This window comes from Sturnira hondurensis, unplaced genomic scaffold, assembly GCF_014824575.4.
Source record: "Sturnira hondurensis isolate 20B ecotype Veracruz unplaced genomic scaffold, ASM1482457v3 Scaffold0022215, whole genome shotgun sequence".
NCBI lineage: Eukaryota > Metazoa > Chordata > Mammalia > Chiroptera > Phyllostomidae > Sturnira > Sturnira hondurensis.
The window spans coordinates 14,099,265-14,171,159 of record NW_028094846.1 but is presented as its reverse complement, the minus strand read 5'-3'; the positions used below and the strand labels follow the sequence as shown (position 1 = coordinate 14,171,159).

At 39.9% G+C, this 71,895-nt stretch overlaps 1 protein-coding gene, 1 long non-coding RNA gene and 1 pseudogene across 2 annotated transcripts; all 3 read left to right on the top strand.

Annotated features, from left to right (window-relative positions):
• The first annotated feature begins 13,371 nt into the window (after positions 1-13,371).
• Positions 13,372-13,750, top strand: LOC118979194 (60S ribosomal protein L31-like; annotated as a pseudogene).
• Positions 13,751-33,749: 19,999 nt separating this feature from the next.
• LOC118979269 (uncharacterized) lies at positions 33,750-37,926 on the top strand. Its single transcript, XR_005064873.1, has 3 exons — positions 33,750-33,763; positions 33,927-33,931; positions 37,813-37,926. It is a non-coding gene; the product is annotated as an uncharacterized LOC118979269 (long non-coding RNA).
• A 25,801-nt stretch (positions 37,927-63,727) lies between these two features.
• Positions 63,728-70,775, top strand: PTGS2 (prostaglandin-endoperoxide synthase 2). Its single transcript, XM_037035140.1, has 10 exons — positions 63,728-63,902; positions 64,698-64,814; positions 64,935-65,078; positions 65,643-65,786; positions 66,215-66,396; positions 67,056-67,139; positions 67,266-67,512; positions 67,807-68,093; positions 68,485-68,632; positions 68,783-70,775. Exons 1-10 carry the CDS (start codon positions 63,851-63,853, stop codon positions 69,190-69,192), a joined length of 1,815 nt encoding a protein of 604 aa, XP_036891035.1. The 5' UTR covers positions 63,728-63,850; the 3' UTR covers positions 69,193-70,775.
• The last annotated feature ends 1,120 nt before the right edge of the window (positions 70,776-71,895 follow it).

The following is a 71,895-nucleotide window of genomic DNA, read 5'->3' as shown; positions in this document are numbered from 1 at the left end:
AAAGGCAAGGTCTTCCACAGCTCTATCAAGAATAGTTTCAATAAAGTGTGTGAGGCTGAGGCTAGATTATAATGGATTTCAGAGTGGCAGAATCAAATTATTTTTAATTGGCTCTGAGGGACACAAAACAAGAGCATGAGAGATGTGTGGATGAAGAAGCAGAGACTCATTTTATCTCTGTTTATATTAAGAAAAATGTGAACATATTTATAGACAAAGGGGAAGAAGGAAGATGAAAACAGACTCGTTTTTGGAGCAAGGGAGAGAAAGGGTTCAGGAACTCAGGCAGTGGGCTGGTCTCCTAAGAAGCAGCAACTGGGCAGAAAAAGGTGAGGGGTGTATCGTGGAAGTCCCTCCCAGACCCAGAAATACTAAGCCCAGTATAACTATGTCTGCAGATGAGAGGAGAGACTCGTTTCAACTTGTTTACCTTTTCCTTTTTTCCTGAGGACAGGAACAGGATGAGCCAAACTCAAGAGGTTATTAAAGAAATTTTAAAAAGCTCTTATCTGACTAATCTCGCACCACTCCAAACTCTGGGTTGCTCATACTGTAATTTCAAGTAAAAGATAAAGCAGCGATGCTCTCTTTCAGCCCAGCCTAAAATGGAAACAGGCACTACTTATTAAATGATTAATATAAGTACTTCTCCTAAGATTAATACTCAAGGGTAGTCACTTAAAGCCATTCATGCATAATATTTAGCTGATCTAGTTTCATTTTGTTTCAAGGAGCTGGGACAAAAGACTTGGAAGCCCAAGGGGAAAAAAACAAAGGGAGGGAAAGAACCGAAAGATATTGAGTATTGAGACCTGGGTATGACAGCGTCACTTTCAGCCCTGGCTGGTGTGGCTCAGAGGGTGGAATACCCGCCTGTGAATCAAACCATCACCCTGTCAATTCCCAGTCAGAGCACATTCCTGAGTTTGGGGCCAGATCCTCGGTAGGGGGAGCGCAAGAGGCAACCACACGTTCATGTTTCCTTCTCTCTCTCGCTCCCCCTCTCTCTAAAAATAAGTAAATAAAACATTTTAAAAAAATATATAGTACCTTTCCGACATCTGTATTTTATACATGATGACACTGAACCTAAAGTGGTAACGTTATTCAGCAAACAAAGCTCCCCCAGCTAGTATGTAGCAGTGCTGCGATTTTACTTTAGAATTCGTACAGTTTCCATTCTGCCAGCCTGGCTGCAAATCTGAATGTCCGGAGGATAAAACCATGATCGCTGATCCCAGGGCTCTGTCTCCCAGAATTGTGAAGCCAGCCGAGGGCGAATCCTTGCCGCAGATGGCTGACGAAAACTGGCAGTGTAGAAGCAGTAGCTTCTGGTGGAGAAAGCAGGCCCCGTAGTCTCAGACGGACGCATTCGCCGCGTGCTTTCCACATAGCGTTGCGCAACTCACTACTTTCTCTGGATCTCAGTATCCTTATCTGAAAAATGGGACATTTTTACTGCGCGACCTCAAAGATTCCTCTCTAGCTCCCAAACACAGGATCTCATGCGCCTGGTGTCTGCATTGAAGCCTCAGCCTGTTCCCTAGCAGTTTCTGCAGTTTCCCAAATTCCTCAGGGTACAGAGGGGTGAGCCAGGGGGCAAGTAAATCAGGACAAAGATGTAGCCTGTCACGTAAGCACTGGGGCTGCAATCAGCCTGCAACAATCGACCAGAAATATCTAACAACCAACTTCTGCCCGCCTCTCCAAGTCGGGAGCTGCGTTTGTCAGCACGGATGCCTCCTCGTGCAAAGGGGTTGTCATTGCGTAGCCACAGGCCTCCTTTTCGTTATGCATTTCGTGGAAATTCTCATGAACTTGTAATGTGAAGAACAGATTTTTAAACTCATAAGGCAATTATACAGTACACAGTAAAGTAACTGTTACATTCTAAAACACAGACGTGTTCAAGAAAGTACGTGACATGGACTGAAGATTAGCATATCCACAAACACATCGAATCAGAAATCATTACAGCTAGAGATGGGGGGTCACGGAGTCCAACAATCTCCTATGTCAAACGAGGGCTTCTGGGCCCTTGCAGAAGGATAACTGGCACTATCTTTTTTAGGAGACTTCTCCCAGGAACTCCACCTGGGACTGCGTGCAGGCGTCTCCCACGGCAGCACAGACAAAGCAGGGAGAACTTACACAGAAGACCAAGGGGTCTTCTCTGAGGCCCAGTCAGCAGGGAGTCTATAGAGAATTTTTAAAGCACCCAAGACATTTGAGAGCAGAATCAACCCCCAGTACATTTTCATTGCTTTGGTTTTCCAAAGAGAAAATGTTTCCTTACTTTTTTCAAAGGTGCTGCCTAAATTTCCTCATTTCTCCTAGAGATTTTAATTTCAAATGTCCAGGTATTTTGATACTTATTTTCAACTGATATTGAATAACATAATGAGAAGTTTTCAAGTAAAGGACATCTTGCAGATGGTAGCTGTTTCCACTCCCTGTGTCACTATACATATATATATTTATATATATAAAGTATATTTCATGCTTTATATATATATATAAAGCATGAAATTCTGTNAATCAACCCCCAGTACATTTTCATTGCTTTGGTTTTCCAAAGAGAAAATGTTTCCTTACTTTTTTCAAAGGTGCTGCCTAAATTTCCTCATTTCTCCTAGAGATTTTAATTTCAAATGTCCAGGTATTTTGATACTTATTTTCAACTGATATTGAATAATATAATGAGAAGTTTTCAAGTAAAGGACATCTTGCAGATGGTAGCTGTTTCCACTCCCTGTGTCACTATACATACATATATTTATATATATAAAGTATATTTCATGCTTTATATATATATAAAGCATGAAATTCTGTATATATGTATATATATGTATGTGTGTATATATATGTATATGTATATATGTGTATATTCTGTATACACATATATACATGTATGTGTATATAAGCATGAAATTCTGTGTATATGTATATACATATAATATATATGTATATACATATATATTATATATATATAATAAACATACAGGGCCCAGCCCAAATGCCCCCCCTTTTTATTACAAAATCATAAGCATGAAATTCTGTAACATGACAACACCACACTCAAGCACACCATATGACATTTTAGGTCAAATGTTCAAATTAAAACTGTAAGTTATTAGCCCCGTATTATTCCCCTACCCACCACATTCAAGTAGGTGTTACTTCCGCCTATGTGTGTGCAATTCCTCAAGGCAACAGCTGCCTGGCACACGGCAGAAGGCTGGACGCAAACCAAGACACCGGAGAGCTGAAGCAGTTGGGAGGAAGCAGACGTAGCAACCTTCATCTCTCTGGTTGCCTCAGCAACCACAACATCAATGTCAAGAAGCAACCACAACATCAATGTCAAGAATAGGAAATGTCAGTCTCTAGGAGCAAAGACCCTCTTCCTAGTGAGTGGGTGCGTAGCTGTATCTGTAGTGCTAGTTTAGGCAGTAGGTGGTCTCCCTCTGCCGCTTCTCTCTGCTTAGAGTAAGCATCATAACTTGAACTGGAATGTAATAAAAGGCAACAATAAAAGTGATAAATTTACTTGGAAACTTTGGAGTTCATTCAAACACACAGGCAGCAACTTGCCAACTGCAAAAAAGTAGAACAAAATTATTCAGGCTTACCTACACGGAGTATTGAGCACTGGAAAACATCTTGAGGGTCTCCCCACACAGGAAACAATTTTCAATTAATGAGTTTACAGAGCATTCTACAGGCATGAGCTTATGCATTCTGCACAGCAGTTCTACAATGTGGGTGCTATCGAGATTCCACTTTTGATAGATGAGGAGACTAAAGCACGGAGGACCTGTGTCACTTGCTCAGAGTCACACAGGTAGGAAAAGTTGGAGCTGGGCGTTGGACCTTCATGTCATGGGTCCAGAGGTAGGCTCTGCACCAGCGCCCGTACAGCCTTTCCAATGGGCATTGTGTGCTTCCTGAATCTCTTACCCACTGCACCAAATACCTTTTGTCCACTGCCTAATGCAGTCCTGCCAACAAACTTTGAAACTCTGAGGTGGGTTCCGTTATGACGTCTGTGTTTATGGGTACCTTAGCCTACCGAAAGTACCCCAGCTAATGAGTTAGGAAGCTCGGATGTGGTCCCCTGCACGCGGTTTTAAAGCTCACACTTGTCATCACCCCTCTCCTTGGCCTCCTAACCAGTTTCTCTTTTTTGTTGAGGACATTTGCTTTTGGCAAGAGAATTATTCCACTCGTGCTGTTTAGGACAGCGGTGTGATGTGGGATTTGGTAACAAAATCACGGATCAGGTTTGAGCTCTGAGAAAACATCAGTGGAAAATGTAGTGGGGAAAATACTAGCTCTCTCCTACCTACTTAACTGATTGTTATAAGACCAAAACATAAAACATGTATTAACACATGTAAAGTAGTTTCTAAAACACCATACCTGATTACTTATTAAGCTACATTTTATTAATATCTAAATTTTTACAGGAAAAATTTGAGTCTGCACGGTGAATGCATATGAAAACACTTAGCAAGCTGAGTTAACAGAGACCTGCAGAATGACAAATACACAAAACTCTCTTCGGGGATTAAACAGAGGACGCGGTGAAGGCAAGGTATGATGCCACAACCAGTTGAGGCATGTCATGGAGCATAACATCAAGAAAATAAAGGGTCAATGTTCTCTCTATTTAGAGACATAGACATCATGAGATACTTTCTTATAGGAGAAAGGATGCTCTAGTCTAAATCAGCACAAGAACCCTGGGATCAGAGATGCTTAACAACATGCTCAGTGTGGCTTGAATTGGCCTCCCGTTGGCCCTTCGCTGATTTCTTTAACATCGTTGAGTACTTAGTCTGTCTGCATCGTATCAAATTTCAAGTTAGGATCTGTTGGAGATAAAAAGAAGCAGATGATTTAGTGGGATCCTTGCCCTTATAGATAGAAGAGAAATCTAGAAATTATTTGCATACCAAGGCTACCAATGAATTGGAGGAAAAGCAACTGAATACTACCGTGACATCAGGATAAAACACACCACTGTGGGTGAGAAGAGAAAGTTCTCTTGCAGAGGCCAAGGAAGAGAAAGGCCAACTGTGGATACCTGACAGTCGGCTGCAGTCGTGACACTCTCTCAGTCTCTTTTCTGGGACCTCCCCGTGTATTAAGGTCCCACATTTTTCTAAGTTAGTTAGAGCAAGTGTTCTTCTCAACCAAAGGAGTGTAATGGTGGGAGGGGGAAACAGTGTTTCTCAGGAGGCTGTTACAGTGTTTCGATGGAAAGAACTAAGCTACTGTAAAGAACTTGGGAAGGAGAAGAAGACGGATTAGTTATTGACATCTAAGGAAGAATCTAATAACTTTAATTAATCTTTTGATAAGACACAGTGGCAAAGATAATTGCTATATGCTCACAAAACTGTTACCTTCTGAGAAAGCTGATAGACCATGCTACGTAGCTCCATATATTTAAGCAGGGTCGTGGACAAATTCTCACCAATGGGAGGTGAGCAAATGTGTCAGTTCCAGTCCAAGGCAACAAAATGCAGCTATACTTTCTCCAATCCAGCTCCTGTCCACACAGTTGGGGGGGGGGGGGGGGGGGCGGGGAGAAAAGATTCCAAGTTGGCATTTGGTGAGATCCATGACACCTGAGCCCCTGAGTCACCAATTTGTGATTTGTTCCTTTTACTGTGAAATCACCTTCAGAAGGGATTGTTTTTCAAGGAAGCCAAGGCACCCAAGTTTATGAACTTGTGCATTATTGTCCTTATTTTATTGCCCTAAAGCCAGTTTTTACTTACTTTTCAGCTAAGGTATTACTGAACCATTTGGGCTCCAGAACTTTGGAGGCACACACCCCAAGTGTTGATTTCTTGGGTGTGTCTCCTTTTTCCTTCCGGTGCTCCATCCCCCATCAGGTGAGGGGCTGGCCCTCCCAGTTCCCTGCTGTACCTGGGCATCTTGGTTTCGTCTGCTTGCTTCCTGGAGGCGTGAGGCCACAGCTGCTTTGTATTCTTCTTGTATTTGGGGGTGTTCCCCACTAACTCCGTCTGCTATGTCACCAGAAACAGAAGTACAGGAAGTCACTTCTGGCCACATTCACTTGGGGGCTGTCTTGGACATACAGGTGGATGCTGCAACATTTAGTGGGCTCTATGGGCCTGCAGTTGGGAAAACAGGCCTGGGTATCATAACAGAGGTTCTCAGTTAGAAAGATCGGTAAAAGGCAGGCGCTAATGTGGAAGTGTGCATAAAAGTTGAAGACATATAAAAGCCTGGGAAATGTTGCCATGTAAACAATTTTAACTGAGGAGAGCAGGGACATCAGCTGGGACAGAGGAGAAGTAGGATCAAGGAATGTCTGTTTGTCGTTATTGTTGCTTGGTGCTTGGGTCATTTGCATATGTTAGCAACTAAGGAGAGAGACCCCCAAAAGAGGGAAGTGCAATGGAAGAGGGGGTGGGTAGATAGAAAAGGAAGGTAAAGGGAGATGAACAGCAAGAAAACACCGTTGGCAGAACCACAAAGCATCATCTGGTCAGTCCCCTCTCGTTCAAAGAATAAGAACCCAAATTCTTAATATAATAGAAGGTTTCAAAGTGACTTTGTTCACCAGTGAGCTGGCTGTAGGGTCTTTACCTAAGAAATTTTCCTAAATTTTCCTTTGACATTATTTGTATAATGAGTCGTTCAATTTATAAGGAGATTTTTTTTATTAGTAGAAAACCCCCAAATTTCCTATTCGGAAGAATTTCTTTTACAAGTCTAAATTTCTGTAACCACTTTTCTCTTCCCTGATATGTTCCTCTCAAGGAAAAGTCTTGTCTAAAAATAGGTGGTAATTCAAAATCAGATACATTAGCTCAAAGAAAGAACAGGGATTCGTATATATTATAAGCCCCAAAGATACAACAGGATGTTAGAGGTAAATAAAGTGAGTTTATCTTTAAAAAGCACCATGGAGTTCATGTAAACATGGTTATTTCAAGAACAGAGATGTTTAAATGCCAAGCTAATCATCAATTATTCACGCAGCTTGTAATAGACTTGAAGGAAGAATCCAAAAGGGTAAGTTAATCACGCATTTAAGATCTATTTGTTTCTAGGAGAGCTAGTACATTTATAGCCGTATCTGTAGATTCTGATGATGCCTGGGAGCATTTAAATGTTTTCCAAAATAAACCCACAATTTAAACAGCTGCCATTTAGTTAGATTTAATCTGGTACTGTTGCCAGAAGCCAAGCATATCCAGAGTGACACCTCCCTTATTTCAGAAAATCAATTATCTTGCTAGTTTAGTTTGGTACCTAAGGTAGGCAGTTGCATTAGCTAAAAAGGGACTTGGTTTATGACGCTAAACGTGTTTTATTATGTCAATGAAGACTCTACCTAATTAAATACAGGAAATCACAACATGGTCAGAATTTTTAGGCACTCTCAAAAACTCATTTTATACTAGTATTAGATTCTTAAAAACTCTCTGAAGATTTTTTTCTATGCCTGCATTAGTTCCTAGGTATTAATCTACTGTTATATTACCAACATATATGGAAAGCTGGCTTAGGAGGGTGTTTTTATATAAGCTACAAAAGGGGAGTTATACGCTGTTGTTATGAGCACGTAGGAGAAAGTTCTGACCCAGACTTGAAGGGTGAGTGAAAGCTTCTGGAGGAAGCGACCTCTGAACTACGATGTGAAGGATTCATTGCCCTTTAGAGGAGTTTTGATAGCGGTTCCAGCTGCTGTAGAATAGGACGGTGGGGGTCATGGCATCCGTGTGGCCATCTGTGATTGAGAGCATCTGGTATATTAGAGCTTTCAAGCTAATGGGCCCTGGTTACGTGGCTAAAGAGTTACAGATATGCTTAAATCTTGATTCCCTCCCTCTGTGGGGAAGGGAGCGAATTAAGATCTTAGGTCCATTGCCCCCAGACACAAGCAAACTTGTTGGCTTACTCCGGTGTACCATGAATGGATTATCATTTTCCATGTGCTGTGAGGTGAAGAAATTCTTGGCAAGCAGTGCCTTACAGTAAAGAAAGTAGTTGGTGTGGATAGCACATCGAGTGGAAACCGGTGAGTGGAGAGAAATGAAGACATAAAGCGTGGCAAAACCATGAAGACACTGCAAACCACTGTTAAGACTTGGAGGAAGCATTCAGTGGATCTAGGCAGACAACTGAAATAAAGAGATTTGCATTTTTTTGAAAATTACTCTGGATATGGTGTGAGAATGGAGGAAAAGCAGGTCAACCAACGGGCTAGGGGGATTGATTAATATGTTATCGCAGCAATCCAGAAAAGAGCAGTGGCCAAATGAGCCCTGGAAAAAGGTAAAGATGGGAAGTGGGAATTGGTCACAGAATATTAAAGAGATAATGAAGTAAATACCAACACAGAAGGCGACGTGAGGGTCAAGGGTGGCTGGCCGGCATGTGGTTTAACCCTGGTAAAACCCAGTGGTACTTGATGTCCACTGATCACTGTTTTACTAATTATATCCATGCACCTGGCATGGTTAGGATTATATCAACCCATTCAATGCTAACAACACTCATTTGAGATAGATGCCGCATAATAGACCCATTTCCAATTAAAAAAAAAAACTGAGGCCTGAAAGCGAGTTGATAGTAAAAGACAGAAAGCTGGATTTGAGCCCATGAACACCTGTTGCTTTCTTTACTGCTACGTTTTACTGTCTCTGGTGCCATTCACTAAAATTAGGTAAACAGAGTTTCAGGAAGAAGCCAGTGAATTCAGTCTTAGCCATTGCTTTGGACTGAATTACGTCCCTCCCTCTTTACCCGCCTTTATCTGTATGTTGACGTTCTAACCTCCAATGGGACTGCATCTGGATATAGGGCCTTTGTGCAGATGTTCAAAGTTAAATGAGATCGTAAGGGTAGGGCCCTGACGCGACAGGATCGTGGCCTTATATACAAAGATCTCCCACAGCCCGTCATCACATGAGGACACAGTGATCATGTCACCTTCCACAAGTGCAAATCAGCAAGAGGACCTCACCAGAACCCTGCCATGCTGGACCCTGATCTCAGAATTCTAGCCTCCATAACCAAGAAATAAATTTCTGTTATTTACACCATCCAGCCTGTGGACTTGTTGTGGCAGCCTGAACTGCAGAGGGACCGCATGCATGAATCTAATACTCAGAGGAGCCACTGGAATGGAAATACCGATTTGAGAGTCCTCGGGACATGAGTGCAAAATCAAACTATGGAACTAAACGAGGTTGACAGGAAAGTATCTATAATCAAGAGAAGAGGGCAGAGAATAAAACCCATAGAGACATCGGCATCAGTGAAAAATGGACAAAGGAAGACACTGGACCCCCAAAAAAGACCGAGTAAGAGTAGTTAGCAAGAGAAAAGAGAAAGAAACCAAACAAAACATAAGAGTATAGAGTGTTACAAAAGCCAAGGAAAGAAAAATTTGGAGAGAGAGGGAATGAGGAACCATGTTGAATGCTAAAGAAAGTTACAAGGAACAATATTTACCCATTGGATTTAACCCTAAGAAATCATTGTAATCCTTATTAAAAATAAGCCTATTGTAACAGACTTGAAAAGACAGAAACTACATAGAAATGTATAAAAACTAAAGCATTTGGGAGAACAGCGAGTAGATAACTCATTCAAAGATGTGACCTTAATGGGAAAGAAAGATGAGAGTAGGTGTATGCTGAAACTTCCAATGTCGGGAGAGACTGAAAAAAGCTTAATGCTGATGGGAAGGAGCAAAAAAGAATGTGAGTTTGAGGATATAGGAGGCAGGTGGGATCATTAACAGGTGAGTCCTTGAGAGGGTAGGTGGAATGGAAATGCAGAGCTCAGGTAGGAAGACTAACTTCAGGAGGAGGAACACCACTACTTTTAAAAGAAAAGTAAGCCTGAATGCAGGTGAATCTCTAGATTTGGAGACAGATACTGGGAGGCCTTTTATGCAATACCCTGTGTTTCAACTAAGAAATAAGTATCAAAGTGTTCTACAAACAAGGAGAAAGTTGGGGAGGTGCTGGGTAGAGGTTTGCTTTGTGTAACTCTGGGACCATTGGATTCATTCATGTTGGGAGTTGTACAAGGAAGTGGTGACAATTGTTGGGGACCGCTCTGCCTGGTTTCAGGAACTGTACCCTCATCCTCTACCCCCTGTGGCTAAGGATGAGTGAGTGACCTCTGGAATGCGAGCCACAGGAGACAAAGCTTGTCTCTGGTAGCAAATGCTGCCTCAGTTTCCTCCCTGCCCCCAAAGCATGGTCAGAAGTCAGAGATGGGTAAGACCGCTCACAGTGGGGGGCAACCTAAGGCGGACTCAGTCACTTGGGAGGCCATCATGGAAGGACTCGGGGGCTGCAACAAAGAGTGAGTGATGGACTCTTGCCCCTGGCTACGTGACATAGCCCGAGTCCCCTTGTTCTCTGGGAGAAGTGCTTCCTGGCTCTAATCCCCTTAAGCCTGAATACCTGATGGGGAGGGGTGCAGCTCCTTGCCTTGCTAGAGCAGATCCTGGCGGGGCAGGGAATCTGTCATCACAAAGAATTCCTGGAAAACCTGTGAAATCTGCTCTGCTGAGAGTGCTTTCATTCATATGTTAAGGGTCCGAGCAGGAAACCCTAAAATTTTCTGCAAAACTCCCTTCCTGGCAGACTATGACTCAGACAAACCCTCAGATTTCTTTGAAGTGTTATTTACTGTTTGATCCTTGCCACCCTGTATTCCTATGTATTACAACCCAATAAAAGCCCTTGGAGGATGGGGCTCAAGGCCTTTTTCCCCTGAGAAACTGGCCACCTCTCCTCCCCAAGCAGATCATGTCTTGGTAGTGTTTACTTTCACCCATGGCGGAAAGGGGGACTTGCAGGAAAAGTTGCCCCCACAGATAATAGACTGGCATCTAAAATATTGGTGAGAGGAGAGGTTAGAGTGTGAACCCCCATGAAATCATAGCTGGAAGGAAAGGGTGAATTTTGGAAGGAAAAAAACCCAAAACACCTGGTAGGTAAATATATAGTAAAAGGGTCCTAGAATTACAAGTTCCCACGAGATCAGAGAACAAGATGGTGAGCCAGTAACTGGTTAAGGGGTTGTGGTCAGAGAGTGGAAGGACTGAATTGGAGATTTCTGGTAAGTCAGCAGACCTGGATGACGACAAGTTCCAGAGTACGGTCATCGGGTATAGAAATGAAGTGTTTTTTTGTGAAGGAAACAAGAAAGCGAAAGAGTCTATGAATAGGTCAAGTGCTCTCTAGCACATAGTCAAAATGTAACCTGAAGCTCTCAGATCAACCTTCCTCCTATTCTAGCTCACGCATGAGAACACACAGAAAGAAATCAGACATTGTTCTCCAGCGCAGTAGGAGGTAGTCTCAAAGGAAATTTCCAAATCCGCATACCTGGCCCCACACCCTTGAATAACCTCTGGGGACATATATAGTTTCCACGCCCTCAGCACTTTTAACTCGGGCCAACCACAGCCTTCCCTCCGAGGTGAGATAACCTGGCGTCCGTGGTCAGAAGTGCCGTGGGGGAGAAAACCCCGTGAGGCGTCTGTAGCCCCTTTTCCACTATGTCAATGAAGACTCGACCGGCCAACACCATTGGTGGCCGTATGCCCATCTAGGAGACCATAGCTTGTATTATCCTGAGATTTACCCTTATGTATGGACTTCTACCGATTTAGGAGAAATTTGAAAAATTAGAATAGCCATGCATACCATGCTACAATGTTTCAAAGTACAGTGAGGGTCAGAGGTTAATTAAAAGGAATATGTTGAGAAGTCCAGAAGTCAGGGGTGCAGCCCATGGCCCAGAAGAGGCGCTGGTCAGGTACAAAGGCAGAGGTGGGGTTCTTCCCCATGCAGAGGGCCTTCCACAAGTCATGTCCTGCCCCTTTCCTCAGAACCCCATGCAGGGGGCTCCCTGGGAAGCCAGGCAGTGCTGGTGGCAGGGCCTTGCTGCACGCTGGGTCCCCTACAGGCTCGTGCCTGTGGTCGCTCCACTCTTTGCTGAGTGGCACCAAGGAGCACGACTTGTACCCAAATGTCCTGGGTTCTTGACTCAAAAGCTCCAGATCCCAAAACCGTTCTTAGAGTGAGTGGCGTGGCATTCAAGCTCGCACTTAGTGTGGGTGGCGTCCTGCTGTGTAGGCGATGATTCCTTGGGAGGTTTCTAGCTCTGCAGAAGGTAGGTAGTCACTGTGGGTCAGGGCACACCTGTGGAGACCCGCAGACCCATTTTACAGATAGGAATCCCGGGAACAGTCAGATCAAGGTAAGATACTTGCAGAAAGTCACCCAGTTTCGGACCCACCCCATGTAGAAATACCGGACATTGCTGACCCAAGGTGGTCAGGTCCAGGGTGCACTTTTAGCATAAACTAGTCTCATGGGGGAGTCAGTCCAGGTGCCGATGACTTCTGACACACCACCTCCTCAACTAAACTGAAGCTGCAGAGCATACATACTGCGCAGTTCAGTAGCCTTTGAGCCTTTGAGCCTTTGGGGAACCAATGGAGTGACAGCAAGATGCTGTGGACACCCCCACTGGGATGTCAACACCAGCACAGGGGAGAGGACTAGGGACGGGGAGGATGAACCCAACTGTCAAGACCTTGAGCAAGTCCTTTCCCTCTTTGGGGCTTCATACCCCCAGTGGTAAATGGAGGGACTGAGCCAGGACAGACCACAAAGATGGATCCGGTCGTGTTCCTGCCTTCAGAGAAGTGGGAGAGGAGACTGAGGTCAAAACAGAGTTACCTTTCTAGATGGCTGGGGTGGTGACAAAAGTCTGCGCTAGGGGCTGAGGGAGTCGAGAGGGGCAGGACACAGGGTGAGGACCATGTGATGATGTGTAATACACCTGGTCAGCATCCTGTCACAACCTCAGCCTGAGCCTGTGTCCCTGAGGCAGGTCAAGAAATATTTTGAATCAGAGCTGGGATGAAGACTCAGAGTTTGCCTTCAGGGGCTTCCGTGTGTTGCTCAAAGGAAGTTTTCTTCCTCTGAATTCACATTGATTATTGGGTGGCTGGGTGGTGGCGGCTCCGAGAGACTAAGACTCAGCCCACCCAGACGGCCCTGAGCTTCTAGACACAACCAGATCATCTCTCATTTCGTGTCTGCTTCAAACTTTCCAGTCCTTATCGCTTTGCCTTCGGGATAAAGTATAAACTACTTAGCAGGTCAAGGCCTTGTCTGGTCTGATTCTTCCTCAGAGTAGATTAGCATTTCTCAGCCTTGGCACCATTGATATTTTGGGTTCGATAATTCTTGTCGCCGGGGGCTGTCCCGTGAGTGGTACAATAGGTTGTGTGACAACATCCCTGGCCTCTGCATCCTACCACTTTTACAGCTTGGGCCCAGCATGATGGCTCCTGCAGAAAGGGGTGGAGAGAAGAAGGGATGTCCAGCCATCGGTGAGGTGGTGACCAGAGAACACACTGTCCACATTCACGAACGCATCCATGCAGAGGATTTGCAGGAGCGTGCTCCCCGGGTACTCAGAGAGATGTGGAAATTGGCCAAGAAGGAGATGGGAACCCCCAATGTCCACATAGACGGCAGGTTCAACAAAACCACCTGGGCCTAGGGAGTAGGAAGGCCCCATGTGGTACCCAGGGGCGATTGTCCAGAAAATGTAATGAGGATGGAGATTCACCAGAGAAGCTCTATACATTGGTGATTCATGCGTTGTACCGGTCACCACTTTTTGACATCCACAGACAGTTAATGTGAATGAAGACTAAGTGCTGGTTGTGAAATCAAGGTATAAAACTACACACAAAAAAAATCTGCAGACATTGCCAAGTGAACCCCGGGGGGCAAAATCACCCCACTGGAGAACCCCTGGGTTAGGGGAGGATCTGCCACGTTGAACCTCTTTTGGGTCTAGGACCATGCCTTCCTTTCCCTCTGCTCACACACATTTCCCTTTCCTCCCTTTCACGTTTCTCCGTCTTCCATGGGTCCTACTAGTCCTGCTGATCTCAAAAGTTCCCTCCCCTGGGAAGCCCACTCTGACCCTCTCAGACTGACCCAGGTGTGTGACCACAGACCTCCAGTTTGTGAGTCTTCCCCACTGGAACAGAAGCCCCAAAAGGTCAGCCCCTGTGTTCCCAGCCACCCAGCTCAGGGCTGGGCACTGCGCCAGAGCTGGGCATTCGTGTGAAACGAGGCTGGGCTGGGGCGGGATTCCCTGTCTCCAGGGCTGGGCCTGGTGGTCAGAGGGAGATACTAGACATCCTGGCTTCCTGCCGGGCCCTCAGGGTCTCAAGTGTGTCTCCTCTGCTTCTCAGCCCTCAGGCCCTTTAACAGATTTTCCTGGAGACTGCACGTGAGATGAGACAGGTGTGTCCAAAAGCAAGAACTCTGTCTTAGTCACCCTTGCGCCCATAGCCACCACCGCCCTCTCCTACCTGCGGGGCCTTGCACAGAGGAGGTGGACCAAGGCCCTGGCTCATGGCCCCGGCTCGTGCCCCAGGCTTGTGCCCCAGGCTCGTGCCCCAGCCAGCCTGCTCCTTCAGTGGCCAGGGGCTCAGACACACGCCCGCAGTGCTGTCGCTCATTTCTTCAGCAAATGTATATGGAGGCCCTGTCCCAGGGCTAAAGCCAGGGATACGGCTGTGAAAAAAACCGGGACCCAGACCTTTTGGAGCTTTAGTCTAGTTGAAGGCAGGGGTAGGTGGTGGGGAGAGGGTGGACAGGGATGAACAGTGAACACAGTAAATAAGGATAATGTATAGCAGGTCAGATGACAATAAGTGCCACGAAGCAAAATAAAATGGTGGTGAGGGGAGGCTGGAGGGGTTGAGAAAAAAGAGAAAGCAAAATGCATGCGCAAAGGATAACAGTGAGGTAATGGACAGGGAAAGGGGTGAATGGGGAGGTAGAGGAGGGTAAATGAGACTTGACTTGGAGTGGTGGACATACGACGTGGAGTACAGATGATGTGTTGTAGAGTGGTATACCTGAAACCTGTATAATTTTGATAACCAGTGTCACCCCCCACCACCAATAAATGCAATAAAAAAAGAAATAAAATTGTGGAGGGGAATAGGGAGTGAGGGAGAATGAATTGGAGGGTTGTCATTTAAATAGGGTGGTCTGGGAAGGCTTCTCTTAGGAGATAGCATCGGAACAAACACCTGAAGGATGTGAGAGTCACACCTGTACCTGGGAGAAGAGCGTTGCCGGTAAAGGTAAGAGCCAGTGCAAAGGTCCTGAGGTGGCAGGTAGGTGGTATGATGAAAAGACGAGTGAGGAGGCCCACAAACCCAGAGCAGGTAAGCGAGGGAAGACAGGCAGGGAAGAGGTCAGATCATCCAGGGCTTCGGGGCTATGACAAAGACTTTGCCTTTACTTTGAGGGAAGCGGGAGTCACAGGAGAATTACCCCTCCACTGAGCTATAATTTAGATACTATTGTTAGCATAGAGTTCGATGGCTTTTGGTACCAACAGGCAGCTGTGCAGTGCAAATATCACCACACTCCTGCTGGAACACTTCCAGGCCCCAAGAAAGGTCCCTGTTCCTTTTTTTGCACTAATTCCTGCTCTTGCCCCCAGCTCCAGGGCAACCCGGAAGGGGGGTTCCCTCTCTGTGGTTTTGCCTTTTGTAAAGGTTTCTTGTAAATGTAATCAGACAATAATAACAAAGTCACATCATATTTCATACGACTTTTTTTTAGTACTTAGGCTCCAGTAGCAAATCTCAAAAATTAACTAAGACATAACTCAAAAATACTGCAGTAGTTTCTTACAAGTTTGCTTTGTAAACCCCGAGGTATGAAGAGGCCAAATGAGCCACTATGTCAGAAAATACCAATTACAATAAGAAAAGAGAAAAGAAGATGAGATGTGGAGACTTCAAAGCCCTGTTCTGCATTGTTCCTTACTGTTTGAACTTTTCACCCTTGCTAAAGCTGGCTCCAGTGAATACAGCCTTGGGTAGGAAATCCCAATGTCTACAGACTCACATGGCAGAAGAACACCTGGTGGGTGTGTTTACATTTGACATCACTGTTGGAGTTACCGTGATATCAGCTTAGGTTTCTGGAATCTTTATAGGATTTCCCATGCTGGTGGCAACGTTATTTGCCGGCTTCTCAGTTCGATGTATTTTTTATGTTGAGTTGCTACAGCATAATAAAAATCAGTGAATTTCCTTGATAGCCAAGCCAGTCTAAATTGGTTTTAAATATGAGTAAATGCAAATGAATAATATTGTGCAGCCTTTTTTTTTAACCTGTAAGCTGTTTTACAAAAGAGGAATGTAGACATACAATTGCACAGTAACAAATGGCAGCCCTCTTTTTCTCCTTCCCCTCCCCTCTCTAAAACTAATAAATAAGTAAATAAATAAATAATCTTTAAGTAAATCCTTTATCAAAGTCTCATTAAGTCACTCAACTTGATTGTGCAGTATTTCTTATTGGGCCCCAGCTGATATCGATTATAGTTTTGTGCCCTGAATGACAATTCCTACACACAGTTTAGTCACAGGTATAAGGGAGTGTGTGTGTGTGTGTGTGTGTGTGTGGCCCTGGCAATATTCAGGTTCTTCATTTCCCAAAGGGCAGGAGATTCTAAGCCCAGGGGTTAGGAGCGGCCAGGCCAGAGTTCTCAGCTGGACTCTCCCTCTACAGAAGGGTTTTTGAGCCCAGGTTGTTCCCGCAAGGGGCCCGTCGGCTGCCAGTTGCCAGGGGCCCAAGTGAAGAAAGCTGAGCTGTCGAGGCCATGTCACACCCAGGGGTTTCAGTGCACCGGTTGCTTTGGTCGATTNTGTGTGTGTGTGTGTGTGTGTGTGTGTGTGTGTGGCCCTGGCAATATTCAGGTTCTTCATTTCCCAAAGGGCAGGAGATTCTAAGCCCAGGGGTTAGGAGCGGGCAGGCCAGAGTTCTCAGCTGGACTCTGCCTCTACAGAAGGGTTTTGGAGCCCAGGTTGTTCCCAGAAGGGGCCCGTCGGCTGCCAGTTGCCAGGGGCCCAAGTGAAGAAAGCTGAGTTGTCGAGGCCATGTCACACCCAGGGGTTTCAGTGCACCGGTTGCTTTGGTCGATTTTTCCACTGATACAAGTATAATGGCTTCAAAATAGTCTTTAGAATAAAGTTAAGGGTTTATCAAACAAGGATTCAACTATTTTTCTAATACATGATTTAATAAAACGGTACAAGGAACCAGAAAACCACCAAAACCGCCCCCCGAACGTAAAAAGCAAAAATGGGACAAAGACTGGAAGCTCTGTTACTTAACTGGTGTGCCAACCCCAATAAGGTCAGCATACTGGGGTTGACACACTTATTGGTGCAGTGGAGATGGGGAGATCAGTCAGTGCACACCTGCTCATGCAACACCCCAGTTTCTGCAACGAAAATGAACATCGCTAGCATTTGGTGAGCAGTTCGTAGAGGTCAGCCAATCGCCCTAAGCATTTTGTTTGTGTTCACTCATTTAATTCCGACCCGGAAGGAGACCCCATATGTCACCCCTGCACCACCATCCGAGAACAGCAGTCTGCCCGCAGTCTGCGCTCCTAACCACTGCATCATGCTTCTCTGTCCACTTGAACAATGGGATGCGTGGTGTCCTGAGCTCCAGGGTAACTATTAGCTCGAATTCTCTGTCTCTATCTCTGTTTCATTCCCTTTCTATGAACACAGAAAGTTAATAATGTCCCTTTAACACAAAGAATACCCTGATTTCTCACCTCACTGATACACAATACTGTGCCAACGAGCCCATTGCATCCACCACTCCCCCCCTGCCTCTCCTGGCACCATTCATTATCATACCGTGTCTTTTGGGGTCACGGACTGTTTTTAATCTTCTCTGGAGCTCACTTCAAACAATGTCCTTACGCACTTATTTCAAGTCAGCCTACAAATGTCCTGGCGTTCTCAGAGCCGATGTGATACCGAATTTCCCCTGGAACCTAAAGGTCCACTAACTCCATGATGACAATGACACACCGCCTGTCACACGGAGCTCGTGTCCAAGTGGACTTGCTTAGGAGCTTCCAAATCTTTCCTGTGTTTTTCTTTAGATTTAATCCTTATCATATTTTTCCCATGACCACTTCATCCCCTTACACCCTCTTCCCTCCAGCAATCACCACACTGTCGTCCATGACCATGAGTCCTTTTTCCTTTTTGCTCAATCCCTCCCACCCCGAACCTCCCCCGACCCCAACTAGCTGTCATCTGCTCTCCACCCACAAGTCTGTCCTCATTTTTCTTGCTAGTTTAGTTTGCTCATTAGATTCCACACGGGAGTGAAGTCATATGGTATTTGTCTTTCTCTGACTGGCTTATTTCGCTTTGCATGATTTTCCCCTTACGTTTTTCATTTTTTCCTTTCGTACCTTTTTGCCTGATCCATTCTTCCATTATTTCCTCCTCCAGACCTTTCTACAGCAAGCATAAAACTCTCAACTCAGATGAACAAATGCCACTGCCTTCCTTCTCCATCTCAGTTTAGTAACCACTTTTCCGAGGTGACCACTTTTGACCCAAAGCTATGTCCACTGTCACAAAGCTACTGCATAACTTCTGCACGGGTGACACTAGCAAATTGATGACAACAGTCAAGTGAACTGGACCATTTTACAAGGAATGTCAGCTCTCCTTAGGGGCTAGATTAAAAATAACCAGCCCCTGGGTTAAAAATAACTCAAATATTCCCCTTTCTTTAATAGAACCAGCCTGTACACAAGTTCCTCAGCTGAAATCGCCTTTTGGAATGTGGTGCTTCCTGGAAAATACAAATGACCCACCAAATATTTAGTCTGATCAGACCAGAGGTAAAGGACAAATATTTTAAATATAAACAGATGACTCAGTGAGCAAAAAAATCTACGAACAGCAGTTAATGTAGACTTTTGAGAATGATTCGTTTACATTCTTCACCTTTCTTTAGGTGTGTGGCCATTGCTGGTGTACACTTCTTCGAACAATAGACGCAACATAGGCTGAACTACATGAAGTGGTATTCAAGATAAGAGTTCAGGAAGTGGTGGTTCCTTGCTGGGGCCTTTGTGTCTTCTTTAACAGTCATATTTTTCAAGCCAACTGATAAAAAAGTCTGGAAGCTTTGCTAGAAATAAATAAGAAGGATGTATTCAGGGTCTCGGAGCAGCCCTGGCTGGCGCGGCTCAGTGGGTAACTGGGGACATGGCTAGGGGAAAACATGGAAGTGTTCCAAAGAGTGGGGGGAACGGTAAAAGTTCATATAGAAAAAAATGCATTCTGGAGGATAATCAGTTCTGTACCCTTAGCCCTGAGATGGGTCCAGATGGTCATCAGTCAGACATCAGGCAGTCAGGCTGAGGGACATCAGGCGTTCCAAGTTAAAACTTTTAACTTTTCTGACTTCTTGGGCACACTTCTGGGGTTGTGCTTAGCTGTGTTCAAAGTCTGTGAACTTTAAGAACCTTCCGTAAACCTGTTTCACTCATTTCTAGCCAAAGCCTCAGGCTCCTTTTGAGTTCGTTCCACCCAGTCCATTCATCAGTGGCAGACCAAGTCCTTGTATTCCTTTTGTTTGTGTTTTGCCTTTCCAATGTAGATGAGGTGTGTGCATTTTTTCTCGTTGATAAAAGTAGAGAAGGGACATTTCAAAATGTCAGAGTCCTACAAAATATGTAGCTGAGATATGTGTGTAAAGTACTGCACTAAACTTGTTCACGATCCAGTCAGGAGATCCAGTCAGTCCCCGTGGTTTGGATAACGAATGTCAGGTGGATGTACTGGTGAGTCCTTCAGGGTTGGGCAGTTGCCTCAGGGGGTAATTAGGAGGTTTAGGTGGAGGCCCAGAGGTATCCAGGTATTAATATAGGATGGAACATTTTTTAACAGTTGACGTTCCCAGGCTAGTTAGAATAAGAATACAGTTTGTTGTACAAACTATATGTTGTACACATACTTCAAACTTCATGAAGTTAGTAATTTTAGCAGCTTGGTTAAAATAACTCCATTCCATGTATACGGTCTCTAGCTTTTGTCTTTACTCATATTAAAACTTTTCCTTTGACCTAAGTTGAAAAGAAATTGAAATCTGTTCTTGGGACCCTAAGCACTGTGGCTACTGTGCCTAATGATAAATTGCCCTCAGGAATATTCTCCCACATTCTATTCTGGTTTGGGGGTGGGGGTTTTTTGGGGCCAGAGAACAGTTCTAAAAATTTCCCTTTCATTGGATCACAGAGAACCTTCAAGGACAGCCAGTCGTTCAGTGTAGAGATTCCCGAATCCTCAGCCTAGAATTCAAGGCTTCACCAAGTCTTGTTACGCCCAGCAATTCAACTTGACTCCCAAATGCACCTTTGACTTCTGTTAGGCCAGTCCTTTGATTTCAATACTGTGTATTGAACTAACCTAGGGAGGTTTGGGGGTTTGGGTTTTGTTTTGAATTCTGATTCCAAAGCCAATCAAATCAGAATATCTGGGTATGGAACCCAGAAAGCAATAAAGAAATATTTTATAAAGTTCTCCAGATGATCCCAATCTGCATGCAAGTTTAAGAAGCAGAGCTCTAAGTGACAACAGCAATAACAAAATCCTTGTCCTATAATGTGCTATGAAGCACAGGATATGACTATACGTACATATGTAGAGAAAGATCATATATGTACATACATATCTCTCAGAAAATATTGTAATAACTTGTTTATACATGAACCTCTTTACTTGATGAAAAATTCCAAGCATTTTAGTTTGACCCATCACCTAGTAAAATGACTAGCATTGAGTAGACATTCAATAAATATTTATATTAAGTGAGTAAAGGTGAATCAGTTGACACATGGTCTTAAACTTTTACTTTCCCTTTTGCTTTTTTTTTCCTTCATCAAGGTTCTCAACCCTGCAAGCACATTAAAATCACCTGAGAGTTTTATTAAACTGTCCTGGGCCCCACCACAGGCCAATAAAATCAGAATTTCTGAGGGTGGGGCACAACTAGTTTTTGAAGAATCCTTAGACAACTCAAATGTATAGACAGGGTTGAGAACCACTGACTTTTACTCACTCTTTAAGACCCTCTTTAAGGCTCTACTTTTTCAGGAAACTCTTTTTGATAGTCTCCCATATGTATTTTTCAATTGCTTAAAACCTGCTTGTTCTTAAGGGATAAGTATGTAATTTTAGCCTTAATTACTTTTTTTAAATTTTATTTATTTATTTTCAGAGAGAGGGGAAGGGAAGGAGAGAGGGAGAGAAATATCAATGTGTGGCTGCCTCTCATGTGTCCCCCAGTGGGAACTGGCCTGCAACCCAGGCATGTGCCCTGACTGGGAATCGAACCGCGATCCTTTGCTTTGCAGGTCCATGCTCAATCCACTGAGCTACTCCAGCCAGGGCCTTAATTACTTTCTTGTAGCACTCATGTGTTTTCTGTTTGAAGCTGGTATTTAAGGATAGGATTCATGCTTTACATAACTCTTCTTTCCTGGGAGCAATGAGAACAGTGCTGAGCCTACCTTCTAATACTTAAAACTAAAGGGTATGGATTTTAAGTTGAAATATCATATTTCTTAAGCCAGGCAATTTCTTATTGCCACACACAATTCAGTAGATCTTAGGAAATCAATACATTGCTTGAAATTTTCAGTGTGCTATAGCAACCAAGTAATTTTCTCAGGGAGTTCCTAGTTTTTAAATCTTTGATTTCAACTAGAACTTGATTTTGACACCACACTCATAGTCAGTTCCCTGAATGGCATCATTCAACTTGTCAAACGAGAATCCACAGCTTGGTTTCAATTTCTGAAGAGACAAAGCAAGGAGATTCAAAATTTCAATCATGTTGCTATCCTCTATATTTCTAACCCTTAACTCATATTTGCCCCAGGGAAGTAAAGGTGGTTCAAGAATTTGGGAGGTACCAACAAGCACTCACCTTGGGCATGTGGACACCTGACGACTATTTTATGACCACATCAGAAAATACCATAATGCTTATTAAAAGTGCTGATTTCTTATTAGTCAGCAAGCTGAGTGGCATGAATTTGGTAACTTAGCAGTTAATAAATACACATTTACTAATGACTGTGAACAATTTTAGTGCAGTACTTTACACACATATCTCAGCTATATATTGTAGGACTCTGATGTTTTGAAATGTCCCTTCTCTATTTTTATCAACAAGAAAAAATGCACACAACTCATCTACATTGGAAAGGCAAAACACAAACAAAAGGAATACAAGGACTTGGTCTGCGACTGATGAATGGACTGGGTGGAACGAACTCAAAAGGAGCCGGAGGCTTTGGCTAGAAATGAATGAAACACGTTTACGGAAGGTTCTTAAAGTTCACAGACTTTGAACACAGCTAAGCACAACCCCAGAAGTGTGCCCAAGAAGACAGAAAAGTTAAAAGTTCTTACAGTCAAAAGCTCCTTCTTGAGAATAATCAGCCCTGCATGCTGACTGGTAACCGAGATTGTTATCAGTCACTCATTGAGCAGTCTGGGTGATGGGTGTCTGGCTGTCTGGACACGTGAGTCTCTCTACTGGCTGTTTAGAGGGCTGTCTGGAGGCCTAGCATGTGTCCAGGTGTATATCCATGTGCTGACACAGACTGAAAAGTTCAGAAAGTTTCGGTTCTCAGGCCAGAGTAAGAAGAGTCTTTCCTCTTGTCTCAGCCTTCATGGCCTGAATCATTTCAGCCTCACTGTGAAAGCAACTCCACTTTATCTCTTCCCTATCTTCACTCTTTCCTCAACAGTATTCAGCACTTAAGAGGAAAAAGTCACTCATGTATAATGAATGGGGTGATGCAGACAAAATCTGAGTTAATTCACATTCAAACATTTTACTTACCTGGAACTTTTGCTAAATAAAGCCACCAGAAGTGGTGACTAGCATAACCCTCAATAAAGTCTGTAAGTTCTCATCAGGTCTAAAGAATTATATTTTTCAAAGGGAATTTATACATTTCTTTTTACAGTAACGATACCTGTTTTCCATCATAAGTGATGTTCTTTAAGCAAGTTTAATCATGATAAGTACAAACTCTTGGACATGGTTGATGAACATCTACTTGGGGAAAAATCTGCTAAGTATCAAATACTTTTAAAACACTGAAACCCACATAGACATACACAGACATGCATACATACATCGAAAACAGGAGTTTGGGTTTATATTCTGAGATCCAAATGGCAAAAATGAATGTGTAATAAAAGTCCAGTTTGGCACCCATTTTGCAGACATGTTTAATGGAATACCAATCCAAATGCCTTGTATTAAGTTAAATATTTATAACCCAGGGACTTTGCAAACCCTCAGTTTTTATATACCAAAGGAAATAGTGAAAACATAGGGGTTTCTACTGAGTCATTTGTTTCGATTTTCTTAGAAGAGACTAACAATGAGTGGTTTTATTCATGATTAAGACAAATTAGCAATCTTTTCATTGGTATTATACACATGGATTAGGTGGCAAAAGCAGGGAAAAGAGAAGATGAAAGAGCAATCTCCCCTCCTTCTCCTATACCTGCCAGACAATATTTCAAGAAAAAGATCCAACATGTGCTTTACGTTTTAAAAAACATTTTAATATACATTGTTTTTTATTCCCTTTTCAGGGATCTGTGAGATGTGCTGTATTTTCCCCATTTACTAGAGATAAGGTAAATGAAACTTAAAAAGCATTAATGATGTCCCCCAATTACTGCAATGCTGAAACTCAAATATAGTCCATTTCATAGTTATATTATGTACACAACTTTCTTATAACTGATGTCTAGAGAAAGGTAATATATTTTCACTTCTGCCAGACAGAACACAGTACCATTTGCTTTCAGATTGAAGCCTGGCTGCTGTATGATATGGTCAATACCTCTCACTTCTGAAACACCCGGTGATGAGCAAACCCTTTCACCTAGACTCTCAAACACCCTGGAAATGTTTAGCCACTCCTGGCTGCCTGCCTTAGCTCTCTGGTGAACTAGTTCATGACCATAGTCACTCCTAAGCAGAAGCCTAAAGGTGACTTCACTGACGACAAAGCGCATTCATGCTCAGCGCAAACGAGTTCCTTCAGTCTCCAGTTGGCATGAAGTTGGCAGTGTTTCTACACAAAGTGGTTTTTAATAAGTGCTGATTCCTAACATCATGGTGGTTGTAAAGGCTAATAAACTTCCTACCAGGGAAGCCGAAGTGGAAAGTTCTCTTTGTCAAACATTTTATCCCTGCTGTTGGTCAGCACGGACAGTTACCCCAGTTCCCTGGGGCACCTATTCCCTGAGTGTTTAGCAGTTAATGCATATAAATAATACCAAGCCAGCAACTTTCAAAACCATAAATAATTATTCCTTGGAGCGCTCCTGCTAATGGAAAAAAAATATAACTGAAAAAGAACTAACATAGCAAAAAGAAAAAGAAAAAGAAAATTACTGATTAACTAAGACCAAAGTAGAGGTCCAAAACCTTACAAACTTGTGTGACGCTAGGATACCACAAATGCAGTCAATTAATTCACAGATGGAGCTTTAACTATAAATGCGAGTTTTAAGCAATTGTTTCTTTTCCATCTACAATATTTTTCCTTTTCTTTTTATAATATTAATTGATTGTGTAATTCCCTTTAAAAACAGGCTACAGTTAATATGCATGAACAGAATAACATCTATTGATGATCAATTTGTCTGGACTGACATTTCTATAATCATTCTATATTACTTTTTATCAATTAAAATATTCCATAAAGAATACAAGTTCATGTAGCAAATTGAACAATGAGAAGTCAATAAAGAAAAGCTAACAATTCCCTCCTTCTTCTTTCCCCATCAATAGACGTAGTCATTGATTTAATACTCTGCACGAGGGATTAGCATGTGAAAGTATCAAAAATATTAAAATGGAGCCCTGGCTGGCGTAGCTCAGTGGATTGAGCGCGGGCCTGCAAACCAACGAACGGATCACGGTTCGATTCCCAGTCAGGGCACATGCCTGGAGTGCAGGCCAGTTCCCGGAAGGGGACTCACGAGAGGCAACCATACATTGATATTTCTCTCCCTCTCTCCTTCCCTTCCCCTATAAAGATAAATAAATAAAATGTTTTTAAAAATATTAAAATGGTATATTAACTTGGGATTTTATTGATGACCTAAGAGCTCCTAGAGAAAGGGCAACATTTAGCTAAACATACAGGACATTGGATCATAGAAATGACAGTCCTTGTAGAATTTTTTAATTTGCTGATTATTAGAGGACATTTACTGTGGTACGTGTACCAGATTCTTATACTCGTTATTATCTCCCCAGAAAACAGACTTTTAAATTATATTTACCACAGAAACAGGGTTCTAAAAAGTTGTAGTATTTTGCCATATATCTCTGCAAACTTGTAGGAGACATCAAGCTAGAATTCAGTAGCTTTTATTTAACACAATCTTTTAAAAACTATACAAGAGTTTTAATTTACATAAAAGTTGCAAAGATAGTTCAGAGAGTTTCCACATATACCACATCCAATTTCCCCAATTGTTAACACCCTAGACTGTGATGGTATATTTGTCACGAGAACCAGCGCTGATATACTGCTACCACTAAACTCCAGACTTCATTCCGATTTCACTAGCTTTTTTTCCTAATGTTTTTTTTCTGTGTGTTTGTTTGTTTATTTGTTTTAGGATCCCATCCAGGGTCCCACATTATAGTGAGCCGTTACACCTCTTTAGTTGTCTCTAGTAGGTTACAGCTTGTCTTGCCTTATTTCTGATGACCTGGGCAGTTTTGAGAGGAAATTAGGATATTTTACAGAATGTCCCTCACTCTGGAGGGACTGCGTTTTTTTTCACTGTGAGATTGGGCCTGTGGGTTTAGGAGAAGACTACCACAGAGGCGAAATGACATCCTCATCACATAACAAGAGTGCACACTCTCAACCTCAACATCAGTGAGGATGTTAGCCTTGACATTAACCTTAGCATAGCGTTCACCAATTTCTTCCACTCTAATGTTGCTTTCCCCTCTTCCCAAATTTCATTCTTTGGAAGCCAGTCAGTAAGTGCAGCCCACACTCAAGGGGTGGGATTTAGTACCTTTCTGAAAAGTTTATTTAGATATGTGTTTAGCTGCTTGCTACCTGCTGTGGAAGAAAGATGATTCAGGAGCATGTAGGGATGGAAGAAAGGCAGAGAGGAAAGAGAAATAGGGGAAGAGAAATTGAGATACTGTCTAATTTTACAGCTTGGTAATGTAAACCTTAGTATAAAGATGTGGTTATTAGAGAGTGTGTTCAAAAAGGAAGTGGGGAGGTATTTGGGAATGGAGGTAGGGAAAAGTGAGGATAACCTGACGTAAAAGTGAAAATCCTTGAGGTTGCTGTGTAAATGACTACAAAATCTTACTGGTTTTTAGAATGGTCACAGAAGCCTATTGCATTTTGAAAGAAATGATCGTGTAAATAGCACTTTATTGATTTATTTAGTGATTTATTTCCTCATTTATCCAACTTGTATTCACTGAACATTCAGGGCACACAAGACAAAGGAGTGAACAAGTCACATCTTCCTAAGAAGCAACAGTCCTGGGGGAAAAGGACAGTAGCAGGATCACAGGGACAATGAGATCATTTTGATGGAGCAAGCCTGACAGAAAACTACAGAAAATAAAAGAAGGAAGGGTAGAGAGAGGCCACTTTAGGTTGGGTAGAATAAACTCTGATAATAAAGTCATAGTTTGTGTTGTCATGACTGGTATTTTGCTTTGTCTGTCTGTGTTTTGGTTTGTGAATGTTGCCATTCTGTCTCTATGGCAGGAGTCCCGGACCCAAGGCGTGGGAAGCAAGGAAAAGCAATATAAGCAGTGTGTACCCTAAAGTGGATTCTACTGATAATGTTTCCCAATCGCATCCAAGTAGAATGATCAAAGATTCTATTCTGAAGCCAGAACCTACTATAGAGATTTTAAGGAAGTCTACGTAACTACAAAAACATAAAAGGATTTCTAACGCTCAAACCAATGCATTTAAGTGAATATTTCCTAGTACATTCGCCCTAGTATATTAAAAAAAACCTAAAATGATATTGCACTACTCAAAGTTCCCAAAGAGGTCAGATAATGTTGAACAAACTATGAATGAACTCTAGAACTATATAGCTACCAAAGTCATTTCTCTGAAGCGCCCAATATTCAGGCAGATGATAATTTCTGGCAATCTGGTGTTGAAAACCGAATCTTTTGACTTTGTCATAACTCCTGATGTTCTTCTACAAACCACTGTTAAATAGTTTTAGAGAACTTTTGCTTTTGTAGTTTATTATTTTTGTCACACTGTGGGATTATGATCAACCTAGCAAGTTTTGTATATTTAATGTATGTGTATACCTCCAACTGGTCCTCCAGTCTCTCCTCTTTGGTCTTGCTAGAGTGACTGGCCCCTGGAATTCTTTGACGACACCTAACACTTGTGTCTGTGTGCGTATATGTATATACGGATACAAATTACATACAAGTTACTCAAATATAATAACATAATAACATAATCATTACTAATATGTATTAGGCTTTATTAGGCCTTATATATCATATAGTATATATGAGATATATGTTAGATGTTATATATAGCTCATGTCTATATATGAGTGATATCAGCAAGAGAAATTGGTATAATTAAACAGATTTGTAATGTAAACCTGAACATAATGAAGAACAGGAAATACCGTATGATTTTACTTATATGTGGAATCTAAAGAACAAAATAAATAAACAAAATGGAAACAGATTCATAGGTACAAAGATCAGACAGACCGCTGTTAGAGAGGATGGGGGCTGAGGGACTGGGCGAAAGAGAGGACAAGATTAGAAGTACAAATTGGCAGTTACGAAATAGTCACAGGGATGTAAAGCACAGCATAGGAAGTATAGTCAGTGACATTGTGATAAGTATGTGCGGTGCCAGGTGTGTACTGGAAATATCAAGGGGACACTTTGTAAAGCATATGGTCATCCAGCCACTATGCAGTCCACTGAAAACTAATCGGAAGTCATTTGAATATAAATCATAACTGCAAAATAAAATTTGAAAAATTAACTATAATAGAAAAATTAAATAAAAAGTAAAGCATGTAGAGAAATGATACGGTCAATAACAAGAGCCCACAATAAAGCCAAATAAATAAATACATAAAAGTTAACTTATATAAAAGTTAAAAATTAAAGGTCTGCTCTCGTCCATGGAAATAAATGTAACTAATCTTCAATTCATCCCGCAAAAAACATAGTCAGAATAGTTTTCATTATTAGTATACAGCATTTCCTTTTCTTAAAATTAACATGACCTACAATATATCCCTATAAAAGGTAAAATAAAATAAAATGACCCACCACATTTTTGTTGTTTTTTTCTGAGTTTCTTTCCTTTCCTTAGTTCTTTCACCTTTTCCACCCAGCTCACTCCCTAAGCCCCGCCTCTCTGAAAGCTGTCAGTCTGTTCTCTGTATGTACGAGTCTGTTAGTGCATTTTGTTCATTACATTCCACATATGAGTGAAATCGTATGGGATTTGTCTTGCCCTGACTGGCTTATTTCACTTAGCACAGTGATCTCTAAGTCCATCCATACTGTCACAAAATGTGGGATTTCCTTTTTTATGACTGAGTAGGATTCCGTTGTGTAAATGTACCACAGCCTTTTTACCCCCTCACCTACTGATGGACCCTTGGGCTGCTTCCAGATCCTGCCTATTGTAAATAACACCACAGTGAACATAAGGGTGCATATATTCTTTCAGTGAGGTTTGGGGGGGTTGGGGGGGGCTGTATACCTAGAAGTGGAATTGCTGGGTCATAAGGCAGCTCCATTTTTAATTTTTTAAGGAGACTTCATATTATTTGCAGAGTGGCTGCACCAATCTGCCTTTCCACCAACAGTGCCTGAGGGTTCCCTTTTCTCCACATCTTTGTCCACACTTGTTGTTTATTGATTCATTGATAATAGCCATTCTGAACGGTATGAAGTGATATCTCATGGTTTCATTTGCATTTTTGGTGATTACTGACATTGAGCACCTTTCTGGTATATCTATTGGCCATCTGTATATCCTTTTTGAGAAGTGTCTATTCAAGTCCCAAGTCCATTTTTTTTTAATTCAAGTGTTTAATTTTTGGTGTTGGGTTCTATAAGTTTTTATACATTTTGGACATTAACACCTCATCAGAGGTATCATCAGCAAACATGTTCTCCCATTCAGTGGGTTGCCTTTTCATTTTGTCGATGGTTCCCTTTGCTGTGCAAAATATTTTTAATTTGATGTAGCCCCCCATTTGTTTATTTTTTCTTTTGTTTCCCTTGCATGAGAAAATGTATCAAAAAATATGGATACAAGATATACCTGAGATTTTATTGCCCATGTTTTCTTCTAGGATATTTATGGTTATGAGTCTTACATTTATGTCTTTAACCCATTTTGGGTTTATTCTTCTGTATGGGGTAAGGAGGTGTTCTGGTTTCATTTGTTTGCACGTGTCTGTTCAATTCTCCCAACACTATTATTGAATAGACTATCTTTACTCCATTGTATGTTCTTGCCTCTTTTGTCAAGTATTAATTGACCATGTAGACATGGGTTTATATCTGAGTTTTCTATTCTATTTCATTGATCTATGTGTCTGCTTTTATGCCAGTTATCATGCTGTTTTGACTACTGTGGCCTTGTAGTATAGTTTGATGTCAGGTATCATGATTGCTCCAACTTAATTATTGTTTCTCAAGATTACTGTGAATACTTGGGGTCTTTTGTCATTCTATATACATTTTTGGAGTATATTTTCTAGTTCTGTGAAATATGCCATTGGTATCTTGATAGGAATTGCCTTGAATCCATAGATTGCTTTGGGTGTGGACATTTTAATGATGTTAATTCTTCCTACCTATAAATGCAGTATATGCTTCTACCTACTTGTGTCTTCTTCAATTTCTTTCTTCAGTGTCTTATAATTTTCCAAATGCAGTTCTTTTACACCCTTGCTTAAATATATTCCTAGGTATTTTTATGCAATTGTAAATGAGATTATTTTCTTAGTTTCCTTTTTTGATAGTTCATTATTGGTGTATAAAAATGCAACCGATTCCTGGATATTCATTTTGTATCCTGCTATTTTATTGAATTCATTAATCAGCTCTAGTAGCTTTTTGGTGGAATCTTTAGGATTCTCTAAATACAGTATCATGTCATCTGCAAATAATGACAGTTTTACATCTTCTTCTCCAATTCAAAAGCCTTTTATTTTTTCTTCTTGTCTGATTGCTATGGCTAAGACATCCAGTACTGTATTGCATAGAGTGGTAAAAGTAAACATCCCTGTCTTGTTCCTGATCATAAAGGAAATGTTGTTAGTTTTCACCTATTGAGTATGATGTTTGCTGTGGGTTTGTTATATATAGCTTTTTTTATGGTGAGGTATAGTCCCTCTATTTCCACTTTTCTGAAAGTTTTTAGCATAAATGAGTGCTGGATTTTATTAAAAAGCTTTTTTGGGCATCTATTGATATGATCATATGACTTTTTATCCTTCATTTTATTTATGTGGTATACCACATTAATTGGTTTGTGGATATTGTACTAACCTTGCATCCTTGGCATAAATATGACTTGATTATGTTGTATGAGCTTGGGAGTCTTCCCTCCTCTTGAATTTTTTGGAAGAGTTTAAGAAGGATTGGTGTTAGTTCTTTGAATGTTTGGTAAAATTCACCTGGAAAGCCATCCAGTCCAGCACTTTTGTTTGTTGGCACTTTTTTGATTATTATTTCAATTTCATTAGTTGTCATCTCTCAGTTCCAATTATCTGATTTTTCCTGATTCACTTTTGAAAGATTGTACATTTCTTGGAATTTATCCTTTTTTTCAGATTGTTCAACTTGTCGGTATATAATTATTCATAATACTTTCTCAAAATCTTTTGTATTTCTTTGGTGGCATCTGTTCCTTCTGTTTCCTTTCTGATTGGGCCCTCTCTCTCTTTTTCTTGATGAGTCTGGTTAAATGTTTGGCAATCTGGTTTATCTTTTCAAAGAACCAGCTCTTGGTTTGATTGATCTTTTGTTTTCTTTTTCTTAGATTATTTCATTTATTTCTGCTCCGATCTTTATTGTTTCCTTTCTTCTACTCACTTTGAGTTTTGTTGTTCTTTTCCTAGTTCCTTTCGTGTAAAGTTAGATAACATACATCAGATATTTTTCTAGTTTCTTGAGATAAGCCTGTAATGCAACAAATCTCCCTCTTAAAGCTATTTTCATTGTGTCCCATAGACTTTGGATTGTTGTTTTCCCATTTTTATTTGTTTTAAGGCAACTTTTGGTTTCATCCTTGATCTCATGTTGTGTTTTTCAGTTTTTTATTGTGATTGAGTTCTAGTTACATGCCATTGTTGCCAGAGAAGATGCTTGCTGTGATTTCAATCTTCTTAAATTTATTGAGACTTGTTTTGTGTCCTAACATGTGGTCTATCCTAGAAAATGTTTCACATGCACTTGAAAAGTATGCACATTCTGCTGTTTTGGGGTCAAATGCTCATAAGATGTCAGTTAAATTCATCTGATCTAGTGTGTCATATAAGACCACTATAATTACTACTTAATCTTAAAATTATCAGTAACACTATCACATAATTGCTAATTTAAGTACTATTGTAATAGTTCTAGGGCTATTTTTATAAATATTTCCACTCCAAAGGAAATATTTTAAAAATTATATAAGTATTTAGAAATAGTAAGAAAACCAAATTATAAGCCCAGATTTTAACTGAAATATGTGGTTTCAAAGAAGCCTTGGACAACTTTTCAGCTAGTAGGTGTATGAAACTGAAGTATGTACATCTCATTTCCTTTGTTAACAGCTCTTCCCTGAAAACTTTAGGAAAATTACAAGCTCTCCATTGATAAGGTATTGTTAAAGTAGGCATGGCTAACTAATGTCAGCAGCTCAATAATTTACTTTACTGGCTTTGGGTTATTATCCTACCCCCAGGTAGTGGGCGCACCTAAATATTCCACTAGAAACTCATTTTAGATTGTACTAACAAACTTCTCTGAAACTAGCTGTTCTGAATAAAAATTAAACCAAATGTGGTAAAAATATTAGTCTTTGTCATCCAAGGATGTGTCACTACACATTCTAGGCTTGACTACTCCCTGTTATCCACTCTCTTTAAGAAAAACAAAAACAAAAAACCCTTGGCAGGGAGGCCTTTTGGCACAAATAATAGATAATTCAATTAGGTTTCACTTGGCAAATACTGCCTCTTCTCTCTGCCAGTTTCTTTGCAAGGGAATAATGATGACCTCACTCAAATCTTTGCCTTTGGGGCATGTATAATTTAGAGAATAAGACGGATAAGTACAAGGGCAATCTCAAAATCTTAGGATGAGTGTAAAATGACAGGTGTGACATGTTGTATATTAAAAGGCTATTAATCTACCTTTGTAGGGTCCTGGAAGACTTCCCAAAAGAGGTAACCTAAAACAAGAACTTAAAGTAAGTAGAATTTAACTAGCACAGATCACCTTCATACTCCATGGTGCTTAACCTTATCGTCAATATTCAATCTTCATCTTACTTAACCTATCAGCATTCTTGACATGGTTGTTTGCTTTCACATCTTTGTAAGAAAAAGGATACTGGGATCTAAAATCTGAGTGGAGGAAGTAAATATCAGGAGCTTACCTCTTCCACTGATATGAGAAGAAATAAAGGAAAATATATAGAGATTTAAGAAAGTGAATAAAAAATGGTGGTACATTTGCATAATGGAATACTACAGGGCAGAAAGAAGGAAGGCGCTCCCACCCTTCATGACAGCATGGATGGAACTGGAGAATATTGTGCTAAGTGAAATAAGCCTGACTGTGAAAGACACCATATGATCTCACCTATAAATGGAACTTAATTTTAAAAAATATGAGCAAAATAGAACCAGAAACTTGGAAATAAAAAACCAAACTGACAGTTGCTAGAGGAGTAGGGAGAGGGGGTAAGGGGGTAAAGAAGGGGAGGGGCAAGCAAAGGAACATGAATAGAGAACTCATGGGTATGGACAATGCGGGAGGATTGACTGTGGCCGTGGCAGTGGGGGTGGGGGTGGGGCTGAGCAATGGGAAAAAGGCTGGACTACTGTAACTAAACAACAATAAGTTGTTTTTAAAACGGAAACAGAGAGTTTGTAAATAAAACACTAAGAATTTGAGGTGGCTTCTATCCAATGACCCTTCTTGCATCCAGATGGCAATACTCAAGGTGGCAGGACTCTTCCTAGCCTTGGTCAGGAAATAAGTGCTGTGACAACCTATTAAGACTGCTCAGGGTGGAGGGAGGTAGAGGAGATCAAGAGGGGGATAAATTGTGGTAGAAAGAGACTTGACTTGGGATGGTGAACATGACACAATGTATAGATGATGTATTATAGAATTATACACCTAAAACCTATATGATTTTATTAACCGATATTACCACAATAAATTCAATTTTAAAAAAATGTTATGCCCTGGCTGGTGTAGCTCAGTGGATTGAGTGGGGCCCTGAGAACCAGAGGATCACAGTTCGATTCCCAGTCAGGGCACATGCCTGGGTTGCAGGCCACTTCCCGGCAGGGGACTCACAAGAGGTAACCATACATTGGTATTTCTCTCTCTATCTCCTTTCCTTCCCCTCTAAAGATAAATAAATAAAATAAATTTAAAAAAATTTTAACAGCTACTCATAAAAATGCCCACAACACTAATAAGAGTGATCCCACTCGGATGTAGCACCTCACATCCCAGTGGCTGCCTTATTACAGGAAATAGTTGAGGCACCTTCATTTAGAACTTAATACAAAGGAAAACATATGCTGTTGTCACTTTTTTGTGTCATGTCATCTATTCTTGATGAGATTCTAATCCCCTCAGTAGTAGGACTTCTATTTTGTCAGTTCTTTATATAAGACTATGTAAATGGTGGATAACTAGTAAGTGTCAACTAATGAGTGACAGTGATAATGAGAGTTCTAACGTAAAAATATGACAGACTTCATACACTGTGTTTAGCTCACGTGACGGAATGGAGAAGAAAGGCCCCTTACTGATCCTCATCATGTTTAACAGCAATGCTGGGGTTGTCGCATTTTATAAATTAATTTTATAAATTAATTTTACGTGTGCAATAAAGAAGTTTATCTTGAGGAGAGTCACATTCTAGACAAAGCTGGGCCCTGTCAGAACTGGAAAAGGTATTCTAAAAATGATAGGTTACGTAGGCCCAGCACACGCCTCTGAATCATCTGAGGTGCCCAACTGAATCATCGTTGCCCAAAAGTCAAGGTAAGCCCAAGTAGGAACAAGCCTTTAAACACCTAGGATAGCTGGGAGTGAAAGATAGGTACAGCAGAGGAGTAAAATTTCTCCCTATTAGAACTAATTGTCCAGCATAAAATGTCATTGGATCATTAATTGGATCAGCTCCTATCATATTCTAAATTTAACTTGAGTCTAACAATTGAAGGTGAAGCTTATTGTTTTACTCTACTGACAGGTATGTTACTTCCGATTCTAGAGCTGGCAAGGAAACATACCATTCATTCATTTACTTAATCAATCATGCATTGTTGAGTCAGCAAACATTCACTCAACAGCGATATTACATCAGAAACCAGGAGTTCAGACAAATATGAACATGACCTTTGCCTTCAAGCACTTCACAGTCCAGTCTAGCACCTCCCATTCCAGGCGTGAATGATTTTTTAATCAAATAGTAGTCATTTAATTAATATCTATATAAAAGATTCCGTGTTCTGAGTTTGCATACTTAATATAATTCTCCAACTTTTGGGTTCTGTTAATATATATATTTTTTAATTTGGGGAGTACATTTATTAAATCTGAAGACAGTGAAACAAGGAAGAGCTTAGGATAGAAGAAGCAACAGGAGAGAGAGCCTGGGGGGGGGGTGCTGCTTTGGCCCTCTGGAAGTGATACAGCAAAGAAATGAACAAAGCCAGGCTACAATTCACTCCTTGGGAAGTTAGAGAAAATGGGCTTGGGAGACAGGTTCAGGGATTTTGCTGCCCGCTGTTCTCCCAGTTGCAAGTGCCATGAGGACTCCTAGAGTTGTTGTTTTTTTTAAGTACATACCTGAGAGAAGGGCACAGATGTCCTCCAAGAAGGGCTCACCTGTTCTTTTAATATTTATTAGAAAAGGCATCTTAAATAAGCCAGTTAGAGAAAGATAAATACCATACAATTTCACTCATATATGGAATCTAAGGAACAAACTGAACTAACAAGCAAAATAGAGACAGACTCATAGATAGAAAGATGATAGCTCTAGTGGGGGAGGAAGTTAGGGGGTGGAGGCACCGAGCAAAAAGTCAAAGGACTCATGGACATGGACAACAGTGGGGTGGTTGCAGAGGGAGGGGGTGTAAAGGGACTACATGGTAATGGGAAAATACAATAAAAAATAAAATAGTTCAAGTAATAAGATACATAAGACCTTAAAATGATAGGCAAATATAAAATGTGCATTTTATAAAAAACGGTGGTGCTCACTCTTTGGTCAGTGTGGCTCAGTTGGTTGGAGTGTCAGGCCCTGGCTGAAGGGTTGCCGGTTTGATTCCCAGGGAGGGCACATACTTAGGCTGAGGATTCAATCGCTGGTCCAGGTGCCACATGCCACCTTTTTCGGGCACAAACCAGAGGCAATCAATGCTTCTCTCTCACATTGATGTCTCTCTCTCTCTCCCTCCCTCTCTCTCTTCTGTCTCTAAAAGCAATGAAAAAAAATGTCTTCAGGTGAGGATACAGAAAGGGTGCTGCCCTTTCAATGATTGTATCATTACTCAAAAGACATTCACTTCTTTTTCCAAAAAGAAATGAGTCACCTACTGGGAATTGTGTGTATGAATTATTTTAGGTATGAGGCTAATCTCTTAGGTATAAGGTGCTTAATGAACAGTTAAAATATGGAAACAAAGAANTAAATCTGAAGACAGTGAAACAAGGAAGAGCTTAGGATAGAAGAAGCAACAGGAGAGAGAGCCTGGGGGGGGTGCTGCTTTGGCCCTCTGGAAGTGATACAGCAAAGAAATGAACAAAGCCAGGCTACAATTCACTCCTTGGGAAGTTAGAGAAAACGGGCTTGGGAGACAGGTTCAGGGATTTTGCTGCCCGCTGTTCTCCCAGTTGCAAGTGCCATGAGGACTCCTAGAGTTGTTGTTTTTTTTTTAAGTACATACCTGAGAGAAGGGCACAGATGCCCTCCAAGAAGGGCTCACCTGTTCTTTTAATATTTATTAGAAAAGGCATCTTAAATAAGTCAGTTAGAGAAAGATAAATACCATACAATTTCACTCATATATGGAATCTAAGGAACAAACTGAACTAACAAGCAAAATAGAGACAGACTCATAGACAGAAAGATGATAGCTCTAGTGGGGGAGGAAGTTAGGGGGTGGAGGCACCGAGCAAAAAGTAAAAGGACTCATGGACATGGACAACAGTGGGGTGGTTGCAGGGGGGGGGTGTAAAGGGACTACATGGTAATAGGAAAATACAATAAAAAATAAAATAGTTCAAGTAATAAGATACATAAGACCTTAAAATGATAGGCAAATATAAAATGTGCATTTTATCAAAAATGGTGGTGCTCACTCTTTGGTCAGTGTGGCTCAGTTGGTTGGAGTGTCGGGCCCTGGCTGAAGGGTTGCCGGTTTGATTCCCAGGGAGGGCACATACTTAGGCTGAGGATTCAATCGCTGGTCCGGGTGCCACATGCCACCTTTTTCAGGCACAAACCAGAGGCAATCAATGCTTCTCTCTCACATTGATGTCTCTCTCTCTCCCTCCCTCTCTCTCTTCTGTCTCTAAAAGCAATGAAAAAAATGTCTTCAGGTGAGGATACAGAAAGGGTGCTGCCCTTTCAATGATTGTATCATTACTCAAAAGACATTCACTTCTTTTTCCAAAAAGAAATGTGTCACCTACTGGGAATTGTGTGTATGAATTATTTTAGGTATGAGGCTAATCTCTTAGGTATAAGGTGCTTAATGAACAGTTAAAATATGGAAACAAAGAAAGAATTACATGAACAGTCTTGGCAGGTCCAGAAATAAAACGGCCTTAGTATTCTATTCTATTCCTGGGAAATTTTTCTGAAATTTTTAACATAAAAAAGGATATTTCAATGAATTCATTTATCTAACCCAAACACATTTATTTTGATGTCTTGTTTTCTAAGTGAATTAATTAATTTGAGTATTTTTTGGATATCAAAAATCCAAATAACTTTTCGTACTTTCCATATGGTTACTAGTAACCACAGCTAATTAGTCATAAATCCCCAATCAGTTCAGCAGGGTGATGATATTCCCCTTATTTGTGTTCATATGTATTAACCTAAAAGTGCAACTACCTTACACCCTTTTTAGTTTATAATCCTAAATCATTTATTTAAACATTACTGAGCATAAAATATATGAAAGGCAGTATGCTAATCCCATGTAAAGAGTAAGAGATGCCTTGCTTTTAACAAGTTATAACTTATCCAAGAGAATAAGACATGCAATCATATTGTCATTATGCTTAAAGAGAGCATTTGAAGCCCTGGCTGGTGTAGCTCAGTGGATTGAGTGCGGGCCCATGAACCACACAATGGCAGTTCGATTCCCTGTTGGGGCACATGCCTGGGTTGCAGGCCAGTTCCCAGCAGGGGACACATGAGAGGCAACCATACATTGATATTTCTCTCCTTCTCTCCTTCCCTTTTCCTCTAAGGGTAAATAAATAAAAATCTTAAAAAAATGTAAATTCTTCCCTCCCCCATCCGACCAACTAGATAAGTCCTCAGGACAAAGGGCCTGGTGCTCTTGCCACCCAAGCTCTTGCCTTTCACCCCACTCAGCAAGACCTTTCCTCTTCTATGAGAATGTATCACTAATAAACCCTGCTTGCATGCTAAAGAGAGAGAGAGAGAGCATTTGAGAAGTCATACAAGAGAGTATATGTAGGAAATGAGTTGAGAGGAGGGGAAGATCTCTATTGAGAGTGAAGCAGGAAACAGGAAAGATCTTGAAGAAGCTGGCCTTTGAGTCCATATCGAAGGAGGTAGTTGAGAGGATGCTCCCAGCTGAGGAAAGAATGTCAGGAAAAGAGGAAGTGTTCCAGTGCCAAGGACATAAGAGAAGACAGAAGATTTGGAAGACAGATTTGGCCTGTAGATTTGATTATCTGAATACTATGCAATAGAACTTTGGGTCTAGGTGATAGAAAACAAGACCTGAAGAAGCAAGAAAAATCTTTCCAATTCAATCAAGGAAAAATAAGTAGGTTTCATGCCACAAACACGGTTTCTGTTTCTACTCTGCAAATTGAGGTCTTGGCATTAGAGATATACTACTTCTCCTATTGGCCAATTATTGATCCGCTGTCCCCTCCCCTTATTTTCAACCTCCAAAGCAGAAGACAACTTACAGGGACTGTCACTAATTACCCAAAAGATACTGCCAAAGGTGTGGTTGGGAGGGGCTACTAGAAGTCTCCTTTCTCTTGTCAAGTGTACATTAATTTTTCTAAATCATCGCAGTACGTACATGACAGGACTCACCTCAATGATTCAGCACATGAGTCACAGCAACTCATTTCATGATCATTGTGTGGATTGCAAAGAACTGAGGATTTCCATCAGTAGAGGATATGCTACACAATGGTCTCATATGCAGCCATTGAATTTAAAATTTAGAGCTATACAAATTGATTTAGAGGGATTTGCTCAAGGTGTGATAGGTAAAAAAAATGCTAGAAACTAATTGAGTGCTTTGTGTATGGCAGCATTTTTTTATATATTATCTTATTTAAAATCGTCAACTGAATCCTATTGTTATTATCTCATTTTAAATTGAGAAACCAAGGCACACGAAAGTTACAAAATTTGCCCAGGGTCACACACATAGTAAGTGGCAGAACCAGGATTTGAACACAGGAAGTTTGCATCTTACCCATTACTCACTTAACTATACTGTTTGTCCAATCAGAGGTTGGGTTTGCTAAAATCTCTGTGTGGCTGGTCATCACGTTTTATTTACTACCAAACGTCACCATGCCAGCATTCAATACCAGGCTATCAAATGGCTACTTCCAAAGTACTGTGAATTGTCAGTGTTGAAAATATACATATATATAAACATTTATATATATATATATATATATATATATACAAATAAATATTTATATAAGTATATATTTTTTAAATATATACATAATTTCACAACTTCATTACTTCATTACTTTATTTCTCATTTAGGATATTTGTTGGTAAGGCTATAGAGAGCCATACCGTGCCTGTTACTTTGGACCAGCAAGTTTCAAATGGCTCTATGCTAAAGAAATAGCATCTCATTTTCCCCCAGTTGTCCCATTGTTGCTTTATATATTGCTTCCTGCATTTGTTCTACCCAATTGGCTGGAATCTAGCAGGTACTATACTTTCTCTCTTTCTTCTTATAGTAAGAATCATTTTTCCTACCTAGAATAGTTTTATTTTAATAACTAACATGTCCAGAACTGAATAGACTAAGTGCCAAAAGCCTTTAAAGCTAAAATTTGTTCCTTCTCCAAACTCCTTCCCCACCTCAAGGTTAAGAACCTGTGGACTCAAAGTTGCGGAAGAAATGTGAAGAGGGGACAGGTTCCATTTCTTTCTATTTCTCTACCTAGTGTGTCCAACGATCTTTCTGCTTTGTGCTAAGCTATAAAGCTTCTCTGCATTGTGCTTGGAGAACATTCTCTAAATAACTTCAATCTTGAAAAACTATGGCAACTTGTTGATGGCCCAGGACAATGTCAATGTTTGCAAATATTCCTTCTGTACTAGGAAATAATGTATATTCTACAACTGTTAGGTGCTGTCTTCTACACGTATCAGGTTGAGTCCGTAAACGTGTTGTTCAAATCTTCAGTATCTTTTCTACTTTTTATGTCTGCTCCACCTTTCAGTTATTAATAGAGATGTGTTAAGTTTCTTACAATACTGTACATTTGCCTATTTCTCCTTATACTGTTGCAAATTTTTGCTTTATCTATTTTGAAGTATGTTGCTAGGTGCATTCAAATTTAGATTTACACTATCTTAATGAACAGAGCCTTATATCAATATGAACTAATCCACTTTATGGTAAATTTTGCCTTAAATTCCATTTAATAGTATAGTTATAATAATCTTTTTGGTTTTGTATAGGAGAGTCTAATTCTAACATTTTACTCTTGATATTTCTGTAACTTCCTATTTTAAGTGTTTGTATTGTAAACGATAATTAAGTTTTGAATTTTTATTCAATCTGACATTTTCTGTCCTTCATTCTGTCCTTGGAGTTTTTTATTTAACTATAGTGTAATTACTGTGTGTGTTATAGTGTAATTACAGTATAGTGTAATATGTATGTTAAATCTCCTTTCTATTGGTTTTATACTTGTTCTGTCTCTTTTATATACTCCTCATTTATTGTCTTTGGGGGGCTTCTCTCAGCATAATTTATTCCTATTTATGTCAAATAAATGTTGGTAGAAGGGAGTTTTTACAATAAGTGGTCCCTGGTTAATAGTTTTCATGCCATGTTACCTACACAAACTCTCTCTTACAGGACCCAGCTTCAGGCATGCTGTGTGCTCAGAATGTCAACAATGTATTTATTGTAAAAGAATCAATTATTGTTCTTTTTAAGAATGAATTTTGAAAAATTATTCCATTTCCTTCCCCACTATCAGCTCTTTTATACTAGTTTCAGTGGTAAAACTGGAGTTACTCTTGTATCATTAAACTTTAATATAAATCTGAATCCTTAACTCTATTGACTCTCCTCCTAACTTATATCATTGTTATCTTATATTTTAACTCAAATATTATATATTCCCTAATACATTTGTTGTTGTTGTTGCTTTTTGCAATTATTTTCCATTTAGGTTTTCCCTAGATTTATCATTTTCTCTACTTTCATTCTGCTAATACCCCTGTCTTCAGAACTGGGATAATTCTCCTCCTGATGAAAAGTCTTTGTCCACTGCGTAGTCAAGAAGACATTCTGTTTTTATCAAGAGATTTATAGTTTTAACCCTCACATTTAGGTCTATCATGTATAAGATTTCACAGGGTATCCATTTGTTCTAGCATTATTAAATTATATTGGCACCTTTGTAAAAATGTCAAGTGATGTGTGAGTCAATTTCCGGGCTCTTTATTCTGTTTCATTGACCTGTTTGTATATATATAAGCCCAAACCAAACACTCTATAAGTCTGAAAATAATTTCATTTTTAAAAATCTTTTGAAATTAATCCTCACCTGAGGATATGTTTATTGATTTTAGAGAGAGAGGTAGGAACAGAGAGAGAGAGATAAAAGTGAAAGAGAAACATGGACTGGTTGCCTCCCATACACACCTGGACTGGAGCATTGAACCCACAGCTTAGGCATGTGCCCTCACCAGGAATTGAATTTGCAATATTTTGGTGTATGGGCTGAAAATAATTTTCAACTTTATTTTCTTCATGTTTGTTTTGCCTTTTCTTGGTCCTTTGTATTTTGGGGGTAAATTACAGAATCAGCTTGTCAATTCCCGTTATATATTGATAATATACTAATATATCTATGTATCTGTGTCTATAACTACATATCTAGATCTAGGTTTTTCCAAGAGACTATCCATATCTATTTTTCATCTTCTCATCCTCTCGGCCACCTCTTCTGGAGTCAGCAGGTACCTCTAAGGAAAGAGCAACCCCAGATGCTGGGCTTAGCTGTCTGTTTCTTTCTTCTCCCCAGTGTTGGCCCTCTACACCTTCAATGCCTTGTTAGCTTTCTCATGATCATAGTACAATACTTTGACCAGGCTTTCTCATTCTCAGTGGGAGAATTAGTTCAGTTTCCTAGTCCACTGTGATTGGAAGTAAAAATCCCAATAGAATTTGTATTTCCCTTTTTCTATTCAGTAGGCCTGGGGTTAAAGAATGGATGGGAAGATAGCAGAGGTAAGAGGTAAGAGGTAAGAAAAGTCCTACTTAATTGACACCAATATAATCTGCAATTGGTTTCTTCTCTCTGAGGCAAGAGTTAAAAACTGTGTCTTTTCCCCCTGAGCACTCTGGAAGGGCTTATCATAGTGTACCTGCCTTGATTCAGGCCACAGGTCTCATCGGCTAACATATGGCCTCCTGCAACCAAAGGTTCATCTCAGGATTCTTCTGCTGAGTTTGCCTGGCTCTTTATAAGACACTTTCTTCAGTGGATCTGTCTCAAAACAATTCCAGGACAAGATTTCTCCTGTAGATGCCATATCTGATCCTTAAAAACTACTCATCTTTGACCTAATCTGAGGGGGGATACAGATCTCAAACACTCCTCCGCTCCTCTTGCACAGAGGCTTTTAGCCCGCTGCTGTCTTCTGAACTTCCTTTTTTATGAATTTATCCGACATTAGTCTCTGTGTCCCTGTCACTCAAGAGATGCACACCAAGTTCTTCGAGCGATCTTCACAAATCCTCTCTCACTGTGCTTAAAGTGAGGGGAAAGAAGTCTCGGTGTGTGTCTTGGCACAGAGGTCTTCATAATAAGAGTTTGCCTCAGACAAAGGCTCAATGTCCATCAAGTTCAAATGACTTCACTTTCCACCGTGTTATATCGGAATGGCTGCGAGGAGCTAAGGACAGGAAACTACTTCATACCACCTTCTCTGAAGTCCTGCAGAAGGACATCAACTCTCCCTTTTGCTTCAGAGGCCCATGTTCAACCCACTGAGCTACACCAGCCAGGGCTTCAACTCTTCATTTTGGAATTTGGGCTTAGTTGGCCTCTATTGCTTTAAGTCTTTGCCTAAATGGAGATGTATCAAGTCCCAATATATAGTACTTTTAAAGGCACAGAGCACAAAGAGAATGAACAATTATATATTACTTACTCCATGCCAGCTCCTATTCTAATACTTTTATAAAATTTTCTGACCTACGAATTACAGCTTTGTGAGGCTGCACTGATGGTTGATTGAAATTCATATTAACATATATTTTTATCTCAATATTGGATAAAAGAGTTAAAAAACAAGAAAATATAGAAGGAATATAAAATTAAGAAACATGGTAAACTAAGACATGTGTTTTATGTATTTCACTTAAAATAGCATATATTTTGAAACTTCAAATTTTTCCTTATGGGGAAAGTAAATTTTGTGCCTGCAATCTAGTTCATTGCATAATGGGTAAATTGCACCAGTAATATTTGTCATTGTGCTTATTTCCTTGTGTCTATGCAGTCACAGTGCCCCTCCCTTTTTCTTCTTATCTTCATTTCCATAAACTCACAGGTTCGATTCCTCATTACCACATTCTGCATCAACAAAACACCTTGTTGCTTGATTTTCAGCTTTGGTGTTAATCTCTTTCTTTTTTTTTAACATGGTGTCTTTTTTTAAATATATATTTTATTGATTATACCATTACAGTTGTCCTATTCCCCCCCTTCATTCCCCTCCACCCGCACACTCCCTCCCCCGCCTTAGTTTATAACCACGTGTCTCAAGTTCTTTAGATTCTATATTTCCCCTACTATTCTTGCCCTCCCCCCATCTATTTTCTACCTACTGTCTATGCTATTTTCTGTACCTTCTCCCCCCTTCTTCTCCTCCCACTCCCCTGTTGCTAACCCTCCATGTGTTCTTCAAGTTTTGCTTTTCAGTGTCAGCAGATTTGTCTTTCCATCAGATACAAATTAGTGGACCTACTAGAAATAAAGTGTACATTGGATAGGTATCTAAAAAGGAAAAAGTGCCAAAGAAAAACTCCTTGAGACAAAAAGACTCAATTTGCCCTTTCAATTCACTAATTCATTCATTCATTCATTCATTTCATAGTTTTGAGTGCTCATTTTTAATGTCAGACTGTGTTCGGTCTGGAAATTGACCGGTGAAAAAGTATGGTATCTGTCCTTCATGGAGTTAACAATCCATGGCTAACAGGTCAGGTGACAGGAAGGAAAGAGAAGAGAAATAAGGAATGTGAAAACAGGAGGCTTAGGGAGACAGAATTTCAGAAGGAAGTGACATTTGAGTTGAACTTTAAAAGAGGAATACTTTGGGATGTGTAGGGGGTGAGGGAAAGGGCATTGGTAATGCCATGCAAATGTGTCACAGATGTGTCATGCACCAATGAATAAACTGGAAATTTACATTTTGACTCCAATAAAATTTTTATTACAGGATTTTTTTGACTTCAGAGAAAAGTTAGGAAAGAAAAAGCCCTCAGATGTCTGACCAATGACACAGTAAGATGATCTGAAGCACAGTAGAAACTCAGGAAGGACCTCTGGAAGAATGGGGTGCATTAAAGATAAAATCCTGCTATTTAAATTATAATTTGGGACATCTTTGATTATTGCAATGTCATCTAAGGGCCTAAAAATCCTACCTATATTTAGTTTCTACAATATACTTACAATGAATAAATTTTCTTTTACCAGCACTACTTTGTAGAACAGTCAATGCCTTGCCTTTGTACAGACTTAAAAGGCCCTAAGAGTCTTTACCTTGACCATGAGAAAACAAAGACCCAGAGAAAGTTAAGGAAACAAAATTACACCGGACTTGGTGGCAGGGGCAAGTAAGAAAGATACAATTCAGTGCTGCATCTACTATTCCAACGGAATAAACCAAAATATCGCAGGAGGAAACGTTTGTGTAGAACTTCATTAAAACCATTTTCTTTGTGCAATCACTGTGTTATGCTAACCTTTAAATTTTTCCTCCACAATTTATAATGCAAGAGCAGATAGAGCATTTTAGTAGCAATAAATCTTTGAATGGAAGGAGTAAAAGCACACTATTTTATTAATCAGCTAATTTTTTTAAAATCACCCCTAAGGATCTGGAGTTTTCCACTTGCCAAGTTCTCACCATGTTAAAATAGGAATGGAAAAACACAGATTATGTTATAAACCTCTTCAAAGAGATAATGCATTCTCATTCAAAATGTATTAAGTTGGACTTCTTCCATTTGAAGTTAATTTTTGTTCATTATAATTCAACAAAGATTTATTGAGGACTCTCTTTGTGTATAGATTGCATCAAATGATAAGGATAAAACAGTGAAATGAACATAAAATAGCCTAATATCTTACTCTTGTGGCAAAAACAGTCTTATAAATAATGTCTCACAGTTGTTTTCAAAACTACTTATTTCAATCCTAAGTCCATGGTGCCTTTCAATATTTCAGTAGTTTTTATTAAAATTAGAGAGACAGATTATCTAACCACAGATTTGTTCTATCTATATCCTCAAGATACTGACTTTTTAACTTTTGACAACCTGATGGCTATAAATGACAGAATATTGGGTTTGCACTTTGCACATACCTGGTAATAAGCATGCGGAGCTTCCCATATTTTTATGGGTTATTTGTATTTCTTTTGTGGATGTCTACGTGTCTATATGTTTACTGAGTCATTAGTCTTTTTCTTTTTGATGTTTAAGAATTTTTTCTGTATTATGAATCTTAGCTCTTTGTGATCATTTGTATTCTGTGTATGACACAAGAGGCTGGAAGGCTTGACTTTGCCTGTGCTCCTTAGTGAATCCACTCTCAATGCATATCAGCCTGTTCTCGCCTTTGCATGCTCAAATCAGGCTCCCTTTGCCCCAATTTCCTGTCCTGGATTTCCCACCTACCGTTAACGGACATCCACCCTGTCCTAGAGGTCCTAATAATCTTTGCGGTACTTTATCACAGTAATATGCCCCAGCACTTAGAGGAGTGTCTGACAGACTGTGGGTATTTAATAGGTTAAGAAAATAAATTAGTGAATGGAGCCGATGACCCAGGATCTGCCTCTCCCACGCTGGGGCTACTTTATCATTCTTTCATGCACAAAAAAATGGATGGCATTGGCTTGTAATAAATAATTCAGAGATTATAAAGATACATGTTAAAACAGATTTAAGGCCTTGTGGAGGAAATAACACATTAAAAATTACTACTAGAGCAATAAGAACGATGGTAGGATGTAACAATTTCCTACTTCTTCCCGCAAATGATCCAAATGGAATTTAAAGCAAAGAACAAAACAAAATAAAACAAAACAAAACTAGAATAAAAGCAAAAAAATTAAATATGAATTAAAAAATTAGAATCAAGTAAATTTAAATTAAAATTCATATGTCAAAATCAGAAATTTAAATATGTAAGTCATACAATTTTCAGATTTGATGTTAAAGTTACTAGCAAACAAAAAGGACAAGAATAGACCATAAACATCAGCTTTTTTGTTAGCAAAATGGAGAAAACATTACAATATTTTAGACAATCTTTTCCTTGAACATAGTTTTACACAAATTTTCCAAAGGACACTTTATGTTAGAAATGAGAAACCGTGTCCCAGAAAATGTCTTCCACACAATCCTTCAGAATGCAGTAGGCTTGTGTGGCGTTCTTGTGTCAATAACAGGTACGTATCAAGGGTCTGGGGAGAATTGGGGTGAAGTTTACCCACTCTGCTAACTCCTGTCCAGGAAATAAGGGAGGTGAGAGGAATTTCAAAAAGAGAAAGGGGTTCAAGTAGAAAAAGAAGAAAAGGATAGATCAAGAGCTAACCCCAACTCTACGGAATGAAGGTACAGAATTGCACCACGTCTGGTGGTGGGAAAACAAAGCAAATGTAAGCTTAGGCAAGGCAAGGATCGGGGTTGTGTGGGAACCTGAGGCTGAGATGGCGTGTTGCTTTTTACAACAAGCCACCAGGGCAGCAACTTGTTGCTTCCGTGTTTCTTTGGAAGTCTCTACGTCATGAATTGGCCTACCCACGTCTGGATGATACAGGCTTTAGAGCACGAAGCTCTCTGGTTGATTCCATTCTCCACTCCTCAGGACTAAGCTGTCTCGGTCAAGTAGTATTTCACGGAAGAGGGCAGGCAGTTCTATTCATTGACTTTCTATTTTGTAGCAGGCATTTTTCATATATTATGGCACTTAATACTCAAAATATTCCTGTAAGTTGAAGTCTAATTTTTCATTTTTGCAAAAAAGAATGATAAATTAATCATTATTTATTTAAATTTACTGTTAAGAATCCAAGTGAATAAAATAAAGTAAAAAAAGAATAAGGTACTAGTCCTAGATGACCAGTGTTGACCTGGTAGACCCAACCTGGTAGACCCAACCTTGACCTGGTAGACAGCATCCCTTACCAGGTCTTGTCATGTTAGAAAAGTTCAACACACAGTTGGATTTTGCATCACTCTATTCTTCGTGGTAATCTGTAACTAAAGTTGTGCCTGAGGTTTTATAACAAAACTTCTCTTTGGACCAGAATCTGACTTTTAATAACAAAAAAAATTATCCAGAACCTCCCAATCATAGGTCTGAGGTTCTATACTTTCTTCTTGATAACCAAGCCCCTCCTCAGAGTACCGTGATCCTGAGGGATTGTGCTCTAAATGAATTAAAACCCTACGTCTTTCTTTCTGATTCTCCTGCACAATCAAATTGCTAGGAAATAGACTTTGCAAATGCAGCATCCCTTAGAGTTCTCTCTCATTATTCACTCCCCATTCATTAGGGTCTGGGCTTTGAAACTATGACTGTCTTCCCAAAAAGCTATGTTCTGATAACATACACATTGGGCACCATGCCTTGCCTGAAGATTTTTTTATTAGTGCTTCTAATAGAAGCATTTCCCATCTCCATATGCCAAAACGAAACTCACTCTAAACTTCATATGCAATGCAAAGTGCTATTTTTTAAATAATTATTTTTTATTATCATCTAAGACATTTTAAGGAAGATATATTTTCTGAGACAGTGAAAACTCTCCGAAGTTAAAACCCAGATTAGTGAGCATATAGGAAATATTAAGTAGTGAAGCTAATGAGACAAAATATTTTATACTTAGTCATCATCTTTTAATAAAACTTAAGGGACTGTAAGAAAAATACCCACCTCAGCTTTACTATTTAGTGTTACAATATTATATCCTTCAATGTGATCTATCATCATTTTAGTGTAAGATGTTTTCTTTTATTCCCCTTAGCAGCTTCTTCCTGTTTCATCGCTTCTGATGAATTATATTTTTATATATAATTTTATCTTGAGATTAATGTCCCATTAGACAGTCACACTGAGGAAAAACTGCATTGAGTTCTCTAAAGACAAACTAAGTCATAGGAAATTGGTGTCTATCAGTTGAGCCAGATAAACCTTAAAGATATTTCCAATATTTCTCTAATTGTGACTTATTCTGATCAGTTCTGTCATCTAGACTTTGTTTTAAAGTAGGTAGGAAACTTACAGGAAGTTTCTCAAAAAGTTTCAACCATTCTAAATTTTCACATAGAACTGTTGGACTCTCGAGGACGGTGGCAAACTGAAAAACAGCTTCTTTTACAGCGTGCTCAAATCTTTGATTCTCTGTTGCCCATCAACATCAATTGTTAAAAATTACTATACTGATTTAATGTACAGACAAGAATATACACTTCCAAATAGTAAATACATCTTCAAACTATCAGGTGGCTTCTCTCCCCAAAACTCCAAGAAGCCTCTGAAAGATCTAAACTATCTATAATAGACTCTAGACTTTCAACCTACCACACCCCAAAAGGCAGCAAGTTTAGCCAGGGGATCCCCTCTTTCATACTCTTTACAAATTCAGTATTAAATTATGTTCTGACTGATGTAAAATGTCCAGTATCTACCCCCTCCCCAGCTATCTTTCTTCCTCATTCTTTATCTAAAAAGGATGTGACTTCTTTTTATCTCAGAGACAACTTAGGTTCCTGGAAAATAAGCATCCATATCTTTCAATACGTAGTGCACAACAGAAATTTTGTTAGCATTTCAGGTTGAAGAAAGACCTCTGGACATCCATACTGCAGTTTGTATTGGCCTCTCTGAAAATGAATGACATATGAAGATTTGGAAAAAATACACTTCAAGGCTTATTTCATCAGCCTATTTCTAAAGTGTGAGGAAAGCCTCATTGGTGAGAGAACTAAAAGAATGTAAATTGCTTAACAACAAATTAAAACACAGACACAGAAACATGCGCACACACTTTTTGTACCAGAATGGTATCTAAATAAATGAAAGTGTGAATAAGAAGCCATATTCTTTGCATTTATAATTTATCTTGGTGGTGATGTTTTATTTTTTAATTCCCAAATTAATGAAAAATGTATACACACACACATATATATATTTCAAAAGACATTGTCTCATCACAATGAACTTCATGACAAAAGTTTGGTAATCTTGTGTATTATTTGTGTTTTATAATTGAGGACATTGAGACTCAGACAAGCTAACAGATTTGTCCAAAGCCACAAAGCCAGAGTGTCCAGAATGGATGCGTCCTTGATCTTCTGTCCAGAATCTTGCACTACTCACCCCATGAAAGTTGCCTCAAGTTCCTTACACAGGAAAAGTTCTCAGGCACCATCTTAGAACCTTCTCATGGTTCAGAATTTTAGCAAGTTGCCAAGAAAAATGCTTAAATGGTTGAGGGAGAGATGCTACATAGAATAGTAACAAAAATGAGCTTTGAAGTCTATTGGCACTTAATTCATACCCTAACTGGGTATGAATTCAACTGGTCACAGAAATTTTATGAAATGACTGGGAGTAATAAGAGTACCTGGCTTATCACAGAAGTAAATGGCAGTTATAAAAACAGTGACATAGCCCTGGCTGGTGTAGCCCAGTGGATTGAGCGCGGGCCTGCGAACCAGAGGATCGCGGTTTGATTCCCAGTCAGGGCACATGCCTGGGTTGCAGGCCGGTTCCCTGCAGGCCAACTCCTAGCAGGGGAGGCATGAAAGGCAACCATACATTGATGTTTCTCTCCCTCTCTCCTTCTCCTCTGAAGATAGATAAATAAATAAAATCTTCAAAAAATTTAAAAAATAAATAAATAAAAAGAGTGACGTGCATGAGAGGAGAAGTTTGGCTCTTCATCGGAACCACCTGTAGAGCTTCAGAAGAACATAAATTTCTGGGCCCCAACCCAAACTCGTAGAATCTGAACCTCCACAGGTAAAGCTTGGGAATCTCTTTGTACAAAGTCTTCTCAGATGATACTGATGATCAGCCAGATTTGATAACCCTTGATGAATATTATACAGAATACAAACATTTCTCTCTTTTCTTGGCCTTAAAATAATGATGGAGTGTAGGGAACATGTATTAAATGGCTCCTATGAGACAGAAACCTGGCCGAGCCCTTGACAGCAGCCCAATGAGCAGGAAGCTATTTTTCCCAAGTTAAAGGAAACAGACACTTGAAAAATTTATAAAGTATAAAGTCATGATTTAGACCTCAAGCCTAGCTAAGTCTTCTCACTCCACATATTATTTTTCTACAAGTCCATATTTTCTGCAACTATGACATAGGTTGTCACTGAAGTTGCTATCAAAGTTAATGTAATTATGGCAATGACGTACTTCTGGACCATAAAATTGTTGATTCTGATTAATACCACATGAGGGGAATAGAGTGGAAATACACAGCATTGTGTAAATTGTGAGATTTTCTCTTTAAGGACCAGGGTTGTTTACTTATTTCTCAATACTGGACTTCTGAATATAGACCACTTGACTAATGTGAATCATCTCTTCTAATGATGTTTAGAATGAATGTAATTGTCAAGTAGAAGATTCCACAACTTAACCTTTTCCAATAAAACCATATGCAGGAAAAGCTCACCCACACAATTACAAAAATGTGTAGTTATAAATTCACATTACAGAGTACCCACGATATTTGTAGAGAGTTTAACTCACAATGAGATGTTTGCAATGTTAAATTTCAATGTGGCAAATTAGTGTCTACGTGGACAGAACTCATGGTAATTTATCATTCATTCCATTATTCATTCAATCACTAGATGAGGTGTACAAATAAGAATACAATGGTGGCCCTGGCTGGTGTGGCTCAGTGCATTGAACACCAGACTGTGAAGCAAAGGGTTGCCAGTTCAATTCCCAGTCAGGGCACATGCCTGGGTTGCAGGCCGGGTGCCCAGTTGGGGGCACATGGGAGGCAACCACACATTGATGTTTCTCTCTCTTTATCCCTCCCTTCTCCTCTCTCTAAAAATTAGTTAATAATCTTTTTTAAAAACCTCTTTATAAAAAAAAAGAATACAATGGTGAATAAAAGCACCGAGGTCCTCCTTATGGAACTTATAGTCGAGTTGAAGAGACCTATCTTACTCATATAATCAAACAAATAAGCACAAAAATGCAATCGTTGCAGTACCATGAAGAAAAGGTATATGGCACCATGAGGGACATCACAGTTAACCTTATGTATCAACTTGGACCATAGAACACATAAAAGTTGAGGCCACTGTGCCATGGAATGCCCAGACATCTGAATAAACACAATTTCTGTCTCTGAAGGTGTTTCTGGAAGAGCTTAACACTTGAATTAGTAAAGCAGATGGACCTCCCCAATGTCAGTAGGCATCATCCAAACTACTGAGGGCTGAGAACAAAATGTGGAGGAAGACTGGGCTCACCATCTCTCGGACCAACTGCTTGAGCGAGGATATTGATCTTCTGTCCTTAGCGCAACTGGTTCTCAGCCACCAGCAGCTTTCCTGGGTGTCCAGCTGCTCATAGGACTTCTCAGCTTCCATGGTGACACGAGCTAATGCCTTGTAATAAACCTCTTTCTGTATATTTTATTGGTTCTGTTTCTCTGGAGGACCCTCAAACAAGGGATTTTAATCTGAAGGATTTTATGATAAAGTGACACTAAGTGTTCTTGGGAGGATAAATAAAACTTATTAGGTAAAGAAGGGTAGAAATGATATGCCAGGCAAAGAGAAGAGTCTGCATGTTCAGTTCTAAGAACTAAGGAAAGGTGTGAGTTAGAAGGAGAAAGCTGAGATGAGAAGCAGGTGACGCCAGGTTACACAAAGCCCTGTAGGCTGCGTGAAGAATTCTGGCTTTATTCTAAAAGCACCTACAAACCGCAAAGGGTTTTAAATATGGGGATGGCTTGTCAAATTTTATTTGAAAAAAGATCATTCTGGCTTCAAGGAAGAACGTATAAGAAGGAAGTACAACGAAAGAGATTATGACTTGACCCAGGTTAGTGGTGGTGGATTTGGAAGGAAACCCCACGCAAAGACTAAAGATATTTAGGAAGTAAAATCATATAGGTTTGTATAACTAGATGGAGAGTGATACACTTAATTCAAAGGGGAAGAGAGAAAGGCAGATTTGGCATGGTGAATAAGGACCGAAGGCCACTGGGGCTTTCCAGCTGGACAGGCTGAGTTTGAAATATCAGTCTTACTTAAGTCAAGTGAAAACTGTAAGCCTTTAGATACTCAAGTTTGGAGCTCAGAGAATCTAAGCTAGAGAGGTAAATAAATGTCTGAGCTATTGGCATATACCTGAGCCTCGGGAGAGGGCAAAGAAAGTTGAGTAAGAGGTCTACTCATATAACCTCAGACCATTAAAAAAAATACCTGACTACTTGCAACATGTAAAACACATACTTAAAAATAATCAAGGCTAGAAGCAAAAAACCAGGAACTGACATAGCAGGCAAATGCAAAGATAAAGAAAGCACTGACAAAATTATTAATATAAAACAAAGTTGAAGACAAGACAAAAGGCATTGAATGAAAAAAAAAGAACTTCATTATTTCAGAAGCCAAGCAAAAATGAAGATTCATTCGTTGTAAATCTTTATGAATGAAACAAAAAATGATTAGAAATGATGGAGCAAAATGGAAATAAATTTAATATAAGAATTGATACAACTAATATAATATTGCATGTCAACTGTAATCAAAAAATAAATTAAAAAAAGAATCAATACACAGAAAACAATGCTTTTTAAATTTTAATTGTTTTTTTTAATTTAATTCTTGTTCAAGTACAGTTTTCTGTCTTATACTCCCAGCCCTGCCCCCCCCAGTGCTCCCCACCTCCCTCCAATCTCCGCCCCTCACCTTAGTTATTGTCCATGTGTCCTTTATACTTGTTCATATGAGTCCATCCCCTTTTCCCCTGTGACTCTCTCCCCTCTCCCCTCTGGTCCCTGTCAGACTGTTCTGTATTTGAGTGTCTTTGGTCATATTTTGCTTGCTTGTTTGTTTTGTTGTTTAGATTCCTGTTAAAAGTGAGATCATACGGTATTTGTCTTTCATCCTCTGGCTTATTTCGCTCATCATAATGCTTTCCAGTTCCATCCATGCTGTTGCAAAGGGTAGGAGCTCCTTCTTCCTTTCTGCAGCATAGAATTCCATTGTGTAAATGTACCATAGCTTTATGATCCAGTCATTTACCGATGGGCATCTAGGTTGCTTCCAACTCTTGGCTATCGTAAATTGTGCTGCTATGAACATAGGTTGCATGTTTATACTCTTAAAAACCCAGAAACAATATGAAGTCTATAAATATGGAACTGATTTGATACTAAGCACAGAAAAATACAATGGAGTACCATGTAACTACTGTAAAGGAGGTGGTGGAATGTGCTGGGAAGGAGCTATCTCCAAAGAATATTTTGTAAGTGTTAAAAGTATAGTGCAAAACAGTGGCTACAGTGTTCTCTCACTGGATAAAAATTAAAAGTATACAAAGATAAAACTAAAAATCAAGTAAAATATAATTAAAGCTAAGAGGGGATCTCCTTCAAAATTTCTGTGGGCTCATCAAAGACATTTGTCATATTTTTGTGCTCCTCTGTGAAAAGGGTTCCTGACTTACCCTCTTTGCAAATGCTGTCAATGTAGTTTACCATATTAAATTAGCACCTATCTTTGTTGTAATTTTAATTGTTGTTCAAATACGGTTTTCTGTCTTTTACTACCAGCCCAGCTCACTCCCCCAGCCCTCCCCACCTCCCTCCCATTTCCACACCACCCTAGTTTTTGTCCATGTGTTCTTTATACTTGTTCCTGTAAACCTTCCCCCCTTTCCCCCGAAATTCCCTCTCCTCTCCCCTCTAGTCACTGTCAGCCTGTTGCTGGGGCTAGGCCCTCTAAATTGAGAAGTTTTCTAATTGCAAATTTAAAATTCAATAAATAGATGTCTCAATTCACATTTATATATAAGTTAGATAGTTTTCTTTGATTTTCATACATTTTCAAATCTGGTTGTTTTCTACCCTGGTTATTTACTTCTACCAGAAGTGTTATAGGAAGTTTTAAAGATGAGAGAAACTTGAGAAAATACTTTCAATATGAGGAAACTCAAGCTCATAAAGCTGAAAGGCAGTAACAAAGATTTAGGCAGTAACAAAGATTTAGCATCAGCTAGGGCCGGAAGCTGCTAGAATGCTATGTATGCGCGGATGACGGCAGTCGCGTGCCCTCTCTGGTACAAAACGACCTTTCAGTTAGGTTCATGGGCAGTGGTTTTTTTACTTATTTATTTTTATGTGGCCTACTTCTAGGATGGTTTACTGTAAGAGTAATGAAGTTGAAGCCTCAGGCCCCCACTGGCACGGGCTCCTTCTAAGACAGCAGGAGAAGCCCCAGCCCTGTCCACCCTGGTTGGTGTCTACGCAAAAGATAGTCAAGATCGGTCCCTGCATAAGAAAACATGATTTTCTCTGAAACCTCACCAATCCATACAAAAGCAACCTGATATTTCCCTATGATATATAGCCACTTATTTTTGGTAATTAGCGATAATTGTTAATGACTGTAATGCAAATGGGTGACTGAATGAACATGGTTCTAAAAATACAAAAGAGGAAAAATCATGTACCATCCTGTCATTTACCAAATGGTCCCAAGAATACAAAAGAAGGAAAGCTATCCACAATTTGTCCTTTGCCAATCATCTCTGGAATAGTTGCTAAGAGCCAAAGATTAACAACTACCCCCAATGGTATGATTACTCACAAAAATCAGTCCTTCATTATCTGATTGATCTTTGATTCAAAACCAAGCTCTGAATTTTGACTCAGATATAAACTCTATATCTCCTATTCACACCTAGTAAGTGGTTTGTGAAAACATATACAGCAATCAAAAAGAACAGATATTGTGTCTTGGCTGGTGTGGCTCAGTGGACTGAGCATTGGCCTATGAACCAAAGGGTCGCTGGTTTGATTCCCAGTCTAGGCACATGCTTGGGTTGCAGGCCAAGTCCCCAGTAGGGACTCTATGAGAGGCAACCACACATCGGTATTTCTCTGCCTCCCTTTCTTTCTCCCTTCCCTTCTCTAAAAATAAATAAATATAATCTTTGAAAAAAAAGAACAGATATTGCATGGAATGAAGAAATATAAGATAGATACATAATTTACCTCAATGTATTAAGATTACATGGAGCTAAATTTTGGAAACAAACAATAAGTGACCTAGTAAATATTAAATGCACCCTTGAAGTCACTTTGCCATTTTCATTTTGTTTATCTAAATCAATTTTTACATTAAAAATTAGTAAGGAAGTTGGGGGTGAGGCTCTTCCTTAAATAGATTTTTTCCCATTTGCTTCTAAAATAAATTACATGGATCACTTATAAATAAAAACAGCTGATTAACAGAGTAATGTTTTGTTTAAATGCCAGATTAAGAAAGTAATGTGTAAATGGAACCAAGAGAAACCACAAAAAGGAGACATGATCAGGACTGTTGAGTGTCATATCAGCCCTGTGATCATCTCTGTAGGAAATAAATTTTCTTTCCAGTGACCAGCAGCCCAAGGGTTGTTCTGAGAATAGTTTAAAGTACAAAGTTAAGAAGATAAAAACGGAAGAGTGAAAATGCAAAGGCATGCAAAGCCTCCACAGCATGACATGGTAACAACCAGGTTGTGTCTGAAATCATGGCTTTCCGGGAGTGTGAACATATTGGATTTAGACATCTTCGGATAATTCAAGGGGGTCCATATGTTTTATTTATCCTCATTACCAACTGATGTGTAGAAGAAGAGACTGAGGAATAGCCAATATAAGACTTGCCCAAAGTTGTAAGGTCATCTCTCAAACGATTTCTTTCGTTAAACTATGTTGGAAAGAACAATGGGGTTCTTGATATAAAAAAGATCTAAATACGTTAGAGCTCATCAAATCAGGGTATGTAGATAAAAGGTACGATATCAGAAGATAGAAGGAAGAAATATAAATGTACTAAAAAGTGTCTTGTGGTTATGAAGAGAATTAAGCTAAGAAAGCCTGTAACAGAACATAATCCACTGTCCCATGCTCCTATGGTGACATGTCACTTCTAATTAAAATACTTATTCCTTATGACAAAGTCATAAGCATACATTTAGAAAGTACAGAAATATCAATGAACAAAAAGCTGAAAGTAAAAACCACCATCAGTCCCACCACTAACATAGCCACTCCTAAAAAAATAAATAAGTAAACAACATGCTTGCTAACTACCAGATACCACTGTCTCCCAGACCTCACCTCCCAAGCTCTCCTTGTCTCCCTTCCCACCAGAAGTGCTGGTCTTCCCACATTCCATGAACTTTTCTTACAGTGACCATTTTTACTGTAGTACAGTTATGTATGTAAAGACGTAAAAAGTAGAACACTTCTTGGTATTTAATGAGAACTCAATACATAAACACTATTAATACTGCTTATTTATTTTACTATTGTGAATTTTTCAAGAAAAATGATCTCTTGCTTTTTAATTTTTTGCTTCTTACACTAATTTTTCCTCCAATTATTGAGCAATTCTGTGTTGATTGAGTTGTTCATGGCCTTTGCTTGTTTACCTACTGGTATGTTTGATTTTTTTTTATTTGCAAGTGTTCTTTATTTAATAAACTATAATTATTTAGCAAGTAAATTTTCTTAGTGTGATTTTCTTTTAATTTTGTTTGCTGTGAGCACTTTAAAAATACATGAGTATTTAAAGTTTTATCTCATCAACATTTTTGATATAACTTCTGTCTTAATCACCACATATTCTTAGTTATTCATTTAATATTTTGAGCACAAACCATGAATTAGGTATATATACTAGATACCGTACTAGCTGTTAGAGACACAGCAGTGATTTGGAGACAAGAACCATACTTTCCTGATGAGTATGTTTGAGACAATCAGCAAGTAAATAAACAAATTTTAAAAATTAGATTGAAAAAAATACAATGACGCCCTGGCTGGTGTAGCTCAGTGGATTGAGCGCGGGCCTGCGAACCAGACAATCGCGGTTCGATTCCCAGTCAGGGCACATGCTTGGTTTGCAGGCCAGTTTCCAGCAGGGGCCAGTTCCCTGCAGGGGATGCACCAGAAGCAACCATACATTGATGTTTCCTTCCTCTCTCCTTCCCTTCCCCTCTAAAGATAAATAAATAAAATATTTTTAAAAAATACAGTGAAAGAAGCAAACAGGAATATATAGTGGAGAGAGTAACTAGGGAATACAATATTTGAGTTGATAGCTGAGGATTTAAAAAAAAATCCAGCCATGCAGAGGAATACCATTCTGGGTAAAGATCACAGCAAATGCAAAAACGTTTGGGAGTAAAAAGTGAGACATGATTAAGACACGCAGAGCCCCGTGTGCCTGAATGAATCGTTCAACAGAAGGAGAATGAATCGTGTGAGAAAAAGTGGGAGAGGTACGTAGAGCTTTGTAGGCCATGGCAAAGAGTTTAGATTTTATTTCAAGGGCAATGAGAAGCCGTTAGACTTGACAGATGGAATGCGATGGCTAACATCACTTTCCCCAAAAGCCTGTCTTTAAAAACTAAGAATATTAAAGCTAACATAAATTCAGCCTAAGTGCTTTAGGCATTAGCTGTTGGAACTCATTTAACTAGAATTCCATGGGTAGGAAAAATGCTAGAAGAAATCAGCCAGGGCTTTACCTCAACGATGCCATTGAGGACCCAGGTTCCTTTTCACATCCTTTTGGTCCAGCCTTGATAGGTTGGCTTGAACCAGGTGGCCACAGCAGCCCCAGGCATCACAGCTAGGGCAGTCCAGCAGTGTCCGCCATCACCACTACACTTAAAATCATAGATACCTTTCATTTGGAAATTCCAGTGTTAGGAAATGACCGCAAGATGAAGTGAAGTGATTTTTAAAGTTGATTTCACAGAGGACAGAGTCACCCATTTATTCAATGAATATTGATTGATCTCTAGTAGTACAGTTTTAGGCACTCAGAATATAACGGTAAAAAAGACAGACAAAAACCCCTACCTTCATGGGATTAATCTATTTGGTGGGGGAGGCAGATAGTAAACAAAATGTGTAAGTAAAATATGAATCACATAGAGATGCTCATAAATGCTAATTAATAATAAACAGGGGTGGATGTCGAGCCTGTTAAGTCCTGTAGAAAACATTAAAGAAAAGTAAGTTTTTGTTGCGGGTGGGTTTGGCTCTCAGTAAGGTCAGACGAAAAGACCCGGGGACAGCTAGAAGAGTGGTTATGAGATTGAGATTAGTTGCCAGGGTAGACGTGTAGCTTTAAAGGCAAGAACGCCTGAAGCACTCGTGGACCTAAAGGGAAAAAGTGCGTGCAAACCTCTCAGACAAGAGAGCTGTTTCAAAAAAGTGAGAAAGAACGCCTTATATGAGCACTGTGTCCTTGTATGAGAAGAACGAGGGAAGGAATAAATTCTCCGGATGTTTGCAAGGGGGTCATTCATGGAGAAATGAGCATCTGACATTATTTGGCCTGCAGCCTTCCACCTTCAAGAGTTTTTTTTTTTTTTTTTACCAGTGATGATGACTAGTAGACAAACAAATGCGCCACTGCCTTCAGCAAAACAGTGTTGTGGCTTGTGGTGCACGTTGCTTTCTTGCATCACTAAGAATACAGCGAAACATCTGTGATGGGCAAGCCTTAATGTGTGAACAAGTAAAAGGAAAACAGCTAAAATCCACCGTCCTTATTTAGAAGCTGAGGTTTTTTTTCAAGTGATAAACTTTTATTTTCTTGGAGAAGTTTAAGGTCACAGCAAAAGTGAACAGAAAGTACAGAGAATTCCCATAGGCCCCCTAACCACCCCGCCTCATCTGGCCCCCATCACCATCTTCACTCCAGTGGCACACGACTGATAAAACTACCTGGACACATTGTCATCATCCAAAGTCCACAGTTTATTCTTATTTTGAAGAAACCATTACGTGTTCGATCAATTAAAAAAAGAAAAATCTTTGGTTTTTTACTTTCACTTATTCTTTCTATAATGCTCTTCCTTTCTTTACATGGATTTGAGTTTCCTACATAACATTTTCCTTCTCTCCAACAACTTCTTTTAGTATTTCTTGCAAGGCAGGTCCACTGGCCACAAATTCCCTCAATTTTTGTTCTTCTAAAAAAAATTTCCCCTTCACTTTTCAAGGATAATTTCCCAGGGTACAGAATTCTGGATTAGTGGTATTTTCTGTTTCAACATTTTATATATTGTATTCTTTTATCTTCTGGCTTGTGTGGTTGCTGAGAAGCAGCAGAATGTAATTCTCATCTTTATTCCTCTAGACTGTGATATTTTTTTCTCTAGCTTCTTTCAATAGTTTCTCTTTGTATTTTATTAGAGGAACTTGGGCACATAAGCCCTTCGTGATGTGTGGTAAGGTGGGGGTGGGGTGGGGAAGTGTTCTGTAGTTATACAACTAGGGTTCAGTCTTTCAGTGAGCCCGTGCCCTTGACTGTGAATGTCACCTTACGTGGAACAGATGGCTGGCAGGGTGTTTGGGTGCTTCCCTGGTCAGCCGTGGAAGCTTTCAAAGGCATTGAGGTTGGGCATTTCCTTTCTCCCCACCCAGGTCAATTAAACTCTGATAGAATCCCAACAGTTAGGCTCCGGTAAAAGTTTCTCTTGAGCGCAGGCCTTATTAGATACAATAGAATGCTCTGGCCTATTTCAAAATGTTTACTTTCCCCTGCCCCTACCAATCACCCAAAGGCGGTGGATGTTCCTTCTGCTAGTCCCTGGGACAACCTGATAGAACTTCAGAAAGTAAGAGTCATGAAAGGGCTTCCCCCACCACACCCCACAGAGTTTTTAACTCTCAGACATCAAGCATCCGCCAACCCGTCCATTACACAGGGGCGGTGCTGGTTGCCATGGAGGTGTCTGCTCTCCTGCGTTGTGCTTCCCTGGATCACCTCTCCACTTTTAGGGGCAGGTTTTATCATGTTACCTCACTTCTCTGAGCGACCTAAGAAAAGTGTCGAGTGTTCAGCTCGTTCAATTTTTATTTGTTGTTAGGGTGAAGTGGCAACTTCCAAGCTCCTTGCGTGCCAGACCAGAAACTGAAAACCCTACCCCTGAAGCTGAATTGGTTAATGTGCTCTTGCCACGTGCACCACCCAGTTCCTCCGCTCACACCCTCCCGCACGTCCTTCACTCTGAGATTCCTAGCTCCAACACAAGGAGTCCATCTGCGCTGTCTCATCGGAGTCATTACGGTATACAACCATGAATAATGAAGAAAAAAGAAAAATCTATACGTCCGGGGCTGCAGTTATTTGAGACAGATGATCAGTGTCTCATAAAACTTAACAATGAACATTATTTGGCATTTCTTCATTGCCTGAAGTGACGATGATATTCTGTTCATTAAAAAAAATTTAGGATTTTGTTTACAGCCTTAAAATTCCTGCCTGGTGTAGTCAGGGCTGGGCACATAACCAGTATTTACTGAAGGACTGAAGAAGCCTTTTATAAGTAGCGTTTCTGCCCTTCAAGGAACAGAGATACTCTGTAGCATAACCTTGATAAAATATATTTTAAGGATAATGCTGGTACATGATGGGAAAGCTCTTTCACTAAACAGTATGCCATGAATGAAAAAGGCTAGGGGCAATCTCCACTCTCTCTGCGTCAGTCACTAAATCAGCCAAAGTAGAATGGAGGAAAATGGGAAGAGCCTGCGTGCCCGAGATGATGGATACGGGCACCCTTCACTGTCTGAGTGGTACAACCCTGCTCTGAGCAGTAAGAAATGTCTCTCTGAAAAGGGTGAGCTCATTTGGAATTTGGGGTATTAACAGTAAGTTCATTTTTTTCTAACTCATATGAATGGCTTGTCACTTCCATTCATAAATATTGTATTCCTTTTCAGTATATTCCTATACATTAAATATCAGATGAACACTGTACATGCAGCCTTTTAAGAACATGATGACACCAGACATAAAAATCTACCCAGCGACCTTCACAGCATTACAGAGAAAAAGAAGTTGATGAAAACTCAAGCGGCAGAAGGGGGCAGTAAAACCCAGCAGAATAGTCTGGGAGACTTTTTTCCTTCAGAATATTTCCCAACAAATTTCAGAGACTAATTTAAGTGCAACAGACATATCCATTTCTCCAAAAATACACACAGAAACACTAAGTATGTACAAAAGTGAAAGCTATAATTTTCACACAATCAAAACCTTGTTTTCTCATAGCACAATAACCATAGTTTCCGAAGGAAACAGGTTAAGCCATTTCAATTTGGTTTGGGAGATTGGATCTCCTCCAACAACCAGCATCCCCCAAACGCACTGTTCATTCAGACTTGTCAGAATGTTTTAATAAATCTCATCACCATGATTCTTCTCATGTCCATTCTTGGACTTCCTTTCCAAACCAGGTCTGCCTTCGAGTGTCATTTTTCCTTGAACTCTTTCCTGCCTGCCTAGGTACGTAGAACTCTTTCCACTTCATCATGCTATAGAAGTTACAGATTAAACCGAGCAGTTTCACCAAAGAGCTGTTTTTATTGAATTTCCACTCTGAGGCAGACTTCCATTGCTTTCAGCTCCAAGTAGTCCAAACATGAATATTCTCTCTGCTCTGTTTTGTCCTCGCCTTAGAATTCAGTTGTGTCAAATAAGACACACTTCTGGACATGGTAGGTGTATAATTAAGATCTGACAATGAGGACAGAATTATACGACTTCCAAATGAATTCAGGATGACAATGTAAAACTGTAATACACTATCCGAGTCAGAGTATGGATCCTTAGGTGGCACCTAACCAAGCATGAACGGGTAGCCCCAAAAATCATTTGAAATTTTGACTTAGGTACAAACTACTTGAAATGAAACAGAAAACTGGATTCAAAGGAAGTGTTTTAACAACCTGTGCTCTTAGTTGAAATTTCATGGAAGACTCAGTACCAGAAGTGGGAGTGCCACATGTGAAATGATTTAAATATGACTAGAGAAGGAAGGAGAAAGGTTTCCTGAATGAAATGGAATTTTAGTCATCTATGTCTCATGTAGAATGTGTACATTAAGCAAAACCTTAAGAAAATAATTCCAAGTGTGTCCCTTTTTTTCTTTAAGACTTTTACAAATTGTGGTATCTGATGTGGCTTTATTTTAGGTGTTACGCCATTCTCTTCTTTTAATGCTAAGAATGTGCGGCTTCATTGAACTTTTTATTTTCCACTATGCTGTTGCTAATTTCTTTCTCTTTTTTTCATATTTCACCTTCACACACCTTTCCCCACCACTACTACCTAAAGGTAGATATTAAACAAAAACAACAGATGAGAAACTTCAAAGTTGTTAAAAATCACCCTTTCTTTCCATCCCATTCCTCATCAAACTATGCTCCAAAAGAAGTGTAGAAAATTACCCCTAGAAGGATTTACAGGAACTAGTATAAAGGACACATGGACAAACACGAAGGGGGGTGGAAACACGAGGGAGGTGGGGAGCACTGAGAGTGTGGGCTGGGATGAGAGTCAAAGACAGAAAACTGTATTTGAACAACAATTAAATAAATAAATTAAAAAAAAATTAGCCCTAAATGCAGCGTTGTACTTTGATCTATTGCCACATCTCATCTTGGAAAAATGGGCAGAAAAGACCAAAAAAATTACCAAGCTTTAAAAAAGGTCCCTCTTATTTGCATCTCCTGTGAAAGGCTGGTGACCAAAAAGGTTGAAATCACATGGCAAAGACATAAGTTAATCAAAGCAGACTTTCTGCACATTTAGCATCCGTGTAGACGCGGCGCCCCTCGGAGAAGAGGTCATATTACCACGGGGATAACTCTAGCTCAAGCGGACTATTCACAGGCTGTTTGGGAGCGGTATTTATCTCCTTCCTCTTCAAGAAGCGAGGAGGGGATGGTGCTTTGGAGGACAGTATTTCTTAGGATAAACACGACGGAGCTCAAAAGAGAAGTCACAGATACGTGCACTCGCTGTAGCTATTATATTCCCTTCAGCTAAATAAAAATTTTAAATTTTAAAAAGGTATGTGTGATGCGTATGCCGTTGGTTAAGGGTCGTCACGAAAATTAACCCTGGCATATTTGAAATACTTGATACGTGTAAAAAATGCAGCCTTTTTGGGGTTTGCTTGTTCGGATCGGTCCACACTGTGACTCCTTAGGCAGCCTGAAGGGAATTCCCTACTTGCACTCTGAAACCTCTGGGCACGCCTTCCCGTCCACAAACCACAGGGTCCCGCCACCTAAAATGAGGAGTAAGAAAAGTTATCTGGCACCCAAGGTCCCTGAGCAAAAGAACCGGGGAGTGAAAGGGCTCGGGGAAAGGGGAGGAGATCCGAGCAGGACTTGCGGGGGCGGTGGGGTGGCCATTCCGCTTTGCACCCACCTCGGAGAAGCAGAAAGTAGTTTCCTGAGTTTCCAATTTTGTCCTTTGCGTGAGTAAAAATCCAGTCCCGACCGGGGCTTGCGCAATTAAGTGAGGGGAGGGGTAGGAGAGGAGTTTTGGACCAATAAGAAAAGGTGGAAAGAACCAATCAGAGTTACGTGAGCTGCTTTTCACGGCTTAAAAGGAAGGTCCTCTCCGCTAGTTTCCAGCTGTCAAAGGACTTCAGCCAGCGTCAGAAGTACGCCCAAGAATTCTGTCCAGCGCCTCTTCTAGCTCCATCCACTGCCCGGAACCCACTCGCCGCAGCACCTCCGTCCGCCCGCCACCGAGATGCTCGCCCGCGCCCTGCTGCTCTGCGCTGCCCTGGCGCTCCGCGCTGCAGGTGGGTACCTGGTGCTGCGCACCGCGCGCTCGCCGCTGAGTTTCTGCTTTGATGTCCTGGGGACCCCTTCATTCCGAATACTTTCGGAATGGGGAGGCTGTCGACTTTGTACAGAACTTGGACCGCTTGAGCCCAAAAGAAGGGGGTGGAAATGCCTGCTTTACCACCAGCTCTGGTCCTCACGGACCAGTTACTTCACCAGTCTGGGTCTCTTTTCTTAGCCACTAGATAGGAATAGTGATACTAATTTGCAAGTTTTTTGATAAGACTGGACATGGTCAATCTACGTGAAATTATTGTGTGTGGTACCCATTGTTCTTGAGTGGGAGTAATTGTTTTATTTAAACACCCTAATTAGTGTTTTCCTGCCTCAGGAAAGCCCAGGTTATTTTATTTTAGATAAGCAAAATATTTTTAAAATAAGCTCTTTATACTTTGCAATTTTCCCTAAATTTTGATTGAAGTGCTAGATCTATCCATTTTAATTTTGAGATGGCTACTTACGTGAGCTTCTTAATAGTGTTCATTTGAACATCGAAAAACTTACTAAGAAAAAACTTAGCAACATGATTTCCTGGTTGAATAGTCTGTTACCCGTATTTAGAATAGGAAGTCGGTATTGCTACTTTATAACCATTGTGTGAGGCAATTTTTTAAAAGCTGTTTTCCATCGACTACCTGTATATTTCTAGAATTTATTAAAGATGACCTCATAGTAAGGAAAACAATCAAACATGTAAGTCAAGATTAAGACACCGAAGAACAATTTATTTACTTGTCCTTACTTTATTGTAGCAAATCCTTGCTGTTCCAACCCATGTCAAAACCAAGGTGTGTGTATGAGCGTTGGATTGGACCAGTATAAGTGTGACTGCACCCGAACAGGATTCTACGGGGAAAACTGTTCAACGCGTAAGTTTGCCCTTGGGTGCCCTCGTTTGGAAGGGGGATGCATAGAGTCCTCATTTTACAGATTTGCGTCTTATGATGTGCCCCATTAATTTCACCCTCCTTTTCTTTCTCTTATTGCAGCTGAATTTCTGACAAGAATAAAATTATTCCTGAAACCCACACCAAACACAGTGCACTACATACTTACTCACTTCAAGGGGGTCTGGAACATCGTCAATAATATTCCCTTCTTGAGAAATGCAATCATGAAATATGTGTTAACATGTAAGTACATTCTCTCTCTAAGGTTTTTAAGCTTCCTTGAAGAAAAATGGTTTTTGTAAAACTCTGCATTGCTAAACCTAATCCAAGAAACGTATTTCCAACCTTGTCAAAAGGACTTTAAACACTTTAAATACAACTTTTCAGTGTGCCTACGAGCTTAATGGCCAAAAATCTTGACATTTTGGTCCCATTTAAGTTAATAAAGTTCTGTCTTAACTTTATTAACTCAGAAATCTGCATACTATCTGTACCTTTTCTGGGCTCCTTAATGGTTATTTGAAAAATCAAGATGACTAGCCCTTCTGGTCTTGTGTAAAGTAACTAAACTTCAGTAAAGATGTATCTTAATGAATCATCCTTTTTTAGTAAGTACAACTGGCAGTTAGCTTTAAAGTCTAATTGTTTTCAAATAGTGGGTCTTTGTTGGAATTGAACTCAGTCTCTGGTGCCACTTTGTGCAATTGAGTGAGGGGTGGGGAGGGTCATTTTACACTAAAAATGAACATTGATTTGCCTTGCGTATGGAGACCCATTGAACAACTTTGTTTTTCTTAAAATTTTCAGCCAGGTCACATTTGGTTGACAGCCCACCCACTTACAATGCACACTACGGCTACAAAAGCTGGGAAGCTTTCTCTAACCTCTCCTATTACACCAGAGTTCTTCCTCCCGTGGCTGATGACTGCCCAACTCCCATGGGGGTGAAAGGTGAGTGAGAACAGGCAGTTGGAGATATATTGCAATGGGGGCAACTGCTTAGAAAGTTGGACCCTACATTATCATTCTTTGCTTACAAAAGCATCGTTTTTATCCCTTTCTCATGGGTAGCTAAAAAAATCTCCAGATTTTTTTCAAAGTGTGAGTCTGTGTAAATTATGGCATGAAAGTGAATGGGCATTTTGGTTTAATGTCCTAATGTTTGCAAATCCTTTCATGACTACTGAATTCATACTAGTTAAACAATAGATAAAATTATTCAATAAGAAGATTTCCCCCCATATCTTAGACCTGTTATTTATATTAAGATCCTGGCCACAACTGTATCTCTCCTGTATGTGAGGACTACCCAGCTAAATTAACAGTATTATCTCCTTCCTGGTCTCTATCAGTGGAATCTTATCTTCCTTATTTTTCAGGGAAAAAAGAGCTTCCAGACTCAGGAGTGATTGTGGATAAGTTTATATTAAGAAGAAAGTTTATTCCGGATCCCCAGGGCACGAATTTGATGTTTGCATTCTTTGCCCAGCACTTCACTCATCAGTTTTTCAAGACCGATCATAAGCGTGGGCCAGCCTTCACGAAAGCACTGGGTCATGGGGTAAGACAGAACTAAATCAAAATTACAGCGAATCACAGGGAGGTGCTAACATGCAAGACCATATATTTATTTGCCACAGCACATAATTCACCCTCTTTTTAAAATGTGTCCAGTCTATAAAAACATTAATGGCGTTTTCATTTGAATTCACTGGTTCAATAAAAATACACACACAGAGATATCTGTAATTTGGCTCTTGTGTTTCTAGTTCAGAATAGTAGCAATGCGAAAAGTTGTGTGTTTGAAACATTTGTACCCTGATTATGCTCCTTTAAATATTACAAGTGAGATTTTTGCAGCACTATTATCTTTTGGATTTCAATGATATCACTTCAGTTCATTGATAGGAATTTTATACAAATAATAAATTTTCTGATGCTTTTTAAAGGAAATAACCAAATAGCAAAGGGTATAATATATCTATCGGCTACATAGGACATACTAATGCCTTAAAATACAAAAGACCTGTGTGTTTGCAGCTTTAACGGTCAAACATATTAATTTAGTATTTTGTGGCTATGAAAAAAAGTGTTTTTATTAAAAAATTTTAATTGAAGCAAGATAAATCATCAAATTCTGTAATGATAAATTATGTCATAGACATTTATATACGCACAACTTCAGCAGCAACGAACTGAAATTTTTCTGTCTTCTTCTAGGTGGACTTAAATCACATTTATGGTGAAACTTTGGAGAGACAGCATAAACTGCGCCTTTTCAAGGATGGAAAAATGAAATATCAGGTTTGTCCCACTTGAATATTAAGGTTCAACTCTGACTCACCACTTTACGTGTATTTTTAAACCTCCAATTAGAATTTATTTCTTAACTTTTAAATTGATGTTTACTTATTACTGTCATTTTTGTAGGTCATCGATGGAGAGGTATACCCTCCCACGGTCAAAGACACTCAGGCGGAGATGCTCTACCCACCACACATCCCTGAACACCTGCGGTTTGCTGTGGGCCAGGAGGTGTTTGGCCTGGTGCCTGGTCTGATGATGTACGCCACGATTTGGCTGCGAGAACATAACAGAGTGTGTGATGTGCTGAAACAGGAACATCCAGAGTGGGATGATGAGCGATTGTTCCAGACAAGCAGGCTGATACTGATAGGTAAGGAAGGCGAGGAAATAATTGAAATACAGCCATTTCCCCCAGACGAAACTAGTTCATTAGCCTTGCTATGTCTTCAGTCATTCTGGGGGAGTGCGGTGAATGTCAAATCACATGCTCCATATTAACTCAGTCCATGCGCGTGATTGTAACGTCTAACGAACTACCTTTCGGTTTCGTGGTCAAGAAAAGGAGAAGTGAAAGAATGGCCAGTCCACAAAACGGCATTTTGGCTGCTTGAAGGATGGCGATCAGGAAGAATGAATGGTCTCATTTTCCCTTTTGTGCCAACAGGAGAAACCATCAAGATCGTGATCGAAGACTACGTACAGCACTTGAGTGGCTATCACTTCAAACTGAAGTTTGATCCTGAGCTGCTTTTCAACCAGCAGTTCCAGTACCAAAACCGCATCTCCGCGGAGTTCAACACACTCTACCACTGGCACCCACTCCTGCCCGACAGCTTTCACATTGATGACCAGGAGTACAGCTACCAGCAGTTTCTCTACAACAACTCTATACTGATGGAACACAGGCTCACCCAGTTGGTTGAATCCTTCAGCAAGCAAATCGCTGGCCGGGTAAGCAGTGCTATGGAAAAACAAAATAAAACAGGAGACGGCTCAGAACTACCATTTCTGCCATCAAAATGATTTTTCTTAAGCTGGCTAGAAAAGTGATGGCTTTGCTAGGAAAATTCTTGAACTGAGAAGCTTAACATTCTTTGAAATGTTAAAGCGTTTAGTCTACAGTTATCACGTGGCAATATGTAATCGTACCTTAAATATAGATATTTTTGACAGCTTTCTATAGTCTTCTAGGTTACAGGAATAAATACTTCCAACTTAAAGAGTTTAGGTCCCAGCTGGGAGCGTTAGTCTTACCTCCTTTGTGCCCAAGAAATGCTTTTAAAATAGAAATTGTAAATATGCCTAAATTTTTTGTCTTATGAATATAATTCATTTTCCCCAGGTTGCTGGCGGTCGGAACCTTCCAGCTGCAGTCCGATATGTAGCAAAGGCTTCCATCGACCAAAGCAGACAGATGAGGTACCAGTCTCTCAACGAGTACCGCAAGCGCTTTCGGATGAAGCCCTACGAATCTTTTGAAGAGCTTACAGGTGAGAACCGGTTTCTGGACTTCCTAAAAGATCCAAAGGGCGGAATGGAGACAACAGGGCAGTTGGAAGCAGGCTGAGCGCAGGGGTAAAACGGTTTTTGCACTTTGAACAGTTTCACATCAGTTGTATCTGTGTCTGTCACCTTCACAGGAGAGAAGGAAATGGCTGCGGAGCTGGAGGCGCTCTATGGTGACATCGATGCCATGGAGCTGTACCCCGCCCTTCTGGTAGAAGAGCCCCGTCCGGATGCCATCTTTGGTGAGACCATGGTAGAACTCGGAGCCCCTTTCTCCTTGAAAGGGCTGATGGGCAATCCTATATGCTCTCCTCACTACTGGAAGCCTAGCACCTTTGGTGGAGAAGTAGGCTTTAAAATCATCAACACTGCCTCCATTCAGTCTCTCATATGCAACAACGTGAAAGGCTGCCCCTCCACTTCGTTCAGCGTTCGGGACCCGCAGCCCCCCAAGACTGTCACCATGGACTCGAGCCCCTCCCACTCCAGGCTGGAGGAAATCAACCCTACTGTACTACTAAAAGGACGTTCGACTGAACTGTAGACGCCTATGGATCATATTTATTTATTTATGCGGATGATTTCTTTTATTTAATATTTATATTGAACTCCGTATGTGACTTAACAGTTTCTGTTAAGGAGAAAGGGGTTATATTTGTGAAGAGTTGCATGTTACTGATTTAAAGATGTCTTATCTCTACGTTAAAGGGAAAACCGGTTGTCATTGGACGTCTTTTTACTTGAATTTCAGGTTAGATTGTTTTTTGTGAGGACCAGAGAAAAGACATTTGAACGTTTAAATGCTGTCACTAGACAACAAATGCTGCGAGTTTCTTTCTACACTTTGGATACTTACGGTGTGTCTTCCACAACCAGGGGAAGCAACTACCTGCACAGTCTTCCCCTGATTTTCCGCTAGCCGTTTTGCCGAGAGAAACTTTTCTGATTCGTTTACATCTTCTATTTTGTTTTCCTGATTTGTGGATCTGCATTTGCCCTTTTTTGCTCTCTGTATTTTCTTACCTGAACTTCTGCAAATTTTCAGGAAAATCTCAGCTCAGGACTACTGTTTAGCTCCTCATGTAAGGAATGAAAGGAAACAAAAACTCCCCCAAAAGAGCCTTGACAGAAAGAAATGCTCATGTTTTAAGCGAAAGGCAAAACATTTTATTTATATTTAATTTTACTGTGTCACTGAAGACACCTGTCAAGAAGCTTAGAAAAAAAAAAACTGTAAGGGATTCTTGACAGGAAGAGAATTATGGTCTTCCTGTAATGAATGTCCTTCCACCTTTGAAAACAAAAGCCAGCAATTCCTGAGTAAGTCTCAGGAAGATCATACTTCTTCTTTTCCACATCTCATTGTCAGCTGACATTTTCTGGTACTGTATATTATTTAATTTATTGAAGATTATTATTTATATTTGTTAGGACGTTATTATTATAAACTGGGTTGAAGCCTGTATTGATTTTTTTTTGACATTATGTAAGGATCACTATGCCTTCCTTGGGATTACCTCTTTGAATTTTGAAAACTGCAGAAGAAAGTATTGGATTAAGATGTGAATGAATTTTCAGGAACATTGAGCTATTAGGTTGGAATTTATGTATTTAAGATTCATGTACACACCAGCCCAGGAGAACATCATGTCTCATTAGCCTGGATGAGACGTAAGACTAATCTTTTATACATTTTTTCAGGACCTGTGGATACTACATTAATTCATTCAGGCATAACTCATTAGAGAGACAGTCTTTGCAAAGCACTGTATATTTAATATTTTTAATCAAGCACTGATGATGGATAACTTTAGTATTTTTGTAAATAATTAAAAGCATGTCTCTTAGGCAGAGGGAGATGAAATTTCATTAAAAAGAAACAACTCAGGGGATTTTTTAAAGATTTTATATTTAAAATGTTAATAGTTAAAAAAGAAATAGTCAATATTAGAAGGGCTTGCACAAAAAAAAAAAACCTGTTAACTTCTCTGATTTAAAAACTGATTTAACATCAACCTGCTGTCTGAACCTAGAAATTCAGAATGTGTATGTGAATTTTTTTGTGCCATAGACTATATTTAAATTATGTAAAATGTAAGTGTTGAAATATGCCTGTTTATTTTTATATCAAAGAATTGAAAAATCTCTTCTAAAATAAATTCTGACTGTTTCTACATATCATTGTCTTATGACCTATGGTTTCTCTGAAGTGTTATACATACTGTAAATTGCTGTCTGTCCTCTCCTGTCTATGCCTCATCTAGACCAGCCCTTAATGAAATGGTTCTGCCCTCAGTCTTACAGAGGCTTCCTACAAACACTATTTATAATCCCTCATTCACTGCCACACCATACCAAGAAACAAGTGCTCTGTGCCATAGAAGGTAGCAACGAACTTGTTAATTTAATTTTGTGCCCAATCTTGAAGAGGGGGAAAAACTAAGTACACAAAGAGTAAGAAAAAAGAACGACTAAGGAGGCACAAAATTTAAAAGGAAGTTTAAAGAGGAGGAGATTATACTTAGTTGAGTAAATCACGGACACCTGGGTCTTTGTCTTCTGCCATGTACACCCCTACTCTTGACATCTTGGTAATTTCAGTATCCAAATGGGGCATGTGTTAAATATTATGTCTGGCCTCTCTCTTCCTTGGCATTCTCTTGCTCCATTCCCATGATGCCTTTTTCCACCATATCTCCATTGATCATACATTCCTTGATCTCATCGTTACTTACTGTGCCATTTCCTAAATCTTGATTTCAAAGATCCATTTTTCTTTTTCACCCACACCTACAGCTCATCTATTTAAGCACTTACACTCTAACTTCCAAATGTCCAGTTTCACTGCACCGAATGACCCACCAATCTCATAGCTTCAGTATTTTTTATCCCATTTGCTTGCACATTTCCTAACTTATGAATCTAGCTCAGATTCCATTGCCCATCATCATGATGACACCCTCATTCTGGGTCTACTCACCCTCCCCTGTTATTAACTGGCAACATTTAAGTAGTTTTAGCCATCTTCCCAATCTGTTTGAATTCTCAGTAGCATTCAATTTGAATGTCTGTAGCTTCTTAAAAAAAAATTCTCGGCTTCATGATTCGATCCTCCCCTGGTCTTGCTCTGTTTTCAGAGTGCTTTCACAGACATTTTAAAAACTCTTAATTCTCTACTGTATCTATAAATTCAAGTATTTTGTTCCACCTCTCTTTGAGTATATTCTTCCAGGTGAATCTCATCCAA

Excerpts from the sequence above, each read along its gene's own strand:
- PTGS2 (XM_037035140.1), top strand. The coding sequence starts at position 63,851 with ATGCTCGCCCGCGCCCTGCTGCTCTGCGCTGCCCTGGCGCTCCGCGCT. Across the intron at positions 64,815-64,934 it reads CGGGGAAAACTGTTCAACGC|CTGAATTTCTGACAAGAATA; the intron begins GTAAGTTTGCCC and ends CTCTTATTGCAG. Across the intron at positions 68,633-68,782 it reads ATCTTTTGAAGAGCTTACAG|GAGAGAAGGAAATGGCTGCG; the intron begins GTGAGAACCGGT and ends TCACCTTCACAG.